Raw genomic sequence first — 72,089 nt, forward strand, 5'->3', positions numbered from 1 at the left:
TGATGCCTAGTGTTATACAGGTTTGCATATAGTGGCTCACAATTACACTATGGACCATTTTATGGAAGAAATCAGAATCCAGAAATTTGTATTACTGTAAGTCAGTGAAATACAAAGCTCTTGACCAGTGATGTCATAAACAGTCCAGACGAGGACATAATATTGATTTTCTTTTTTTAAACTTGTGTCCCTCATAATTTGAAACAGAGACAGAAAGATCTTAGTTAACTTTTGGCTTATATTAGGTTTCCACTGTTCTCTTAACTCAAACCATGGTTCCAAAAGATTTTGTTCCTGGGTACAAGGGATATCTTGTTACCTTTTTTTCTACATTGTACCTAAAAAATCATGAAATGTGCTCTTTGATTACAGGTTATAAATGCACAAATGCAGAAGTTTCATCAAAAAGTTTCACTCACTATGCACTCACTTTTTGCAATAAGAACATTGTGGTTTGAATTTCAAGGTTCTAGCACAATCTAAGAGCACTTTCAAGAACCAGAAGAAATGTTTTCATTTCAAAGCTTTTGTACCATTGGTTTCTGGTATATGCTCTTAGATTGAATTTTCTGGAAATGTTTTACCAGTGGATTTCACTTTCAAAAAGTGATCCTCTTTAAAGTTTCACTCAGTTCCAAGATGTTGGTTCTAATAGAAGCAGAAGAACTTTTATGAGCCCCATTTGTATACTTTGCCAGAAATCTTTTTTGAATGTGTTAGCTGAGAACACCATAGATGTGCTTACCAGTGTATTTTCAGGAAGCAACTTCAAACTGTATTTTCTCACATTGTTCTCATTCAGAACACTGTCAATTTAATTTGGATGAATAAGTACAAAGGAAATGTACTTTTGAACACAAGATTTCCTGCTTTCAATTCAAAGAGTTTGTAATATTGAAACAGGCAGTTAATTTAAAGGGAAAAGACACTTAAAATGAGTTTTCTGAAAAAGTGTCACAAATGGATTTCAATGAATCCCTGGGAAACTGATGTTTTCTGCAGTCCCACCATGTTCCCTGAAAATGGTGCACCCAGGTACAAGGAACCACTTGCTACCTCTGTTCTTACATTGGGTTTGAAACATGCTTTTTGCTGTTTGAAAACAGCACAGTATTTCCAAACAGGAGAAGTTTCAGAAAGAAGCTTCAACCTGTGTGCCCTCACTCTGATCTGGATGAGAACACTGTGGTTTGAATTTTGATGAGGTAGCACTAAGGGAGATCAATTTCAAGCATCAGAAGCAATGGTTTAATTTTATATCATTTGTTCCATTGCCACTGGTCTATGCTGTTACATTGTGTTTTTTGAAAATGTTTCACCAGTGGAATTCAATGAGTCTTTGAGAATTTGTTCTTTTGCAAAGGTGCACTCTGGTCTAAGAAATTGATCCTAATAGAAGCAATAGCTCTCTTGTGAGCCCAGTGTGTATTTTGGGCTTGAAGTGATTTTTTAATGTGCTGGCCAAAAACACTTAATAAGTTCTTTACAGGAGCATTTCAGCAAGCACTGCCAACCTGTATGCTCGCACTCTGTTTTCAATGAGAACAGTGTGGTTTGAATTTGGATGAATAGCATAAAGGAAAAGTGTGCAAAAACACAATGTGTAACAATGCCAAATTGTTTGTAACATGGAAGGAGGCACTTAATTTGAAGCAGCAATTGCACACGAAGTGACAGTTCAGAAAAGTTTCACATGTGGATTTTAATAAACTGGGCAATTGATGTTCTCTGTAGCCCCATCGTGGTCCCAGAAGACAATGCTCCTGGGCACAAGAGATATCTTGTTACCTTTGTTCCTACATTGCACCTGAAACATCCTGGAATGCATTATTTCACTACAGCTTAGAAGTGCCTAAGAGGCGAAGTTTCAGTAAGAAGTTTCATTCCTGTGCATTCACTTTGTTTGCATTGAGAACATTGTGGTATGAATGTGGATGTGGTAGATCCATGCAAGAGCACTTTAAAAAACCAGAAAAAATGGTTTTCTTTCAAAGCATTTGTAGCATTGGTAAAATGTACATGCTGTTAAACTGAATTTTCTGAAAGTGTTTCACCAATAGACTTCTTTGAGACTTGAGAAACTGATCCTCTTCAAAGTTTTACTCTGCTTCAAGAAGTTGGTTGTAAAAGAAGTAAAACAACTGTTTGAGCCCCACTTGAAAATTTTACCTACACTGTATTTTGAATGTGCTGGAACACCATAGGTGTGCTTAACAGTGTAGATTCAGCAAGCAACTTCAACCTGTATGTCTTTGCTCTGTTTGTAATGGGAACACTGCTTTGAATTTGGATGAATTTTTACACAGCAAATGTGCTTTCAAGCAACAGAAGCAATAGTTTCATTTCAAAGCATTTTTTATATTGGCAACTTGTTATTCTCTTAAATTGTGTTTTCTGAAATTGTTACACCAGTGGATTTCAAGTAGACATTAAGAAATTGTTTCTGAAGTGATTTTTTAATGTGCCAAAAACACTTTTTAAGTGCTTAACAGGAGCAGTTTCAGCAAGCATCTCCAGTCTGTATGCTCCCACTCTGTTGTCAGTGAGAACAGTCTGGTTTGAATTTGGATGAATTAGCACAAAGCAAAGGAGCTGAAAAACACAAAGTATAACAATTTCAAATTGTTTAATAATAACACACATTTATTTTAAGTTTAGGCTACATGGATATAACATAAAACAATATATAAGAATGTATGTAAATGCAAATATGGCATCAATAATTTGACATTTAAGTCAAAATACCATAAGTACTCACATTAGCGTACATGCTTTTGCATAAAATTAGGTTTACTTATAGGGTTAACATTACAGTGAGTGTTAACTTTTGATGATGGGTTAATTGGCACACACCTGTAATTCCAGCAGCTTGAGAGGCTGAGGCAGGATCCTCAAGAAATCAAAGCCAGCTTCAGCAACACTGATGCACTAAGCAACTCAGTGAGACTCTGTCTCTAAATAAAATTTAAAATAGCTCTGGGGATATGACTTGGTGGTTGAGTGCCCCTGAATTGATCCACAGTGTGAAAAAAATCAAACAAAAATAGTTAGTGCTAAATTTTTAGTTGTATAGGGAATGAATATGTACATAGAGTAAAATAAATATGAGAATGTACATGTGGAAATATGTACAAAACAACATATAAACTTATATGTTCTGAAACTTTAAGTGTATACTGAGAGTCATATATATATACTTTTTTCAATTATAGTATACCTGGTTATGGAGAAAAACTGAAAGAATTACCCCTTAAAAGTGGAACAAGGAAGGGATGCCCCCTTTCAAACTTCTATTTAACACTGACCTTGAAATTCTAGCCAGAACAATTAGACAGAAAAAAGAAATTAAAGGGATATGAAGAGTAAAAGAAGAACTCAAACTCTCAACATTTGCCAATGACATGATTCTATATTTAGAGTCCAAAAATTCCACCAGAAAACTACTAGATCTCATAAACCAATTCAGTAAAGTAGCAGGATATAATATCAACACTAATAAATCTAATGCATTTTCATTCATAAGTGATGAATCCTCTGACAGAAAAATTAGAAAAACTACCCTATTTACCATAGCCTCAAAAAAAATAAAATACTTGGGAATCAATCTCACAAAAGAGGTGAAAGACCTCTACAATGAGAACTACAGAACACTTAAGAAAGAAATTAAAGAAAACCTTAGAAGATGGAAAGATCTCCCATGTTCTTGGATAGGCAGAATTAATATTGTCAAAATGGCCATACTACCAAAAGTGCTATACAAATTCAATGCCATTTCAATTAAAATCCCAATAATGTACCTCAAAGAAATAGAGAAAGCATCATGAAATTCATTTGGAAGAAAAAGAGACCCAGAAGAGCTAAAGGAATCCTTAACAGGAAGTACAAAGTGCCGGGGTCCAGTCCTAGCAGGAGTCCATGGGTTCCACACCAGTAAATGGGGCGCGGGGAGACAGCGTTGGCGATGAATGGAGAATGAAAGACACAGACTCTAGTACTGGTGCAATCAATCCCACTTTATTCTGGGGAAGGCTGAGTTTATATACAATTTTCTTCAGGCTATAGACCACCAGAGACCACGATCAATGCAAGCAGCAAAGAGTCATTTATTAGCAAGCTCGAGCTTGGTCCTCTGCGTCCTTAACCAGTGACGCTAAGAGAGGCCCCGCAGCCTTCGTTAGCAGGGTTTATATAATAAAAGGCAAGCAGTTATACAGTGTTCTTCCTAAATAGCTAACATATACAATTGTAAAGCAAGTTATCTTAAGTTCTGAGTTGCTCTGACCTCCGGGAGGAGGGTTATCGTTAGCAAAGTTTGTTCTCAGGTCAGCTCCCCTGGCCTTCACAGATAAGACGAGAGAGGTCTGTGTTTATACATTCTTTACCATTTTTACAACCGGGGCTGTGGGCAGTTTGGGAAAGCTTGTGTTTAAACAGGTGCGGAAGAGCAGGGCTGTGGGCAATTTGGGGAAGCCGGTGTCTCTATCTTTCATTCCCCCCTCTCCAAGAGCATTTAGAGAGCCAATCTTGGGTCTCTATTACTTTAACCCTTGCTGCGGCTTCACGGGCTGATATTGGGCCCTTAGCACCATTAGCTGTACTGTATTTATTCTTTCCTTAATAAAAGCAATTAACTTATTGACCATACAAGGTCCTATAGTTAAAGCTAGTAGCAACAATAATAGGGGTCCTACCACAGCAGACACCAGAGTAGTTAACCAAGGGGAAAAATTGAACCAGGATTCAAACCAGTTCTGACTAGCTTCCCGTTCTTTCTTTCTGTTTGCTAGTCCTTCTCTGACTTTTGCCATGTTATCCTTAATTATTCCAGAGTGATCTATATAAAAGCAACATTCTTCCCCTAGAGCCACACATAGGCCTCCTTGTTGTAAGAATACTAAGTCCAAACCTCTTCTGTTTTGCAAGACCACTTCAGCTAGGGAAGTTAAAGATTGTTCTAAATGAGAGATTGAATCTTCCAAACGCTCCATATCTGCATCTATCGCTGCTCTTAGATTGGAGTAATGTCTGTTCTGAGTAACCAAGGATGCTACTCCAGTTCCTAGCCCTCCCAAGCTAGCCCCGAGCAGCAGACTAAGAGTTAACGTGGTAATAGGTTCCCGTTTGTGTCGAATAGCGTTTTGTTTCAGGCCCCATCCTTGTTCAATCATAGTCATAAAACTTTGGTGCTCATGGTAAATTAGCCGCGGAACCAATCTGACTAGAACACAATAATCCTTTGACTGTTTTAACACATTCCAGTGGACGCAGGGGGTGAGTCCAGAGGAGCAAGCCCACCATGTATCGTTGTGGGGGATTATAAAAGAGTTTTCTTCCTCCGGTTGGATTTTCCATGTCAAACGACAGAGGGACCGGCTGGCATGGGGCACTGCTCCTAAACAGAGCCCTTGCCCTGACACTTGTTCTCCCACTAACTGTATCTGTAAGGGCCCGCTTACTTAGATGTAATTCTTCATTAACACTAATAGTACCTGTTCGCACTGAAAAAGCCCCATTTGCTAAGGTACAAAGGTCTACTTGCAGTTCAGGCCACCACGTCCATAAAGGGTGGTATTCAGTCACAGTCAAGCTGGGAACCTTTGCCGCTGGGTTAGTTACTTCCCAGGTGATTTCATAAGGCTGATATGGGCTCAAGTTGGTGGCTCCAAAAACTGGAGCCACAGCTATGGTTGTGGCAAGAATGAAAGAACAAAGTAAAAGCAAGAACATAGTCACAGTCTGCGGTGGCAAAGCTTGATCTTCAGTGGGTTGTCCTTAGACCTGTCCACTCTCCAGGCAGAGTCGTCTAGGGCAGGAAGCACGATGTCAGAAAGGGGTTCAGTCAACTTGGCATGGGTGTGATGAATCCAGGAGGCGACGCCGTCGACTTTGAGGGCGGTGGGTGTAGTCAAAATGACCATGTAGGGGCCCTTCCACCGCGGCTCCAAGTTACTCTGTCGGTGTCGCTTCACTAGGACCCAATCACCCGGGTGGAAGTTGTGAGGAACAGGAGGCGGGCCTGACTCGTACAGACTTTTGAGCTTAGGCCAGACTTCTCTGTGGGCCCTCTGCAGGGCCTGGAGGGAAGATAAAAGTTCAAAATCATCCACAGTTTCTTCTGTTAAAAGCCGCTTAGTCAGATCAGGGAGTATTGGAGGCGGGGTCCCAAACATGATTTCATAAGGGGTGAGTCCCATCTTATAGGGAGAATTACGCACCCGATATAGGGCATAGGGAAGGAGAGCCACCCAGTTACCGCCAGTCTCCAGGGTTAATTTGGTTAAGGTCTCTTTTAAAGTTCTGTTCATTCTCTCTACCTGTCCTGAGCTTTGGGGTCGATAAGCACAATGCAGTTTCCAATTTGCCCCAAGTACTGAAGCCAGCCCCTGACTTACCTGTGAAGTAAACGCTGGCCCGTTGTCAGACCCTGTCATCACGGGAAATCCATACCTTGGCAGGAGGTCCTCTAAAATCTTTTTAGCCACTATCTGCGCCGTTTCCCGCTTGGTGGGGAATGCTTCAACCCATCCTGAAAAAGTATCTACAAAAACTAATAGATATTTATACCCATACCTTCCAGGTTTTACTTCAGTGAAATCAACTTCCCAATATGCCCCTGGCCTATCCCCCCTTAATCTATTTCCGGATTCCCCTTTGCTATATCCTGCATTTGTTAACTTACAAACCCTGCAACTTTTGACGATCTGTTCTATCTTATTTTGTACACCTTTAATTTTAATTCCTGCTTGCAGCATCAAGTCCTGTAATTTTCTTGTCCCCATGTGGGTGGTCTGGTGGAGCCTGCACAACACTTTCTGCCCCATCAGCTCTGGAAGTATTATCCGGTTTTCAGAGTCTTTCCACCATCCATCTGAGCATTGGGCTAGTGGTTGCTGGCGAATCCATGATAAGTCCTCTTCCGTGTAGGTTGGGTCTTTTGGGAGGGTTCGTGGGCCAGAGTCTGGGAGTTGAGCAACCGTGATCAAGTCTCTCTGGAGGGCTATTTCACGTGCCACCTTGTCTGCTAAGCAGTTGCCCCTGGATACTGGATCAGATGGTTTTTGATGCCCAGGGCAATGTACGATAGCCAATTTCTTGGGTAACCAGAGGGCGTCTATCAGGGACACAATTTCTTCCTTGTTTTTAATAGATTTCCCCTCTGCAGTTAGCATTCCCCTTTCTCTGTAAATAGCCCCATGAATATGGGCAGTTGCAAAGGCATAACGACTGTCCGTGTATACAGTCAATTTTTTGTCTTTTCCCATCATTAGGGCCTTAGTCATGGCTATCAGTTCTGCCTTCTGGGCAGAGGTGCCTATTGGTAGGGGCTCAGCCCAAATCACCTCTGTCTCAGTCACTACTGCTGCACCCGCATACCTTTGACCCTGATGTAGAAAGCTGCTCCCATCCGTGAACCATACTGCATCTGCATCAAGCAGCGGATAATCTTGCAGGTCTTCTCTGAGCCCATGAACCTGGGCTAGGATTTCCGAGCAGTCATGTATGGGTGTGTCCAGGTCAGGGTCAGGAAGCAGTGTAGCAGGGTTGAGTGCTGAGGGTGCCTGAAAAATAATCCTGAGAGGGTTAAGTAATAAGCCCTGATAATGTGTGAGCCGAGCATTACTGAGCCATCGATCTGGAGGTTGTTTCAGGATTCCCTCAATAGCATGTGGAGTGACCACATGTAATTCTTGTCCCATTGTCAATTTATCAGCATCTTTTACCATTAGGGCTGTGGCTGCAATCATACGTAGGCATGGGGGCCAGCCCGCAGCCACTGGATCCAGTTTTTTTGACAAGTATGCTATTGGTCTCCTCCAGGGGCCTAGGTATTGAGTCAAAACTCCTTTTGCGATCCCTTTACTTTCATCTATATAGAGGAAGAATGGTTTGACGACATCGGGAAGCCCCAGAGCTGGGGCTGACAAGAGGGCATCCTTGATTTGTCGGAATGCTGTATCTGCTTCTATTGTCCAATTAAAAGGCTGCTTGTCTTTTGTGGCCTCATACAGTGGTTTGGCTAATTCCGCAAACCCTGGGATCCAGAGTCGACAGAAGCCAGCCGATCCGAGGAATTCCCTTACTTGACGTGGGGACTGGGGCTTTGGGATTCTTAGAACAGTCTCTTTGCGGGCTTGTGTCAACCATCGTTTGCCTTCCCTTAGGAGATAGCCCAAGTATGTTACCTCAGGTCTGCAGATTTGAGCTTTCTTTGCTGACGCCCGATATCCCAAGGTGCCCAGTGTCTGGAGTAAATCTTCTGTCCCTTGGATGCATTCATCCCAGTTTTCAGCAGCTATAAGGAGATCATCTACATATTGTAACAAAGTTAGGTTGGGATGATTTTGCCTGAACTCACCCAAGTCCTCACGTAGAGCTTCGTCAAACAAGGTGGGAGAATTTTTGAATCCTTGCGGCAATCTCGTCCAGGTAAGTTGTCCATTTATACCCTCATCAATGTCTGTCCATTCAAAGGCAAATAGCTCTTGGCTCTTTGGAGCTAGAGGCAGGCTGAAAAAGGCATCTTTTAAATCCAGCACCGTATACCATTGTCTGTAAGGGGGAAGCGCACTCAGAAGTGTGTACGGATTAGGCACAGTAGGGTGTATGTCTGCCACCCTTTTGTTTACTTCTCTTAAGTCCTGAACTGGGCGGTACTCGTTTGAGTTAGGCTTCCGTATTGGAAGCAGGGGGGTGTTCCATGCCGATCGGCAAGGACGTAGTACTCCTTGGTTCAGCAGTCGCCGGATATGGGGGGTTATTCCTATTTGAGCTTCCCTGGGCATGGAGTATTGTTTAACCCTAACGGGGTTAGCTCCTGGTTTTATTTCTATATAGAGGGCGGGCCGATGTTTAGCCAACCCAATTCCCCCAGTCTCTGCCCAGGCATCTGGAAACCGCCTTACCCAGTCTTCAATGTTTTTATCAGGGGACCGCGGCTGCTGGTGTAACCGATATTCCTCCTCCAAAGTAAGAGTTAGCATAGGTAGCAATTTTCCTTGCCCATCGGTTACCTGGGCACCTTCAGGGTGAAAATTAATTTGAGCCCCGATTTTGGTTAATAAATCTCTTCCCAACAAGGGATAGGGGCTGTCAGGTAGGACTAAGAACGAGTGAGACACTTTTCCCGTTCCCAAGTCTACTGTTCTTTTGGTTGTCCAAGGGCACTTTTTAATCCCTGTAGCCCCTTGCACCCATGAGGTGCTTGTTGATATCTTTCCTTGAGGGTCAGTCAAGGCTGAATATTGAGCTCCTGTATCCACCAAAAACTGCACTGGAGTCCCCTCCACTTTCAGAGTTACCCTAGGTTCGGGGAGGGGTTCCGAACCCCGTCGCCCCTAATCATGCATTTCATCTCGGGTGACCAGGACTGATGGTCTCCTAGTTGTCCATTTACCATCTCGGGTTCTATGGTTCCTCTTTTTAGGGCAATCTCTAGCCCAATGGCCTTCCTCCTTACAGTAGGCGCACTGATTCTGACCCAGATCATGCACTCTGGAGTTCCCAAGTGGTGGTCGATTACTCGGGAGTCTATTTCCTTCTCTTTCTGCTCTCCCTCCCTGCACTGCTACTGCTAATGCTTTGGTCATCTCCCTAGTAGCCCTAAGCTGCTTTTCCTCTGGTGCATCTCTGTTATTGAATACCCGCTGGGCTATTCTCATTAAGTCTTGAATACTTTTCCCTTCCAAATCCTCTATTCTTTGTAGCTTACGCCTAATGTCCGGTGCTGCCTGGTTAACAAAGCTCATTACTACTGCTGCCTGATTCTCTGGGGACTCTGGATTCATAGGAGTATACTGTCTAAATGCTTCCATCAATCTTTCTAAATAAGCTGAAGGTGATTCCTGTTTTTCTTGCATGACTGAATACACCTTGGCCAAATTAGTGGGTTTGCGAGCTGCTGCTCGGAGACCCCCCATTAGAGTCTGGCGATAAACCCGGAGTCTCTCCTTACCTTCAGCCGTATTGTAGTTCCATTCATCTTGCGGAGGCCTGGACAAGGGGAAAGAAGCATTAATTAAATCAGGGTTTACAGTGGGTTGTCCATCGTCTCCTGGGACCAACTTTCTGGCTTCCATCTGGATTCTTTCACGTTCCTCGGTTGTGAACAAAATCCGGAGTAGCTGCTGACAGTCATCCCAAGTAGGCTGATGTGTAAACATGACACTATCTAAAAGGGAAATCAAGTCTTTAGGATTGTCGGAAAATTTAGCATTTTGATTTTTCCAATTATATAAATCGCTTGTAGAGAAGGGCCAATATTGAAGCCGGGGGTTGCCAGCATTGTCTGGCGGCCCAGTTTCTCGGAGCGGCAGAGCGACCGTGGAATCTGGAGCTTCTGGTCGGGAGGGGCCGGCTGCCCGCTGAGCTCGGCTCCGCGTTCGCCTTGCCAGCCCTCCCGAGCCAGTTCTTTCTTCCTCGTTTTCAGACGTAGCCGCTTCTCTCTCTTCTATAGCCTCCGGTCCTGGGTCCTGAGGAGGAATAGGGGCTTGCATATAAGGGGGAGGATTAACAAGAAGGGGGTCTGGATCATCCTCCGGGAGAATAGGGTGGGGAGCTGTGGGCTTTTCTGACGAATCTAACTTCTTTAGGGCAAGCATCTTAGTTGCGGGGGAGGGTGGCGGTGGTAGGAAGGGAGAAAGCCAGGTTGGAGGGTTATTATCTACCAAGTTTTCCCAGGTTAAAATGTAGGGAATTTGATCTGGGTGGCCAATTTTTCCTGATTGGAAGATTTTATCTTTGACCTTTTGGATAGTTGGGAGGTGGAAGGTTCCCTCTGGGGGCCATCCCACTTGGAAGGTGGGCCAATCTGACTTGCAAAAAGTTACAAGTTTTCTTTTACTGATTTCAACTGACAAATTACGTGCTCTGGCTTGAACCTCCTCAAAATGGCTGACCATGATAGTCAAAGGGGTACTTTGAGTTTGGCCCATCTCTATAACAATTAGATATCCAACTATTGAGAGGAGAAGAGATGTAAGGGTTAGGTAAAAAAGAAACCGAGCCAGACGACGCCGATGTGGATTGGAAATGTCGTCACAGCAGAGAGCTGCCGCTGGTCGTCTATCCGGTTGAAAACCTGTTTCCTGTATAATTCCAAAAGGATGAAATGAATTTGACCATTGATTAGTATTGCTCCTTTCTATCAGGAGACCTATAGACCCGTCTTCCTCCAGATTGGAGATGAGAAGTTTGAGAGTGAGGAACGGTGCGCAGCCGCCGCCGCTGCCGGGGGATGTGGGCAGGGGATGTGGCTGGCGCCCGCCCCGAGCCGCCACCGCTGCTGCCGCCGCCGCCACAGGAGTGCTGGAAGAGGAGCTGGGAGTGAGGAACGGTGGTGAATTGTAACAGACTAACACAATGAAGAACTTGATAGAAGGCAAGAGTAAAGACCACACAGTACAAAACACAAACAGACAGACACGTAGCGCGCTAAATCAAAAATTGGCTAGCCAACAAAAACAATTTCCGATCTCAAAGAGTTGCCCAGGCACAATACAACACCCAGATGGGACAAAGAGTTACTCAAATGCGACAAAGTCGCCCAAATGCAGCTGCCCAGATGCCAGAGTCACCAAAATGCGACAAAGTCGCCCGACGGGTCGAGGGGACGTCTCCCGAGACCCTGCTGGGGTCCTATAGCGCGTCCGCCAGGACTGTGCCAGCCCAGAACCAGAACCTGCAGGCAATCCAGACCAGAAAACACACGGCAATGCCTTACTCACCGGCTGAATGACTCTATGATCAGGTGTCTAGGTGGGTTTGGGGTATCCCGGGCGAGCCCCCATATGTTGTGCCCGAAGGCTCGAGACCCCGCAAAGACCACCAGAGACCACGATCAATGCAAGCAGCAAAGAGTCATTTATTAGCAAGCTCGAGCTTGGTCCTCAGCGTCCTTAACCAGTGACGCTAAGAGAGGCCCCGCAGCCTTCGTTAGCAGGGTTTATATAATAAAAGGCAAGCAGTTATACAGTGTTCTTCCTAAATAGCTAACATATACAATTGTAAAGCAAGTTATCTTAAGTTCTGAGTTGCTCTGACCTCCGGGAGGAGGGTTATCGTAATGGCAGTCTTGTGGTTAATATTAAAGAAGTTTTCAAAGCATAGGCAGAAAACAACAACCTTACAGATCATCCTTACCTAATCACAATTGTTTTAAGAATATCTAACTACATTGATGAGCTAATACAATGTTTATTTCCTTAAAATCTAAACTCTATGTGACCTAAGACTATTCTTATTATTCTCGCAGTTAAAGTGATAGACAAGTAATCTCATGTGACCATTTCTATTAGGTCCCTCTGGTTAATATCTAAATTGCTGAGTTAAGGGTTATAGGAGGGCAGCAGTGCCAATGGATATTGTGTGCCAACATTTATTATAGGGGTGACATATTCTTTGTAGGAAGGAAGGAATGTCTTGGAACCTTATTCTCTTACCTCACTACCACACATAAACAAAACCATTGTTAAAATTTAACCAGCCTGTTGGAGAGAAAGGCAGATTTATAACTATTTTCTCCAGAGGCTTTCAGAGACTCATTGCATGGTTGCAAAATTATTTTTAATTTTGTTAATGGTAAAGACCCATTGTTTTTCAGATTGTAGGTAATATTTTCTGGAATTTTTGTTGTATTCCCTTCATCCCCTTAAGCAATCCGTTCAGACTGAAATGAGTAATATATTATCAGAAAAACACAGCAGAGAAAACACCATGCTCCGGAGCAAAACATCCGGCAATTCCTTTTAGGATGAGCCTTTGCAATCATCCTCCAGAGGATCTTTGTCAAGCACTGGATGGAATTCCGGACGCCCCCGTAACAAAGCATATGGTATCAAAATACAAGACATTCAACTATAGTACAGAGCAATAGTAACAAAAATGGCACTGGCACAAAAATAGACAAGTAGACCAATGGTTCAGATTACAGGACACAGAGACAAACCCACATAAATTATGTCATGCTAGATAAAAGTGCCAATAACAAACAATGGAGAAAAAAAAAACACCTCTTTAACAAATGGTGCTGGGAAAACCGGAAATCCATATGCAAGAGAAGGAATCTAAATCCCTATCTCTCTCTCTCTCTCTTTCTCATCCTGCACAAAACTCAACTCAAAATGGATCAAGGACCTAGGAATTAGAACAGAGACCCTGTACCTACTAGAAGAAAAAGTAGGTCCAAATCTTCATCATGTCAGTTTAGGACATCTCTAGTAATAAGAGAAATGCACATCAAAACTATCCTATGATGCCACCTCACCCCAATTTGAATGTCTGAAAGAATACAAGCAACAACAGGTGTTGGTGAGGATGTGGTGAAAAAGGTACACTCATACATTGCTCCTGGGATGGCAAGTTGGTGCAGCCACTTTGGAAATCACTAAGGAGATTCCTTAGAAAACTTGGAATGAAACCACCATTTTTACCAGCTATCCTACTCCTTGGTCTATACCCAAAGGACTTAAAATCAGCATACAACAGTGATGTGACTACATCAATGTTTATAGAATCTCAATTCACAATAGCTAGATTGTGGAACCAACCTAGATGTCCTTCAATAAATAAATGGATAAAAAACTAGGGTATATATACACAATGGACTATCATTCAGGCATAAAGATGAAAAAAGTTATGGTGTTTGCAGGTAAAAGGATGGAGTTGAAGAATATCATGCTAAGTGAGAAAAGCAAATCACAAAAAAATAAAGGCTGAATGATTTCTCTGATAAGTGGATGGTGATACATAATGCGGTGTGGAGGGGAGGCAAGAATGAAGGTAGGATGGATAGTATAGAGGAAAATGAGAGGTGTGGAAGGGGTGGGGGAAAGGAAAAATAATAGAATGAAACAAGCATCATTATCCTATGTACATGTATGATTATGCAAATGTGACTACTTCATGTACAACCAGAGAAACAAAAGTTGTACCCCATGTGTGTAAAATGAATCAAAGTAAATGTGTGTGATAAGAGATTTAAATGTAAATAAAGAGTAATATTATTATAGAAAAAATTATGTGAAAATATGAATGAAAACATAAAAATATGTTCTGAAATAGGGAAGAGTATAGTGTGAGTCATGTGGACACTATTTTTAAAATTGGAATGTGTGGATATATTGAATAAATGAATATATACTATTATAGATGCAAATATACCATTGATAATTAAAAATATAAGGCAAAGTACACATAAATATGCATACTACTCTACATAATTTTGTGTAAATTATTGTTAACTATGTAGTAAGTTTAGAGTTACTTATAGTTATAGTTAGGGTTAGTTTATAAATATGAGTATTGGAAAACATGAATATTCATAAGAATGTGGGCATGAAAATATGTATGAAAATGTATTAACATATATATATAATCTGAAAAAGGGGAAGGGCATAATGTAATATAAGCACACATTTTTTAACTTGGGATGCATGATATAGCATATCAATGAATATGTCCTAATATATATGCAAATGCACCATTGATAATTCAATATATAAATCAAAATACAGACCAATATATATATCACTATATATGCTTGTATGTAAAATTAGGTTTAGGTATCAGGGTAAGTTTAGGTTAGGTAAAATGTACTGGGTTGTTTTAAGGTTAGGGTGAAGGACAAATTTAATATCAGGAAACAGAATTTTTCATAAGGATGTACCTGAGAACAAACATATGAAAACTTACAAAAATATATAGATTCTGGAAAAGGGAAGGGTATATTGTGAGTCATATGAACACACTTTTACTTTCTTTGTGGATGGATGGATATATCATATTAATAAATGTATACATATATATGCAAATGTACCATGAATAATTGAGTGTATGTTAAAATTCAGAAAAATAAAGATATGACTATATGCTCTTTGTAAAATTAGGTTTTACATAGGGATAATGTTCAGTGTAGCTTTAAATTTTCATTTGGGTTAAAAATTTGGTTTAGAGAATGAATATATATATCAGAAAATAGGAACAGTCATGAGAAAGTTTGAGTAAAAATAGAAACAATACACATATAAACATGTTATGAAAAAAGGAAAGAGAATAAGATGAGCCATGCATTTACACATTTTTTATTATGGTATGCATAGACATATCATATGAATATAGAATAAACTGTTTTCAAATATACTATTGATAATTGAATATATATCAAAATACACATGTAAAATTAGTTTTAGTTATAGTTATAATAAGATTAGTCTGTCCCCTGTATCCCCCAAGGTACCCTTGGGAGGAGTTAGCACATGCTATAAATCAGGTGGGTTTTTCACCGCAGGGAAAAGAAACCACCATTAAAGAAACCTCAGCAGTCCCACAATTCTTCCCTGTGCTAGAGGACCAAAATGGACAAAGATTACACCAACCTCTAGATTTCAAAACAGTAAAATATTTTAAGGAAGCAATGGCTATATACGGTCCACAGGCCCCATTTACAATTAGTATGTTGGAATCAATAGCGGGGCTGAGTCTAGTGTTGGAAGATTGGAAAAGGCTATGTAAAGATGTGCTATCAGGGGGAAAACTGTATATAGTGTGGAAAACTGCATGGCAGGAAGCCTCATTAGAATTGGCATGCTATAACACTGCTGCAGGCTTTCCCCAAAGAAATGTAGAAATGCTAACAGGAGAAGGAAACTATGAAGGTATTCAGCAGCAGAATATTTATGATCTTGGTGTGTATGCACAAATTACTGCTGCTGCTACTAAAGCCTGGAAATTAATTCAAGGATCAGGAGACTTACAGGGACAGTTTTCCAAGGTGATTCAGGGAAGTAAAGAACCATTTGCAGGTGTTGTTGATAGATTAATCCAAACTGCTGCTAGAGCATTTGGGGGTTCAGAAAAAGCAATGCCCTTAATAAAACAATTAGCTTATGAGCAAGCAAATAAATGGTGTAAAGAAGCTATAAGACCATGGAAAAATAAAGATTTAAGCACCTATATAAAGGTCTGCAGGGATATCAATGATGCAGTCATAACAGGACAAGTAATAAACACTGCTCTTCATGGGCCAAATCAGGGGCCACTGAACCATTAAAGATAACATGGAATTCCAATAATCCTATCTGGGTCCCCCAGTGGCTCCTTTATAAAGAAAAAATAGAGGCGGCCCAGGAAATAGTCAACAATTAAAGGAAAACCATATCATTCCTTCCACTTCGACTTGGAATACACCATTTTTTCATAAAAAAGAAGTCTGAAAAATGGTGACTCTGAAAAGATCTGAGAGCCATAAATTCCAGTATGCAGATTATGGGCCCAGTGCAACTGGGTCTCCCCTCATTAGCTGCTATTCCTAAACATTATCATATCATCTCTATAGACATAAAAGATTGTTTCTTTTCCATTCCTGTGCATTCCAAGGATAGTCCTCGATTTGCCTTTTCCATTCCTTCTCTGAATAATGAATGGCCTAATACTAGATACAAATGAGTGGTCCTTCCCCAGGGAATGGCAAGTAGTCCCATTATGTGTCAAATATATGTTGGTCAGGCTATATCACAGATTAGACAGAATTATAAACAACTTTATTGTCTCCATTATATGGATGATATTCTTTTGGCTCTTAGGGAACAGCAGACATTATTAAGGGTATTTGACAATATTATTGTAACCCTAGGAGAATGGGGATTACATGTGGTTCCAGAAAAGGTGCAAACTCGCAGCCCTATTACCTTTCTAGGACATCAAATATTAGATACCTGTGTTAGGCCACAAAACATTCAATTAGCCACAGAAAATCTTAAGACTCTAAATGATTTCCAAAAATTATTAGGTGATATAAATTGGATAAGGCCAAATTTGGGAATCAACACTGGTCAACTTAAGCCCTTATTTGATATTCTCCAAGGAGATTCAGACCCTATATCCCCCAGAAATTTAACTCCTAAATGTAAAAATGCCTTAAAGTTAGTAGAACAATCTTTAGAAAATGCTCATAGTGATAGAGTTGATCTATCCTTGCCTTTAGTCTCATAGTATTAGATTCTGAATATACTCCTACAGGTCTATTGTGGCAAACTGGACCCCTGATATGGATCCATTTGCCAGTGTCCCCCAAAAATGTTGTTTCCCCATATTCTGTGATGGTGGCAAATCTAGTTACATTAGGACTTAATTCGGCCCTTTGAGTTTTTGGAGTTCATCCTCAGACAGTTATTGTCCCGCACATGGCAAAACAGATTAAAATACTAGTTAACAATAATGAAGATTGGGCAATTGTCTATTGTTCCACCATGGGCACATTTGATAATCACTTGCCAAATTCACCTATTGTCATCTTCTTTAAAAGACATCCTGTTATTTTCCCTCAGGTTGTTAAGGTTCAACCTATCCCAGCAGCAAATACAATCTTTACAGATGGCTCCTCCTCTGCTACAGCTACAGTAGTTTCTGATAAAGTACAGACTATTATCACTTCTCATAAGTCTGCTCAAAAAACTGAACTAGAAGCAATAATAACTGCCTTACAAACATTTTCTGAGGAACCTTTAAATATTTATACTGACAGTCTTTATATTGCCCAGCTTGTGCCATGGCTTGAGACAGCTGGACACATTAGTCCTCAATCTACCTTACAACAATGCTTTTATCAAGTACAAACTCTTCTGTGGACTCTCAAAGAACCTTTATATATAGGCCATATCAGAGCATATTCAGGCTTACCTGGGCCATTAGCTCAAGGAAATTCTACTGCAGACTTGGCTACTCGAGATCCTCATGTATTCAATATTGTAGAAAAAACAATTAATTTCCATAAAGATTTTCATGTCAATGCTACTACTCTCAAAATAAAATATAATATTACAAAAGAACAAGCCAGAAATATGGTAAAACACTGTCCTGCCTGTGCACCTCATTTTTGTTCCTTATTTTGGAGTCAATTCTAGAGGACTCCTTCCAAATCATCTATGGCAGATGGATGTCACCCACATCCCTGAATTTGGTACTTTAAGATTTGTACACGTAACTGTAGATACCTACCGCCCATACAGGGGAAAAAACAAAAGATGTAATCAGTCATTGCCTTCAAGCCTTTGCTACTATGGGAAGGTCAAAATCATTTAAAACAGATAATGGGCCTGCATATACTTCTTCATTTCAACAGTTTTGCTCAAAGTTTAATATCTATCATTCTACAGGATTGTCCTACAATCCACAAGGACAAGCTATTGTTGAAAGGGCTAATCAAACATTAAAAGTCTGCTTAACTAAACAAAAAGGGGGAATAGGGGCATTAACCCCTCCCAAGAATAGACTTAACCTTGCTTTACTCACCCTCAATTTTTTAAATTTGGATGCTATGTGCTGTACTGTGACTGATAGACATTTTAGTGGAAAATCTGGTGGCCATCCACAAGCAATGTGGAAAGACATCTTGACTGGGTCCTGGAAAGGACCTGACCCAGTATTAATTTGGGGGCGAGGATCTGTTTGTGTTTTTCCTCAGGACCAACAACAACCTATCTGTGTCCTGGAACACTTGGTAAGAACTATCCATAAGAAAGAAAATGGCACCCAAATACAAAATGATGGTGATGGTGGTAAGCCTGCTGTTGTTAACTCTTCCTAAAACTTTTGGGGATATATTCTGGGGACTGCTATCCATATGGCCTATTCCCTTGCCTATTACTCATGATGCACAAGTTTTCCCTCAATTATTTCCTAGAACAGAACTTCTAGGTATCCCTTAACTACCAGCTGATTCCACTGTAAAGCCACTTATTACTAGTCTAAACTTCAAGTTCAGAGGCAGTCTTTGCTTCCTCTGGTTAGCCACCTCAGAAACCGCCCATGTTACCTTGCCCTGTGTGCAGCTTGCTTCCAATTGGAATCTTCCTTATGAGTATTGACATGGAAAGGACCCTTATGCCCTTGCTTTAAATATAACCAAGGCCATTGGTAGTGTAAATTATACACAACAGCCTAGATGGGGTCCCACTTATACACCAACTTCTTATGGCAATTTTGGACCTATTAAATGGGATAGGTGTCAAGGGGATGTTAAGGCTTATAAGGGGACTCCTTACTTTTCCTTTGGGCCATTTTCCATAGATTGGAGAACTGTTAAAGAAATATTGAGAAAGGCAAAGTCATAATATATGTATGCCGCTGTAGATACTGATTTTCATACCAATGACTATTCTCCTCTTTCCATGTGGTCTCTTTGTGGTGCATCTGCTTGTATGGACATTAGTCCGCTTAGTATGATACGGGGAGGCAGTCTCTCTCTCACTCAACAAATGTGCAGTCATAAACAAACCTATATAGAGGGAAGTAATACATCTGTTTATAGTTATACAGGGTGTGAGGCCAATTTCACTTCCTTTAATCAATCTTTCCACCCTACTCCTGTATGTGTCATGTCTTCATTTGTGTTCATTCTGTCTAACAGTTCTAAGTTTAATATTAACATTACTAATAACAATGATAATGATACTGAGGTCCTTAGCTGCACTAACCAAGAGTGTTATGTATCTAGTTGTTGGAATGCTTCATTATTTCCTCTGGCTGTGATTGCCAGGATTCCAAAATTTATTGCAGTCCCAGTGACCTTAAATCATAGTGAGTGGAATTTCCTACCCGTGAGAGCCAAAAGAGATTTTGGTATCTCAGCAATTGTAGCCATTGCTGTTGCTATGGCAGCTGCTGCAGCTGCTGCCACTGCTGCTGGACTTGCCCTAGGAACTGCTATTCCTACAGTTCACGCACTCAGCAACTTGTCACAAGCCACTGCTGAAGCATTGACAGCCCAGGAAAACATCAATGCACATCTTGCCATGGGAATCCTGATTCTAAACCAAAGAGTGGACTTACTACAAGAACAAGTGGACATGTTGACTCTTTCCATACAGATGGACTGTCTAGTACATGCCCAAGCATTATGTGTTACCCCTATACTGTATTCTAATATTACTGCTGCTGCAAATCTGTCCAAACAGCTTGGAAGCATGCTTAATGGGACATGGACTAAAGAGTTCACTAATTTGACTACCCTATTAAGAAATTCTATATTTGTGATAAATAGTACTCAGGTCAAGGTCCCGGGTATGCCAGAAGCCATTAGTTTCTTACAGTGAGCATTTCAATTTGGAAAACAATGGATGGGAACTTTTGCTGTGATGGGATTGTTGTTCTTGCTTTTATTATTGCTGCTCAGATATCTGTTGTCATCAAAGACAGCAAGCCTTAGTGTTGCAGCAAGCCCTTATGGTCATGGACCAAGGTTCTGATCCACAGATTTGGCTCTCCCAATTACAGGGCTGGTAGTCAAAGAGGGTTAAGCACAGGGTGGACTTAATACCAACCTAAGACAGGGATCAAAGCATGCCAACAGCTCTTTGACTCCCAATGACGGGTAAGGATAAAGTCTGACTTTGGCACCTAAGACAGGCACAGTCGCTGTCCTTTTCTTTATATAAAAAAGGGGGAGCTGTTGAGGGCCATCTTGGACAAGATGGTGCCTGGAAGTGAGCCAAGGGGCGCTGGCTGTCTGTCTTAAACAAGATGGCACCTGGAAATGAGCCAAAGGGCGCTGACTGCCAAAATGAGGAAGTACATAAAAGGCTGTTTGCTGTTACTAGTTCCTTGGAGGCTTATGATGTGTTAATGCCTAGCTCAAGGATTGGCTAACTAAAATTATGCCACACGTGGGCAGCTCATGATTTATATAGTGTTATGCTGACATTCTCCTACATGCTCTCCTGTGTAAGAGAAAGCTTTGCTATAATGGGCTGATAAGCTAGGAGCCTGGGGGAGGAGATGGAGGAGAGAAAAAGAAGGCAGGAGACAGAAAAACAGGGAGGGTGCAATAAATCTCATCAAACTGAAGATTAGTGGTGTCTCCTTTCTCCATGCCAGTTCCACTGGATGGAACAGCCAACCCAATCCTGAATAGGTTACCCTGGGCACATTGACAGCATTCTGAAGCATCTTTTAGGAAGAATTACTGCAAAATAAAATGACAAGCAGTCTCACAGTTAAACACACCAGTTGTGAATAAGATGCCACCAGAGAGAAGAGGTACAGTGGGTGCATGTGGAAGCTGAGGGAGGACAGTGACTTCTGAATGATATTTTCTATAGCAATATGTTTTTGGTATATTTTGCATAACCATGGCAACTCCTGGCAATTTACACTGGAGAAAAAGAGGCTCAGGACAAAACATTCATAGTTCAAGCATAGCCAGGAAGGTATGGGCAAGCTGACTCAACTGACTCTTTTTTCTACTACTGATGTCTGAAGAGACCAGTGGAAAAATATTTTAAAATATATTAAAACCAGCATCTCTCTGACCCCTGGGTTTAACTTAAAAATGCCCCCCCATGGAATGACATTCAATAATAGCTAGAAAGTTCTTATACTTTGCCTCTTCAAAAAGAATTTACATTAGGTTTTAATTGGTGGGTGAATATGTCTTTTCAAAATCTTCAATGTAAAATAAAAACTAATTAATTACTTATTTTTTAATGTATGAATTAATATAGTTTACCAAATGGCTTAGAAGTTGAGCCATTTTTAGATTTATTTTGGAGGGTTAAGTTTCAGTGATTTTTTTGTTGCCTAGTATTTAAATCTCAGAAGGGAAATAATTATTGCATTCAAATAATTTAATGAAATTCTGAAGACTGAAAAAGCCAGAGGACATAAACTGGGTTGGGATAATTACTTCATGTTTTAAAGATACTCATACCTATAAAAGCTTATGAAACTCCAAGTTGTTGGAGTTTTACTCCCCAAATTGGTTAAAAGATGTGACATTTTTGAAAGACTATCATGGCTTTGAATGTACTTAAGTCTATCTTAGTAAGATAAAATTTAAAAGCTTCTGTATATAAAAGGAAATAAAGGTCATATTTTAGAAATTATCCTTGATCTTAGTGATAAAGCCTAAAATACATACACTGGTCATTTTCCATAAGCAAAGTTCTTGCTGTTCTAATTGAAAAATAAAATATCAATAATTTTGCATTTATGATGCTAAGATCTTATTTCTTAATCTCTCTGGTACTGTCATGGATTCTAACAAATATTTGGACTGTGCATAATTCTTTAATTGAGAAACAGTACTAGGGCATAAAGTATGGAGAACACAGCTATATAGTACTGGTTGTGTCACTGATGAGCAGTTTAACAAGTAATTTTTAGGGAGTTCCTGCTCCCTGTGCATCAACCTTGCTTCTTCATCAATGATATGGAAAAAGAACAAATAACTTTCAAGGTCTCTTCCAGCTTTATAACTGTGTATTAAGTAATTATTTTGGCAGACATTAAATGTTTCATCCAAACAATCCTCACCTAGAGTGTGTTTTATTTTGTCATTACCATTTCTTGCCAATACACATGTATTATGGTTAAGAATGAGAATTCATCTATAAAGAAGGAAAGAAAAGCAGTTCATGAACCTAGGAGTCCAGGTTTTGTCTTAATTTTTGTTGAAGAAGGGAGGTTCTGGAAATCTCTGCATTTTCACAGGAAAAGCCTCAGACTGGGAATCAGGAGTCCACCTCTATTGGTTAACAGTCCCATGATATTGGAGCAAGTGGGCTCAGTTTTTCCAGTGGGAATATAAAGTAGGACTTGGTACTCATGAGAACTTAAATAGATACTGCTTATGAAGCATTTTGTAAACTGTGAAAGGCTATAAAAATGAGTTGTAATAATTATGGTTTCTATGAACTGAATACAGTACAAACATGTAAGTATTGGTTGAGTTAGTAGTCTCTACTGAAACGTAAAAGAAGTGTGAAATATAAAACAAGAACTCTAAATTTAATTAATGTATTTGGCACAGAGAATAGCTGAGATAATAAATTTCCTCCTTGCTGTCCCCTGCTGCAGGCATTTGGTGATGTTTTCCTTAAGGTAAAAATTCTTGACCACTGAAAATGTATTTCCAGTGGAAGATGATTAATGCAAGTCAAATCAGAATACTGCCACTTTGATAGTATGGTGGCAGATATCAATATGTGCTATCAATATAAATTATATAATTATTTAGCTACAGACTGAGGAGAAGTTAACTCATTACTGTAATTAATAGTAGAAAACATGCTCATTAATTATTCTATGTACAAATTAGAAGTTTATAGGTTCTTTAAGAGAGCTTTGGAAGCAATATATCCTTAATTTTCTGAGAAGCTTCAAGTAAAAAAAAATCTCGTTCTGGTATAAAATGAAGAAATCTTAAGTTATTAGTAGTTATTTTAATTTTAGCTATATTATAAAGTATGGAATTTATCTCCCCCTTTTAAACTTTTCATGCTTTTTTTTCATTACTTCTTATTCTTTTTATAGTTACTTAATTAGGTAGAAAATTTGTCTAGTGCACTCAAGTATATAAAAGCATTACTTCTAGTATATTTGTTGTCTGTCATACTAAGGTTTTGTGCTGGCACCAATTTTTTGACATCAGGTGACATAGCATTTTTGGAATTATTTTGTAATTTACAGTGTTCTGTGAAGAATGAGTACTGAAGTGACTATGTTTTATTGAATGTTTTCAGGAGCATGTGTGACAACACTGAGGTTCCAATGTGTCTGACAGTGTAATTGGTGTAACATCTGGTAAAATTGCTTTTCTCTCCTGTTCTAATTGGTGCACAGTAAATGTAAGGAAAATTTGTGTATTATAGGATTATGAAACACATTGGCACTATTTCCACTTGACATTTAATGATAGATTATGTTGACTTTTGACATGTACTTCAACATTTTCTCTACCCACAGATATAAGTAGTTCCCAAGTTGTATACAAGAAGAGTTCATTGATTCTTCATTCAGAGGGCAGACATGAGACAAATGGACAGAAGTTCTAGATGTTCAGAGATGGGTTTGCTGAGGGTGAGGATGACGATGCCTATCCTTACCCATCATGCTTACCCAGTCGTCGGAGATAGAGCTCCAAAGGTGTGAATCTAATTTTATTTAGGGTTGCACAGGACATATATAGACACATTATCCAATCAGGTTAACACGCTTGCTAAATATAACAGAGTCAGCCTATAGGTGAACTATATATCCAGTGTCCAGGTAGTTAAACAAACCAAGTATGCCTAAGAAATTCTGACCAGCAACAGGTCTGAGACAAAGGAATGGGGGAATGGCAAGTTCCAGCACACAGCATGAGGCAAGGCAGCGTGGGTGAGCTCACATCACAGTTTTCTCTGATGCATGTCAGAATGAGGCGTCCCCTCAGTTCAAATTCAGCCTCAACAGCTACAAAGACCTTCATTCCATGGTGGGTCTTTACCATTACCTCAGTTTCTCTGTTCAGACTGTTTGGCTTACTTAGACCATGCTGTCAGTGACTGCTGTCAGATAAGCTTGAGGAGTGATCCCTACAAGAAGTTATAGGAAGGAGAATTCTAGATTAATTAGTTTCAAGAAAGATGTTTTAATCAGAATGTTCCAACAGTTTGAGACAGTCTAAGTAGTTCTTTGACATTGGGGTGAGTTTAGTAGTGCTATGTGACTACCATTCCTACCTGCCTCAGTGCTTGGACTAATTGAACTGGAGGTCTGATTTTTTGATAAGCTGAATTTGTGGTCTGATTTTTGGATCAATGTTTCAATGCAGATGGGCACAGACACAGAACAAACCTGGAGTTAATGTTATTCAAAAGTGAAGAACCTCGGAACACATGGATGTGTACTTTTTGTAAGTTACTTACATGATACAAGAAAATACATAGAAAAAAATTAAATTCTGCTCCACACAGCTTAAGGCTGACTCACCAAGTCCATCAAAATCAATCCACCTTGCATAATGCTCCTTTAATACCCCAATTGAGAAATGGCAATAGTTCCCCTCATCGCCCCCTTGTGGCTACATTGGGCATGGAGTACAATGACCAGAGCTGCTAGAGCAGCTGCCAGCTGCCTGACAGAGAAGTGGAAAGTCCAACAAAGACTGAGGAAATACAGAAAGAAATAGGTATGCTCCTCTCTCCTGGATACAAGAAGTGTTGAGAAAGCAACAATCTGGCATTTTAGGATTCAGAATATGAGTCTCTGTAGTCATTGGCAGGCAAAAGAAAAATTGATTTACAAGGATCTCTATCCTGCTGTTCGCCCTTCTACCTTTATACTTTCAATTGTATGGCCAGTACCTGTGCACAAACTCAACATCAGAGCATTTGGATATCCCTAACTCTTGAGTGCAGAAGGAGATCTTGGAGAGGTTCCCTAGTCTGTTCAGTGGGTAATTAGTGATCCAAGAGTGGTAGTTTATATATGATTAGCAGTTGCTGTTCTAGAAGAAATGAGTATGAAGGAGCAGAATTTAATTTTTTCTATGTATTTTCTTGTAACATGTGAGTAACTTACAAAAAGTACACATCCATGTGTTCCTTGTGTTTAAGAATATAAAGGAAGAAAATGAGAAAAAAGAAAGATGATTCAGATACCTATTAAAGGTAATTTAATTGAGGAGGGTGAGAAATTTATTTAGAGAGACAATACTGAGAGACAGCCAAGTTCTGATAAGATCCCAGGTAATAAACCTGGAGCTCTACACAGACAGCTGGGGAAGAGGAAGGTGTTTTGGGCATTGGACTAAGTAACCTCCTCCTGCTAGTGTCTTCTTCTGGGATCCATCCCCACCCTCTTCTTCTCTAAATGGCTCTCAAAAACACCTTCCCTTCACTAAGGCTGGTCTGTACTTGTGGAAATACTATTTGACCACATGGGTTAATGACTTCATAATTACTTGACCCTATTTCCCACATTAAGAATGACCCAGTCACATATAGACTCAAGGGAGCACTTTGAAGCCTTATATGTGAGGAGCTTCTCTTGGAACTGGCATGGATATGGTATTTTATGTGAGAGGGGAAAAAAAGCAAGGTACAAAGGAGTGTGTTAAGGTAAAAGGGGGTTCTGTAATATTATTTAGATATATTGTTTCTTCAGGAGCGATATTTTGCAGAAAATGGAGTTTTTTTTTTTAATCTAAGGGTACATGGGAATGGATCTAAGGCATAAAAGTAACAAGAACTTTCAGGGCTAGAGTTGTGGTTCAGTGGTAGAGCACACACCTAGCATGTGCAAGGCAGTGAATGCATTCTGTTCTCAGCACCACATGAAAAATATGCAAAATGGAGATATTGTGTTCAACTATCGCTAACAGTATTTTTTAAAAATGACTTTTATAGGTATATCTTAATCTAGTTATTTTTAAAACCACATCAATATTTTATGTATCCAAAAACAGTGGAAATGCTAATTTTAAAAACAAAAGCAGAACAAATGAACAATATATAAAATAATAATATAACCACATAAAATTTAGTTCAAGTAAATTTAGAAGGCAGTGGTTGTCTTTATATAGTTGAGTATATCCTGAGGACATCTTGACCTGTATTTAGTAGGTTTACCGATGGCAGAGGAATTGGTATAATAATTCTGGATCTGTTTTGTAAGCCATACAGGATACAGCAAATCAGTAAATGCTTTGAATTTTCTCTGGAACAATGTTACCAAGTTTGGCAGAGGAGGATGAAACTATTAAATGGGAAAAGTTAGAGAAGAACCCTATGGTGTTGGGTTGGAGTTGTAGATAGCTATATCAATTCATTATACCCACTAGTAGAGCCTTAATGCAATGGTATTCAAGCAGCAGTGAGCATATATACTGTCCACAGCTTGGTTTCTGAGTACCATTTCCTACTAAAGGAAAGTCAAATTCCTTCTCTAAAAAAAAATCTGTGCTTTGGGTTGTGGAAATAAAATAAATAAAATAAGATGAACTTGGAACACCTTCTTGTGCCCAAAGATTAATAGGGACATTTCCTAATGTCACAAATGACAACTAGAAGTTCCTCTAGTCAAAACAAAGACCACTGGAACATCAAAAATATAATAACTATAAGGTGTTGAATAAAAAATTATTCCATATAATATTCATGCTATATACAAATAGTGGAATTCATGTAGCATCCTTACAGAGAAGAGGGAAAACTACTAAATAGAAGAATATCATTTAGATCATGAAGGAAATATTAAGACTGTCTTTGTTCAAGAATCTAAGCTTATAAGTAAAGTTCAAGCTTTAATTTATTTTAGAAGCCCAGTGATAAACAGGATGCACCTGATCTTTTTTATTAACTATGTTTATTTTTTTTTTCTGTACAGCATGGTTTACATGATCATTTGTAGTAATGGTAGTCCAATGGGTTATTTTTGCTACCCTAGTCCCTCTCTGTAGCCAAAATTTTACTCCTGAGGCATAGTTTTATTTACCTAAGTTCCTAGAAATTTTCTGGTTCAACATAATTACTCTGAATTTTTATTTGACAAATTTTATTTATATAGATTTATACAAGTGCTAATTATGGGGCTGGGTTGCAGACAAGTAGAGTGTCTTCTAGGTGTGAGGCACTGGGTTCAATCCTCAGCACCACATAAAAATAAAATAAAGGTATTGTGTCCATCTACAATTAAAAAGAAATTTTAAAACAGAAGTGCTAAATATGTACATAAATATCCTTGTTAATATATAGGCAATATAACTAGATTCTAAAGACTGAGAATTAACTTCTTTTTGGAAACTTCATAAAGTCTATAGGTTGTAATTTACTGTTTTGTGTGTAAGAAGTATTTTCTTTTCAGTTTTACTAAGATTAAGGATTCAGAATCAGTATTTACCAGGATTTATCTGTTTCATCTAAAACCATAAGGCTCCTTCCTCCCTCCCCATTCACAATCTTCAATGTTGCAAGCCAATAGGAAGAAACATCTTTTACTACCTATAATAGAGTCTGAGTTCTGTAAGGAATACACCAGGTAAGAGACCATTTCTGTTACAGGACCTGGCAGGCATCATTTTTATAGATGAAGCATAGCTCTTTTTCCTTCATAGTAAGATTTTATGCCAAATTAAATAAGACTTGTGCCTTGGTCATGGATATAATGTATTTAATTATGCTATTGTTTTAGTTTTCTGTTGCTGTGACTAAATACCTGAGAAAATCAATTAGAAGAGAAAAGACTTGTTTTAGTTATTTGTTTCAAAGGTTTCAATCTATGGCCTGCTGGCTCCATTGTTTCTGGGCTTGAGACAAGGAAAAATATGGTGCAAAAGTGTGTAACAAAGAAGGCAGCTCACCTCATGGTGGCTGGGAAGCAGAGTGAGAGAGTGAGGAAAGGGCCTAGGACAAGATATACCCTTCCGTGACATACACCCAGTCACCTACTTCCTCCTACTAGACCTTACCTCTTACAGTTTCTGCCACTTCTCAATCCATCAATGGATTAATTCACTGATGAAGTTAGAACCTCATGATCCAACCACTTCACAGAAGGTCCATCTCTGAATACTGCTGTATCAGGAACCCAACCATTAACATATGAGAATTTGAGGGACATTCTAGATCCAAATGGTAAGAGTTATGACAGGAAGACAAAGGATTCTTACTGTGTATTTGTAAGTAATGATAGGATCATGAAAATTAAAAAATATTAGTAAATGCACTTTGCATTATGTTTAACCATTGTTAAATTGTTCTGAGCAAATTTTTAGGCCAATCAACTATTTAAAAATAATTCTTTGTGATTAATTAATTTATACCTATTTTAACATCTTTGGTTTTTTCACAAACTAAAAGGATCAGTGACACAGATGCCATTAAGCAGTGTTGCTTTCTAATTTGTACAAATTCTTCTAATTTAAACATTTGGAATATATTTTTGAAAGAGAGGTTCTCATATACAATTAAAAGAACATTAGTCACAGTTTTATTAGTTATTTTGATCCATTTACCTTAGTAATTAATTCATATTTTGTGGATCTTGGTGTAAGTAGTCCACTTTATAAAGTCTTCAGGCTTTGAATTAAAAAAAATTTGGAGAAATTCTGATACCATCAGTTATACATAGTCTAACAAGTACCTGAAACAATGATTCCCTATTGTACTAAATTGTTTTTGTATGTGATTTGCCAGGATTTCGTTAAGGATTTTTGTGTCTATATTCATCAGAGATATCGGTCTAAAATAAAATACTTGGGAATCAATCTAACCAAAGAGGTGAAAAATCTCTTCAATGAAAACTACAGAACATTAAAGAAAGAAATTGAAGAAGACCTTATAAGATGGGAAGATATTCCATGTTCTTGGATAGGGAGAATTAATATTATCAAAATGGCCATACTTTCAAAGGTGCTATACAGATTTAATGCAATTCCAATTACATTTCTCATAGAAACAGAAAAAGCAATCATAAAATTCATCTGGAAAAACAAAAGACCCAGAATAGCCAAAGCAATCATGGGTAGGAAGATTGATGCAGGTGGTATCACAATACCAGACCTTAAATTCTACTGTAAATCAATAGTAACAAAAACAGTGTTGTATTGGGACTAAAACAACAGGTAGAACAATGATACAGGATAGAAGACATGGAGACATACTCACATAAGTACAGTTATCTCATACTAGACAAAGGTGCAAAAACAAACAGTGAAGAAAAGATAGCCTCTTCAACAAATTGTGCTGGCAAAACTGGAAATCCATATGCAGCAAAATGAAATTAAACCCCTATCTCTCACCCTGTGCAAAACTCAAATAAAAATGGATCAAGGATCTAGGAATTAGGCTTAAGAACCTTCACCAAATAGACAAGCAGACCCAAATCTCCATCACATTGACTTAGGACAAGACTTCCTTAACAAGACCCCCATAGCACAAGAAATAAATGAAAGAATCAATTAATAGAATAGACTCAAACTAAAAAACTTTTTCTGAGCAAAGTAAACAATCAATAATGTGATAAGAGAGACTACAGAGTGGGCGAAAATCTTTTCCACATGTACTTCAGACACAGCACTAATCTCCAAAGATTATAAAGAACTTAAAATCCTTACACCCAAAATACAAAGAACCAATCAATAAATGAGCTAAGGAACTGGGCAGACATTTCACAGAAGAAGATATACAGATGATCAACAAACATATGAAAAAGTGCTCATCATCTAGAGAAATGTAAATAAACTCCCCTAAGATTTTATCTAACTCCAGTTAGAATTGCTATTTTTCAAGAACACAAACAATAATAAATGTTGGCATGGATGGGGGTAAAAGGCACATTCAAACATTGCTGGTGGAGTTGCAAATTGATACAGCCACTCTGGAAAGCAGTATGGAGATTCCTCAGAAAACTTGGAATGGACCCACCATTTGATCCAGCTATCCCACTTCTTGGTGTATACCCAAAGGACTTAAAATCAGTATACTACAGTGATGCAGCCACATCAATGTTCATAGCAGCTCAATTCACAATAGCTGCATTGTGGAACCAACCAAGATGCCCTTCAATTGTTCAATGGATAAAGAAATTGTAGTATATATACACAATGGAATATTACTCAGTCATAGAAAATTATACAATTATAACATTTGTTGGTAAATGGATGAAGTTGGAAAAGATCATGTTAAGTAAAATAGGTCAATCCCAAAAAACCAAAGGTCAAATATTTTCTCTGATAAATTGATGATGATATATAACAAGGGGGGTGTTGGCGGGAGAAAGAGAAGAATGAAGAAACTTCGGATGGTATAGAGAAAAATGGGGTGGGAGGGGATGGGAGACCAAAAGATAGTAGAATGAAGCAGTATCACCCTATGCATATTTATGATTACATAAATGGTATGAATGTATGTTGTGTACACCCTAGAAATAAAAAGTTGTACCCCATTTGTGTACAATGAATCAAAATGCAGTTTGTAAAAATAAAAAAAAATAATTAAAAAAAGAACATACTTAAACAATACCTGTGGTTTATCTGAAATTCAAATTTAATGGGGTGCTCTCTGTATTTGATTTGGCAAACCTAGTGCTGGGTCAATGGCTATTTACCAACTAGAAGAGAAGCATTTTAATATTTTAGCAGCACGTACAACCATCTTCTGGGTCACCTGTCTCCATTCTGGTCTACTTTGTCTAGAAGGATTAATTATTTATAATTTGAAGCCCTTCAGCAGAATGGGACCTTGTGTGTCTCTTTCATCTTAGTACCTCTAGTAGCAAGTATTTTAAAGCTAGAATTCAGAATTTATTATGCAAAGGACCACAGGAAAAGGCAAATGGACTGAGATCATCAGTAAATTGATCGCAGGATCAGAACCAGCTCCCTGGTGATCATGGCTGACTGTTCCTCCACATTTGGACCTCTCTGTTAAGGCTCAAGCTTCAAGAAACTCCCATTTCTCTAGAGATAGAGGCTTCCCAAGGAGAGAACTCAGGAAAACTGGTTCCAACCCCCTGTTCTGTGAGATATTGCTTCAGGAACATGGACAGTGGTCTCTATTGTCCCTCCCTGCCAGAACGCAGAGGTTAATGGGTCTTTCAGGGAAGTTGAATGGGGTGATTGTAGAAGCAGAATACAGACACGGTACAACACCTCCATCTATTGGCCAAAAAACTGCAGCCTCCTGGGCGCCCAACAACCATTGGCTTCCCCAGGTCCAGAAAAGGATTAGCTTGTGAGGGTGTTTGCTTTTACACACTCACACACTCTGGCTTGCTCTACTCTCAGAAGCAAGTGCTCTCTTGTTCAGTCCTTTCCTAAAGCCAAACACACAATCTTCACCCACACATCGTACCTTCCCTCAGTGGCTGCACCCCACCTTCCTTCACACACACTCTCCCCCACATGAGATGGCTGTGTCTAGGCTGGGTACTGAGAGCAAAGACCTTGATCCCACCTACACCCTTCACCATTCCTCAAGAAGAAGGCCTTGTAGCAAATGGCAGCCATGCAGAGCCCCACCCACATGACTTCATTCAAACTAGTGAAACCATGCATGAGGATGTTTTGGGGTTTAGATGGATTTGCAACTAACCGAGGAAGGATGATGTACATTCATTGTGGGGAGTTTGTAGTATGTAACAATAAAGAGATGATATTCTTTTTTTCCTAAAGTTTTTTTAGTTGTCAAAGTACCTTTATTTGTTTACTTTTATGTGGTGTGGAGATTTGAACCCAGTACCCCACACATGATAGGCATGAGCTTCACTGTGCTACAACCCCAGCCCTGATCATGGTTTTTGAGACTTGCAGAAAGTGAAAAACACCTCATAACTAAGTAATCTGGTAGGATGTGCATCATCCAGGCCTCCTGCTGCAGGAAGATGACCACCAGTCTGGGGAACAACCAAAGGCCACCTATGTAAGCCATCTTGGATCAGCTTCCTTGCAAGAAGGGCTTTGTGACAAGAGTTTCCCTTTTCTCTTGTTGAGCTGGCTTTCCAAATAAAATCACCTTCCTTGAGTCAACACCTTGTCTCTTAATTTATTTGGTCAATTATGGGACAAACAGTAATTCTTGCAGCTACACGAGGTGCATTGATTACTTTTTAATTTAAACAAATTTGAATCCTTCAACTGGTAAGTATCAGAAAAACAAACTGTTGCATCTATACTATGGAATTTTATTCTGCAGTAAAAAATAGTCAACTACTGATACACACAATAGAAACTTTTTGTTTCAAATATACTATTATTTTGATCACAAAAATATTAAAAAGGGATGTAGCTTAGTGTGGTGCACATGGGCAAGCCCTGGGTTCAATCCCCAGTGTATTTAAAAAAAAAAAAAGGCTACTGACAATTCCATTCATATGATGCCCAAGAAAAGCAAAACTATAGCAATAAAACAAACAAATGGGTGGTTGCCAGGATGTAGGAGGGGTTGGTCACAAACAAACCCAGGGGCTGTTTGGGTGATAAAACTGTCTTATCTCTTGTCTGTGGTGGTGGTTACACAACTGATGCCTTTGTGCCCAAGAAAAGATAAATTTTACTACTTGTAATTCTACTTCATAAAACTCATCCTTGAAATAAAACAATAAAAAAGGACATCAGAAAAAAAGAATAAAAGAAACAAATATGTGTACATACATATGTCCATGAACCAATTGGCACAACACACACACATGCACACATACGTGCACACACACACACACACACACACACACACACACACAAAGAAATTCTTAATGATTAAGGCATCGTTTCCACTGAATTGGTCAAAATTGTCAGAATATATATTCACTGTAGTGCTCAGTGGGCTGCCTGGCAAACAGATGCAGCACGGCAGGCCTGCATGAAACTACCAGGTGTCACCTGGCTGTGGCAGGCAGGAGGAAGGCACTGAGTTTGCCTTGCTGTCTGGTTCTAACCTCAGGCCTTGGACTGCCTACAACCAGCACACCCTAGGACCTCAAGGGACTCCTTCCTGAGCGGTTGGGCACAAAACACACTTGTGGGGGAAGGCAAGGAGGAATGACAGCACCCCCAGCTGTCAGTGTACTATCCTAGCCAGCCATTGGTCCACTTGTCAGCTTGTTTGGCACCCATTGGCTTAATCTGTAGACTGCAAATTTTAACTGCTCAGCATTTGCCCCGATCATCCTTAGCCCAGGCAATTCAAGTACTTAAGCGAAGCGCCTTCACCACACTATCTCTTGCAGACTCTCTCTCTCTTCAGGGCAGACACTGTTAGTCTGCCTAATAAAATCTCTTGTGTGAGTTCCCATGTCTGGAGTGGTTTGTCTGCATGCCTTTTCATTTTTCATTCAGTGTCTATGTCCAACTGTCTTTCTTTCCATTTGTTCTTGAGTGATGTACTGAGCATGAGCATAAGGGTAAAGTATTGTTTAAACCGTCCTCTTTTTCTGTTGCTCACCAAGTTACCAGTTGGAGTTCAAAAATTCTCTGCTTCCCTTCTCACCAGTACAAGGTATGATGGGATGGGAAGTCCTCTCAGCTGTAGTTCTGTCAGCACAGATCAGATTACTGCACTCTGAGTCATGGCTGCTACAGAGTTCTAGGAGTGGAGTTTCTGCAGGTGGGGGTTAGGTCTAATCAGACCTCAGGGGTGGTGACTGCTCTGGAGAAACTGGATCAACACGTAGGGCCCAGCACTTACCCTATCTCTGCTGGGAGTCTGGATTCCAGGAGTCACCAATCGTGGGACAGGGTAACCAATACTTCACCCCTCTGCTGCCCATGGACACAGCCTTTCCAGGCTTCTTGGGTTTGGTCCTTGAGCTTATCACCTATCTGTTCAAATTCCTGACCTGTTCTGTAAGCCACCAGACTCAAAGGGAAAAGTGAGTCAGGCTCCCCTTCACCTTTCCAGTATAAATTACCCTGGGTAAAATATGCTCTGGACCCCAAATCAAAGGGCAGGGGTAGTTGTCTAATAGGAAAGCTAAAACAGACACATGGACAGAGAGGGAACCAACTGATAACAGTGAGAAGTGTGTAGACAGGGGAGAGATAAGGAAAGGAGAAAATTCCAGAGACCATTAAAAAGAACAGTCCAAAACCCACCCAATGGTTCCCCAGTTCTGGGGCCCCTTCTCTTCAGAAAATTATATCTCTGTGACCTTTGGCAATAAACCTGCTTCTTGCTTGCAATCTCTGTGTCCTATTCTTCAATTCTGTGTCATAGACAACAAATCCAGCACCCCGGATAGTAACATAGTTGTGTTTGCTCCAATCTCCCAGCTCCTGCAGCAGGTGCTCCTCCATAGCCACCTCAAGATGCCTCCCACCTCAGCTCTTTGGCACCAGCTGGTAAACATCATGTACAGTGCAGTCTCTGGATCATCTGAGGGCAGGCTGCTTTTCTAATCTCAGAATTTTTCTTACAAAATCTATTGAGTTTATCTGCATTCTCCCTCCCTCTGTTGAACCAGCACTGCAAAGTGATTGACTCTAATGTAGTTTTTTTAAACTACTTATTTATTTTTTTTACAGACTGCATTTTGATTCATTGTACACAAATGGGGTACATCATTTTTTTCTGTGATTGCGCACAATGTAGATTCATACTATTCATGTAATCATACATGTACATAGAGTAATGATGTCTGTCCCATTCCACCATTTTCATACACATCCTCCCTCTCATTTCCCTCTATATAATCTTGTATCCAAATTTATGAGTCTCTAAGATACTTTGACGGCCCAATACTGTTTTAGTAAAATCCCTCTTTCACCAACCTCTCAAAGCAGTATTCCTGCTGCTCGAATCCCAGTTCATGGAACAAAAAGGAATACAGCATTCCCCTAACCCACCATCTTGAATTCCCCTGCAATTTTCATTTTTAAAAGCCTTTTTCAATATGCAATGGAGAAAAGATAGCCTCTTCAACAAATGGTACTGGGAAAACTGGAAATACATATGCAACAGAATGAAATTAAACCCCTATGTCTCACCCTGCACAAAAATCAACTCACAATGGATCAAGGACCTTGAAATCAGACCAGAGGCCCTGTATCTTATAGAAGAAAAAGTAGGGGTCCAAATCTTCAACTTCTTGGCTTAGGATCAGACTTCCTTAACAGGACTCCCATAGCACAAGAAAAAAAAAAAAGCAAGAATCAACAACTGGGATAGATTCAAACTAAAAAAATTTCTCTCAGCAAAGGAAACTATCAGTAACATGAAGAGAGAACCTACAGAGTGGAAGAAAATCTTTGCCACTCATACTTCAGATAGAGCACTAATTTCCAGAATATATAAAGAACACAAAAAACTCTACACTAAGAATAAAAATAATCCAATCAACAAATGGGCTAAGGGAATGAACAGACACTTCACAGAAGAAGATGTATAAGCAATCAACAGATATATGAAAAACTGTTCCACATTTCTAGTAACAAGAGAAATGCAAATCAAAACCACCCTAAGATTCCATATCACCCCAATTAGAATGGTGATTATCAAGAACAAAAGCAACAATAGGTGTTGACAAGGATGTGGGGAAAAAAGGTACACTCCTACATTGTTGGTGGGGTTGCAAATTAGTGCAGCCACTCTGGAAAGCAGTATGGAGATTCCTCAGAAAGTTTGGAATGCAAGCACCATTTGACCCAGCTATCCCACTCCTTGGCCTATACCCAAAGGACTTAAAATCAGCATACTACAGAGATACAGTCACATCAATGTTCATAGCTGCTCAATTCACCATAGCCAGATTGTGGAACCAACCTAGATTTCCTTCAATTGATGAATGGATAAAAAACTCTGGCATATATATACAATGGATTATTACTCAGCCATAAAGAATGATAAAATTATGGTATTTGCAGGCAAATGGATGAAATTGGAGAATATCATGCTAAGTAAGATAAGTCAATCTCAAAAAACCAAAGGACAAATGATCTCACAGATAAGCAGATGATGACACTTAATGGGGGGTGGGAGGGGTTAGTGTTAGGGTTAGGGTTAGGGTTAGGGAGGGGGCAAGAATGGAGGAAGGAATGACTGTATAGAGGGAAAAGAGGGGTGGGAGGGGTGGGGGAAGGGAAAAATGGCAGACTGAATCAGAAAACATTACCCTATGTAAATTTATGATTACACAAATGGTATGCCTTTACTCCATGTACAGAGAAACAACATGTATCCCATTTGTTTACAACAAAAAAAAATTAAGAAAGACTTTTTCATTTGTTTCATTTTGAGTGGTTTGTATTGTTTTGCAATTGTTAGCACAAAAAGACTGGTGTTAACACAAACTTCACAGATCAGCTCTTTATTCAGGAATAAAGTCTCATGCAGAACTGGATGAGGGGTGGGAACGGGGTGACACCATTGGACTCACTCTCCTTGTGGAAAATGGGCCACTGAATAAAGGAGAAGACTGGGTTTATAAAGGTTATGCTGAGAGGTGACTTAAGTAATAAGCATGTCATTTACCCACCATTTAAAAAATTTTTGAAACAGTTCTCACTAAGCTGCTCAGGACCTCACTAAGTTAGAGATGACTGGGCTTGAACTTGTGTTCTTCCTTCCTCAGCCTCAAGGGTTTCTGGGATTGCAGGTATGTATCACCATGCTTGACTTCTTGGCAAATTTCTGAATCTTCAGTATTCTGTTACTGCTATACAAATAGACTAAGACAATGCCTGAAAACTATTTGTTCTTATAATGTGTGCAGAATGTTGTTTTTGGTGGCAGGGTAAATCTAGTTCATGTTATTCCATCTTGCCTAGAAGTCTTCCTAGTAATTTTTGATTGGCTGTCAATCATGGTAACTGTTTACCAAGTTGAGAGGTGGATATTTTTGATTTTGACAGGTATTCTTGAGTTTTGTTCTGGTATTCAGTTTGCTTCTTCAAAAACTTTTTGGGAAGCTCTTTATTATAATACTCTACCTTGCTTTAATACTTGGAAAATGTTTTGGAACCATGTGCTTCTGTTGAGTCCCCTTGCTTTAGTTAGTCTTTATGACCTTAGCATCATACATCTTTAAGAGATTTTACTCTGCTTCTTATAAGATTTTGTGGTGTCTCTCTATACTTCACATATAGTAAGAGTCCTTTGGGGGAAAACTGACTGCATGTCTGAAGTCCCTCATGTTTCCAACTCACCCTCTATTAGCTCATACTGCTAGGAGCTTTATTACCTTAACAGACATCCTCTGACTAGGCAAAGGTCATACACAGTCCAGACCCATAATCAGCAAATGGCCCCAGAGGATAAAATGACTATTGATCTCAGTTCACCATGGACAGTTCTACCTTTTCTCCTGAACTTTTAGTTCATCTAGTTGTAGTTGCTACCAGAGTTCTCTGCTGTATCAGAAAACAAGATGCTACCTTCAGAATCTTCTGAGCTCAGACTAGCTCTTGATCTGGAGGATCTCTGGATTGTCAATTCCTTTTATTTCACCTATAGATATTCTGACTGTAAATCACTCTCCCAGACAATCTATAGAATGCCACTCTACTAACTGGGAAAGAGAAACACCACCTTCAGGTTATCACAAATATTTCCAAACATTTGTGTATTTAAAATGTCCTTAGCCTGTCCAAACTCCCTTTCTCTTATTTTATAAGGCCCTGTTAAGACAAAACCCATGCCACTATTCAGTTCTAACCCACAACTTGTAGTTATGACCCAAAACTTCAATTTTATAATTGACAACAGAAATCCCTTGAAGTAAGAAGAGCTGTAGGGTCACAGTTCTGAGTTACCAATGGGAATGGAAATCAGAATTGCCCCCCTTAAGATCCAGGTACACAGGCCTGCACTAATCTTGACTCATTCAGATACCCAATATCTTTACTTCATCTTCTCAAAAACTGTCACTATTAATGACTTTGGAAGCAGTAGTGAAGGGAAATTATATCCCAAGTAGTAGAGAAGTATGTGAAAAACTACTGGGGTCTTAAAATACATAGCATAATACCTTAGGCCTTCTGATTTCTGACAAAAGAAAAACTCAAGACAGGAGCTTCTTTCAGAATATGAATGAGTGTGTGCAAAGTGCTAACTGGACAGAAAACATAAAGCAATTCATCTTCCATCAATTTAAGTGCCCTGGAGCCAGGGGATATTAAGCAAAAGCACGTGGCACTTCAGAACTGCATATGTGCTGCTGGATGGTTACCACAGAGGCCAGAGAAAAAGAGGAAGAGAGATTCAGGATGTCCCTGAACCACCTCGGTCATTAGTCCTTGTCACTGCAGGAGAGTGGGGTGGGTGTAGAAGGGATAAAATAAAAGGCCACAAGTCAAGTAGATTAGAAAAAGATGCTTTAGAAAGCACAAGCCAATTCAAGTTTGGCCTAAATGGAATCATGGTGTCATCTTTTTCCGTAGCCAAAGAACCCAAGTCAATCTAATTTAGAAACCAATATATTTTCCTACCTTCCCCCCATACTGTATTATCCATAATAAATGCATCTCAGGTTAACACTTTCACCAGAGTATGCTGACACATAACCTAAATATGATAGAAGGTGGGTAAAAATTCAACTTCAGTGGGTATGGTGGTGTATGCCTGTAATACTAGTTACTCAGGAGACTAAGGCAAGTTCAAGCTCAGCCTGGACAACTTAGCAAGATCCTGTCTCAAAATTAAATAAAAATGCTGAGGTGGAGCTCAGCACATGCCTAGCATTTACATGCCCTAGGAAAACACACCAGCACAAATAATCCCAGCAAAAATTTTGTAAAAATGAGAAGCAGGTCAAAGAAAGACCTATTTGGTATACCTGGCATGATGACACAAAGGATATAATAGGGAATTAGGATAAGGAGACTGAACCTCAGCCCTTTCTATTAATTGCTAGAAATTTGACCTTCTCTGAGCCTTAGTTTATCTCTAAAACTGGGGTTAGAAAAATAGGTCACAAGGTAATTACAAAAGTTAAATACAAAAATATATTTTCTAAATTTTCTATATAACTATATAATCTATTACAGTCACTCTACCAACGATATCCCTAAGCTATCTACACACATCTAAGAAATAAAAGCAGTGTGCCATGCATGGTGGTGCATGGCAATAATCTCAGTGACTTGGGAGGCTGAGAAAGGAGGATCACAAGTTCAAAGACAGCCTCAGAAACTTAGTGAGACCCTGTTTCAAAATGAAAATAACACAAAAGTGTTGGGGATGAGCCTGGATCTCGATGCTCTTATTTGAAATCTTTGGAGATGGAGCCACTGAATCTGTATGCTCATAAAGTTTCCCAGGTCATTGTGATCATGATTAGCTTAGTTTGACAATCACAGAGTTTTATAAGTTTATTCTAACAGTCTAACTCCAGACATGACAAGATAGAACAGAACAGAAATTTTCATCCCAGAATCTAAAATAGCAGAGAAAGCAAGGAGGACTCTAGAGCTAGAGGGGACAGGGCAAGTCTGGTCACATTTCTCCTTTACCTTTTGTATAGGACAGAAGAAAGCATTGGGGTATATACAATAATGGCACCCAAAAGTAGCTCAATTCCACACTTAAAATGGGAGAAAGAAGTCTTACTATCACATTCAAGTATTCTTTGAACTAGAAGCTAAACCTGACTTTCTGCAAATGATGTCTTACTGCTATGAACTCAAATAAGTAGGTGGCATAAATGTTCTAGCCACCCAAAAAGAAATTGGGAAATAAAATAGACCATTCAATCACTGGACAAGTCAGTTAGCTAGAACATAGACACAGAGAATGAAATTAAAAACAAATGATCCACTGGCTAAAAAATAAGTTCTTCTTAACCATTATTGTCACCTTCAGGTAAAATGAAGTAGCTGAGCAAGTAACCACTGCATAACAAGTTTCTCTTAGCCTTTGATATAGCTGAGATGTAAAGAACCAAGGACACCACTTGCCTTAATAGATAATGCATAGAGATGGTTCAGCATAACATGGGTGGGCTCAGGAAGTATGGTTGGATCACACTAAGATACAAAAAAATTAAAAATAATTACATTAGTTGTATGGACAAACCATCAGCTTACTCTTTCTCAGAGCTTTCTGGGATTGTTAAGAACACCTTATCTTTATCTCCTTTCAATAGTGTATCTACTCCAGTATGTAACAATAATACATTCTTATTACAGAAAATTTGGAAAATTCTCAGTTTATGGCAGAAACCCTAAGCTTCAAGATCTGATAATTTTAATAGAGCTAAAACAAAAATATTACCTACAACAACTATGGAAGATTTGCATTAAATGGTAAAAGTAATCTTAGTGAGAATCAATGAGAATAAATACAGAAGTCAATTTTATGCAAGCAAACATTGTAACTCTTTTGCATATCCCCAAATTATAAGTATTCCTTATCTCATGTTGGAATAGAAATCTCAGAAATTGGTTCTAGAATACACTGTGGTCCTGGTTATTTTCAGGAACAGAGACAACTATAAGCTTTGATTTTATTTCCTGAATAAGTTAACAAACCAGCCTTGATAAAAGGAGTCTATAGTGCTATTCCTATGTATATGATTTATAATCTCAATATACCTTTATAGTAATCCCAATCTCTAGAATTACTTAATTTTGGTCAAATTAATCCTACAGTTTCCCAGATCCTCCAGCAATATTCTCAGAATACTTACAGAAGTATTAGTGTCCTTGTTAAGAATAACTTGGAATAGGAGAGGAGGAAGGATGGGTGGGGATTTGATTCTCTCTTCAGATCAAAATACATATATCTCTTGACCATTATGCCCAGGGGGTGAGCTGGAAATATCTAAAAGATATTTCCACAAACATGAGAAAAAGTACAAAAATTAGGACAATGCATAGAAAAATACATGGTCACTAATATTAAATATAGAAGTCATGGATCATAACTTTTAACCAAATGGGTCTACAAGTGTCAAGTAGTGCAAGGAAAATTTTTCCTAACATGGCAAAAAGATTCCTTGAAGAGGAGAGGGGTCATAGACTTGAGTTAAGGAAAGAGCTACCCTATTTATCAGCTTTACAACTTTGAAAAATGCCTTTACCACAATTTCCTCATCCATAAAAATAAAAAGAATCCTTGCCCTATTTCCAATGTTATTGAGGAAACTAAAGAGATAATGAATGTGAAGAGGTCTTGCAAACTTTCAAACAATGTGAACAAATTAGATTTCATTTTTCCCCCCACCCAAGCAACACATAACAAGGTTACAAATTCTATGATTTCTGATACTACAATGACTGCAGCAATAAGAACAAGAGCTATGTAATAGTCATTAGGGAAATGCAAATCAAAACCACAATAAGATGCCATTTCATACTCACTAGAATGGCTATAATTAAAGTGACAAACTAATGAATACTGGCAAAGATGGAGAAGTTGGAACTGTCAAACTACAGTAGTCCCATTGCCAGTGGTAATCTACAATAGCATAGTCACTTCAAAGAGTTAAACAGAAAGTTACCACATGACCCAACAATTACATTTCCAGGTATATATCCAAGATATATGTGCCCACATGAAAACTCATGTTAATGTTTATAATACCAAAAAAACAGAAACAATGTCTATCAATAACATGAACAAAATGGTATGACTGTACAATGGAATAATATTGTGTCATAAATAGATTCATGTTTCAATATGAATGAACCCTGAAAACATTAAGCTAAGTGAAAGAGTCTCACAAAAAATACCATGAATAAACAAATCCATAAAGACAGAAAGTGGACTTGTGGTTGATAGTAGTATGAGAGAGGAAGAAATGGAAAGTGAGTGCAAATGGGTACAGGGTTTCTTCTGGGGATGAAAAAATTGCTCTGGAACTACTGGTAATGTAATGCAACTCTGAATATACTAAAACTTATAAAACCATACAATTTAAAAGGATGAATTTGATAGAATGTAAATTATACTTCAAAAATGGAAAAAAAGAATGCATCCTAGAAGGAAAATTTTAACAATAAAGAAAACTGATTTTGTTTAAAGATTTAAAAAAGTTTTATAGTCTCCAGTGGAATATTATAATAGTTCATTTAAAAAACTGATTTCAGTTAAACATATATGAAGAAAAAGCAAAATTAATAATAACAGTGATATTTTATAATATCTTAAAAACTTTCCAAAGCACCTCCAGTTATTATGTCATGTAATTCACAAAACACTGCTGGGAAGTACACAGAATAGTTTTTTTTTTTTTTTTAATTTCCTTATCATAATCATCATTCAAAAAAATACAAATTGGTTAAGTATCTGGCTACACTAAACTTAGTGCAAACTAAAACCTAATAAAAATGTATTCTAAGGCTTACCAGAATGGATTGGGAAATTAGGTGAAAGAGGGAAGTGAGAAATATCAAAAGTATGCTGGTCTTTTCTATGTATAGATATGATTGACTATTATTCATTGATTGCTTTGTCAGAATCAAATAATGCAAAAATATAGTGGGCTGGGGAGATAGCTCAGTCGGTAGAGTGCTTGCCTTGCAAGCACAAGGTCCTGGGTTTGATCCCCAGCACCACAAAAAACAAACAAACAAACAAACAAAAATATAGTTAACAGTGGTCTCATAATTTAATTTGGTGTCTTTAAACCCTTTTAAATCTCTGCCCACCAGTCAAAGACAATTTCTAGATTAACTTTCAGAGCTTATATAATGAAAACATTATTATCCAAAATTTTCTAAATAATTATTATACTATGCAGTTTTACAAACAACATGTCACCCTTATGCCCTGTGATTATTAATATGCTCCACTTCAGGACTTGTGATTGCTGAGAAACACTGAGTCCAACCCCTGATTTTACTGTTATGGAATACAGAACCAAAAGGTTTGAGGGCCTTGTCCACAGTGGTAAAACTACTTTGTAGCAGAGGCGGGTTTTGAACTCAAAGCGAGAAGAATACTCAGTGTAAATACAGCACACATTTCCTTAGACAGGCATGACTCTTACTGTAAAGTAGCAAAACAGTAATTATGAATATGATTTGGAGAATATTTGCATTACTGACATAGTAAATTAAGTAGAGATGAAGGTCTTGGAAAAAATAATATTATAGGAAATGAAAGGGGCTGAGGATATAGCTCAGCTGGTAAAGTGGCCTTGCAAGCACAAGACCCTGGGTTCAACCTTCAGCACTGCAAGAAAAAAAGAGAAAAAGAATGAAAAGTATATAGAGATCTTTTCCCATTACAGGGAATTTTTTAAATCAAAAATTTACAAAATTTTGTTTATATGCAAAAGAATTGCCTGATATTTTGTGTGTGGTTGTTTTTAAAGCTACTTTTCCCCAATGACTACTCTACTTGTAGGGTCTCATAAAACTACAGAACTGCCAACCGATTTATCAAACTGGCAGATTAAGCTGAGGCAGCTTAGTAAGGCAAACCAGTCACATCTAGTCTTTCCTGGGTGATACCACCAAAGGTCAATGGAAAACTTGAAATATTACTAGAAAGAGTGTTCAAACAATAGACTATAGTCCACAAGTGGACTGTAAAAATCCAATAGCAGCCACATGCTGTGGCATAAGCCTGTAATCCCAGTGACCCAAAAGGCTGAGGCAGGAAGATATCAAGTTGAAGGCCAGTCACAGCAATTTAGTGAGACCCTGTTTCAAAATAAAAGGGATTGTGGTTATGGCTCAGCTGGTAGAGGGTCTCTGAGTTTAATTTCAGAACCTAAATAAATAAATAAATAAATACTTTTAAAAAACAGAAAAGAATACATCACAGAGAATAAAGACAAACATTATACCATATATTACACTTCTGTATATCTGTTATGTGTGTATTGGGCTGGAATGCAAAATAAATGTCTTACTGTAGATACTTGGTTAAAAAGTTAGAGTACACTAGACTGAGAGTTTTTGGTATAAAGAATAGGATCTAAATGTTTACATAAGAAATATGGGCACATATATAAAGGATTCAGAAGATTCCTGAGAAGAAATGGAAATAAAAAACAAAATTAAAAGATTACTTTCAAGAAGGGAATTTAAAAACCACTTCTGGGTTACAAGAAAGACAAGGCAAAAGAGAGAAAATATTATAAAATTCCCTTGACAAGATGTCTCAGATCTTTCAATAGAATCTAGTTTTAAAGAATCAAACACCTCAAAATCAGATTTCTTGACATGGGTCAAATTGCTAATCATGCCAAGTGGACTGGTAACCATAGGCTGAAACAATAAGAGGAAAAATTCTTGAATTTCCTTTTCAAATCCCTCTCTTCCACCCATCCTCTCTGCATCTACTAACAGTTATAAATGATCACACTCAGCATCTCCATCTTTTATCAAGAGGAATCCTTTAGGGTAAGGGAACTGCTACCATCAATTCAGAGAGCAATCATAGTTAAAATAAGGCTGCTAAGTCATGGTGACCTTTGGAAATCAAAGCCTTACCTCTGATGGATCATGAACCCACTGTCCAACCACAAAAATCTTGTATTGTTTCTCTCCCCACAGGGAGATCCGAGATGGCAATGAAGTCATTATGGCTGTAGAAGAAAACATAAGGTCAGTCAAGTTCCTTTAAGAAGACAGAATATAGAAAACCAAGTGGTAATTATAGTATTATAACAATGAATTCCTATATCCCTAAGCTACTGTGTCCCTTGTGTAAAAAATAAAGTATTCATCCAATCTCTTTATCTATATCATCTTGGACATATTTTTCCAACCCTTCCAACAACTTTGGTTCTTAAGCCAATGCCTAGAAAAAAATAGTCAATGATCTACCAAAATGGTTCATCTTGGTATAAATATTTTGCTCCAGCAGAACAGATCCCTCAAAAATATAAGTACCTTAACAGATCTGGCATATAGGAGTTCTTAATGTACTTTCCATATTTTGGTGAACCATTACTGTAAAATGACCTATCTGGTTATCTGGGCCATTCTTGTAGTCAGTTAATTCATCATTGCTCTGCAAGTACTACAAAACACTACCACCTTGAATTTTACGGTGCATTTTGCTTTAGTGCAGAAGTCACAGCAACAGATTCTGTCAGTTACAGGCTTCCTCCAAGCATAGAAAAGACCTGTGAAACACAATCCTAAAGTGTACACTCACAAAGATATTATAAATTCCCTTGAGGTAATGATATTCTAAGTGGTAAAGCATCTGATACACAATGAGGTTAAAAACCAATGCCATAGATACTAAGTGGTCACAGAATAGGACATATTCCAAAGAAAGGTTCTAGTGGGTGGAGATGGGAAGTCCAGCCTGTTTACTCTTATTAGAAAGGATAACAGGTCAGGCTGTATTCCTGGACCCCTCAATCTCAACCAAAACACTTACCTTCACCTCTTAATCAGTAGAATCTTGGTGCTTCAGTTGTTGAAAGACCCAGAAATGAAGACCTCCTTGCCTCCTTCAGACCAGCAGATAACAGTAGGGTGGGCCTGCTGGGTGGGCTTTATGGAGTCATCCAAATCCTGCTGCCATGATACAAACTCTTTTTCATCAGGGAGCTGTAATAAGGAGTAGGTTATCCCTAGAATAAATTGTGACCCAAGAATTCTTAAAAATATCATTCTCCTTCTTAGAGTAGAGAGGGGTGCTAAACTTCAGCTAAGGAAATAAGCCTTAAAATTAGAATAAATCAGATTTTTACAAGCCATAGAAAAAGAAATCATCTTGAACCCAAAATGGTCAAATGGCTTATGATCAAGTGTTGCATAAATCATAGTCTAACTTTTGATTTTGCATACATTACTTACCCTTTTAGAGCCTCAAGATTGACCTTTAAAAAGAAAAGAAAAGAAAAGAAAAATAAAACTTCTCCCTACTGTCAGTTTAATTCATAGGCAGGCAATTATAACATGCTTCTGAGTACTTCTTATGAGAGAGAAAATAATAAAAACATAAGATGGCTATATTTTTAAAAATTAAGTCAGATATATATTTTTCACAAGCAACTATAAACAGCCCTCAATTATCAACTGTAAAGAAAGTTACATATACCAAACTTCATAAAAAAATTATAAAACTCTATTTTAGCTAATAAGTTGCACAAAGAAGGGACATTAAAAATTTAATATTAAAGGTCTGGGGAAGTAGCTCAGTGTCAGAGCACTTGCCTAGCCTATGCGAGGCCCTGGGTTCAAACCCCAGAACCACAGATTAATCAGTTAATTAATTAAAATAAAAAACAAGATCATTGATTTTATAAAATAGAGAAATAGTGGGTGGGAATGTAGCTTAGTGGTAGAGGACTTGGCCTGGCTAGTGAGAGGCAGTCCTAGAACAAAAAAGTGGTTATGAAATTAGACTTGCTCACTTATGACAGGTTTATTCTATTTGAGGTATAGGAATGCAAATTTTGGCCCCTCAAACAGCAAAAGACAATAAAAGCATTTTCCTTTTACAAAAACAATTATATAATCAAATAAAGTTTGCAGGATTTTTAAAAATATTAACTTCTTAGATTTTTTTTATTACCATCCCTTTAGACCAGTAGTTGGTAAACTGCAGCCAGTAAGCCAGGTGCTTTTATAAGGTTTTTACTGAAAAATAGCTACACTCATTTGTATGCCTATTATCTACAGTGTTTTCACATCACCATGGAAGCAGTTGTGAAAGATTGTATTATCCACATAGTCTAAATTATTTACTATGTGGTCCCTTACAGAAAATAATTGCTAAGCCCTGCCTTAAACTGGTAACAGGTAAAAAGAATTTTACACTGTTAAGTAAAGATATTACCAAACAAAATAAAGTGCATTAAAAAAAAAGACTAGCTTATTTACTTAGAATTTTTGTGTGTGTGATGGTGGTGGGAAATAGAAAAGTTTACTTTCTGTACTATCTCTTTCTATTCCTCAAAACTACAGTCTAAGAAACCAGGCACATAATCTAAAATAAAATTCAAGGTCTGGGGATGTAGGTTGGTGGTAGAGCACTTGCCTAGAAGACAAGAAGACCTTGGGTTCCAGCCCCAGAATCACAGATTAATTACTTAATTAGCTAAAAGAAAGAAAAAAATCTGGAAAAAGAAATCTGAAGAGGCTTTTATAAATATTACAAGTAATTAGCATAAGAGAAAACCTAGTATCCATATTCCAAAAGCAATGCATTCTGTCTGACTGGCTGCATTAGACAGAAATTTTTGCATATGCCTAAGAATAACTAAGATTCTGATTCACACACAGGATCTGGGAATCTATTTTTAAAATCATCCCAGATAAGACTGTGATTATGTTAAAAGAGAGAAAAAAAACCCTCATCTTTTGAGGTACATCATAATTTGTTATAACATGGAATTTGCTTCAAAAAAACTGGTGGAGGAATAGTAGATTAGGGTATGGATGATATACATTCATTCCTGCTTTGATCAATCTCTAAACTTGGTGAGAGGTACACAGAGTTCATTATACTGTTCTCCCTACTTTGTAAATGATTCAAATTTTCCACAAAGTATTTAAACAAATCTCAGGTGATTCCAATACATAAATAAGATTGAGAACCATTGAATTAGTCTGCTGAAAAAGACTGGCATCCAATGGAGGCCCCACTGCCACTGTTTCTATCAATTATTTTACAACTTAGGATTTTTCATTTAGAATCTGAAAGTCACAAACTATTAATGCTCCAACATTTGGAGCAAAGACCTTCCACTTATGACATGACATTTCTGTGGTAGGATTCGAATGCAGCTGACTAGAAAAAAAGGTTGATTAAGTAAAACAGCAGAACCATTGATAAAAGAGAAAAAACAACAATTAAAATTACAGTTTGAAGAGGCTTTAGTAAAATTTGGAGGGAAGAAAAGGGTCAGTCAACCCTTAGATTTGGGTGGGACCAAAAGAATTATATGAACGATATTCTTGTTTTCCAAATGGCAAGATTGGAGTGAGGGAAACAATGATCCAGAATAGGCCCCAATTCACACAGAACAATTTGGCTTAAATTCAGGACACCAATGACTTCAGTCATGGTTTGACAAATACAATGTACTTAAATCCTGTGTCATTGATGTAGGAAAAGGGGTAAAAATACAATGAGTTCGATCACCTTGGGAAATCTTTAAAGAAGTAAATACAGATGGCTGGGTAGACAGACCACATGCTGAGGAAGAAGTTCTGAATTGGAAGAAGAAAGAAAGGAATGGAGAAAAATTTCCATGAAATGCCCCTTTCAACCACTCTTATTTCTCCCTCTATGGTGATGTTCTCAATTGGGATCCAAAAAGAAATAAAACATAGCATCCAAATTCCATGTACTACTGCTATGGAAATAAAACTAATTTCTCTCTAAATCCTCAAACGTATCTCCCAATTGCCTCAATCCTTCCATTTTTCTATTTTATCCCTGAACGACCTACCAGAAAGAATTAAATGTATTTGTGCTGACACTTCTAAGTTATTAGAAACATTAGGATGGTAATCACATTGCTGTCAGCTCCATCTGCTTTTTCTGTTAGGGGGGAACACAATTTACCTCTTCCTGTAACTCCTTCAATTGAAAGCAAGGTTTTCAGGGAAGCAATGAATTATTGCTTTTAAGTTAAGGAAAAATTTTGAAGAACTACTGTTTAGTGGAGCTATCTGGGAATCACTGGCTCTACCACTTGAGAAGCTGGCCTGGAAGCACAGTCACCTCAACTACAAAATATAGGACAAAAATTGAATAGTCAATTAAATGATGCCCTTTATTGATCTCCAAGTCTAAGCACAAGTATTCTAGTTAACAAGTGGTGGGTGCTCACAACCATGCCAAAGGGGAGAAGGATCTGTTGAGAGCAGGGTGGTATCTGTGCTGATAACTGTCTCAAGGAAAAACAGTACTGCTGGGCCCCTGTGCTCACCAAGGTTGTTAAGAGATATTTGTCTGAGGAATGTGCAGCTGCCTGGAGACCTTATCCATCAAGGATGGGAGCGGGACTTAGCCCCGACTCATCTCCTGCATAGTTCACCCCTTCCCTCCTCCCTTCTTCCACTAGGACCGTTCAGTTCTGGCAGGACCCAATGAGAATCAAATAGATTGGCCGGACCCAACCAGAGGAGGACTAATGTTTAGCTGTACAAATGTTAACCAATTAAAAGTACACTGTAAAACTGCTTGCCTTTCATTATAAAAACCCTGCTAATGAGGGCTCGGGGCCTCTCTTAGCGTCACTGGTTAAGGACGCAGAGGACCAGGCTCAAGCTTGCTAATAAATGACTCTTTGTTGCTTGCATTGATCATGGTCTTTGGTGGTCTTTGTGGGGTCTCGAGCCTTTGGGTACAACATATGGGGGCTTGTCCGGGATGCCCCAAGCCCACCCAGACACCTGATCATAGAGTCATAAGTGAAACCTTCGGCCAGTGAGTAAGGCATTGCCATGTGTTTTCTGGTCTGGATTGCCTGCAGATTCTGGTTCTGGGCTGGCATAGTCCTGGCAGATGCACTATAGGACCCCAGCAGGGTCTCAGGAGATGTCCCCTTGACCCGTTGGGTGACCTTGTCACATCTGGTGACTCTGTCACACCTGGGAAGCTTCTGTGCTGCATCTGGGCAGCTTCTGTGCTGAATTCGGGTGACTTGTCGCATCTGGTGACTCTCACATCTGGGAAGCTTCTGTGCTGCATCTGGGAAGCTTCTGTGCTGCATTTGGGCGACTCTGTGGCATCTGGTGACTCTCACATCTGGGCAGCTTCTGTGCTGCATCTGGGCGACTCTGTCGCATTTGGGTGACTCTCACATTGGGCAGCTTCTGTGCTGCAATTGGGTGACTTTGTTGCATCTGGATAACTCTTTGTCCCATTTGGGCATTGATTTAGCGCGCTACGTGTCTGTCTGTTTGTGTATTGTACTATATGGTCTTTACTCTTGCCTTCTATTAAATTCTTCATTGTGTTAATTCTATCTTAGGCTTAGGGATACTCATTGCAGGGTACTTTACAGTCCTTCTCCTTGTTCCTGAGAGATTTGTTTACTCCAACCCCCTAGGCAGAGAGATCAGCAGCTCCATTCCTCTAAAGTAGTAAGAAATAATGTTTTGTGATTTTCTGCATTCAAACCTAACCTGATTTCTCAACCAGGAAGAAAAAGGGTTAAAAAGCTCTAAGTGATCCCTCCCTCCCCCCTGCCTGGCCTTGCTAAAGCCTGCGTTGGAATGTAAACTGCAGCAGTCTCAGCAGGAAAGGGGGGTGACCTGAAGAAAAGAAAAAAAAAAAGGTGTACATTTTAAACTCCTGGGCTGCTACACAGAACTAACTCATTCTCTAGGATTCTTGTTTTGTTTTGTTTTTTCTATAATGCTGTATTTTTGAGCTCATAATTTTGATCCTGCATACCTAGGTTAATTATTTTTTTGATCAGTTCTATTTTTATTCAACTAGAGTTTTTGAACATCTGTTACATTGCAATGGAGATTCACCTATAAAGTTACAAGGCCTTTGATTTTGTATTATTTGTATGTCGTGCTAATGTCATGTTTTGTCTGTATCAAAACTGAGTGCTCCTAAAATTAAAATTTAAAAATGGATCCAAATACTTTTATTCACATGATTTAAAAGGGTTCAATTTAAATTGGGTAAACTAATAAAAGTAAAATGTCTTTAGAAATAACTCACAAGTCTCTAGGTGGTCAAACTAATGGAATGTTGATGTTAAACAATGTTTAATATCAATTGTTTCTAGGACTTTTCTTCAACAGGAAAGAGACAGCAAATACTGTTCAGGACACTTGTCTGATATCTTGGTTTTTACAGAATAAGTGAATTAGAGTTAACATGTATGGGATTACTCAAATGTGTTTGTTGGTGACATCTGATTAATTTGCAAAGTTAAAATGCTCATTGTTAAATAGCATCAAGTACTTTTAACTCCTTAAATTACATGGGGTAACATACTTAAACATTATTGGTGTTTTCATAGGTTGGTAAATTAAAAAGGGTTTAAAATTGCTTTGTGTCATTACTAAAAACAAGGTTATTAAGAGTTATGTTCTAACAGATAAAACCTCAACTCGGAGGAAGAGTGTTCCATCTGCTCCCTTACCACTTCCCCCTGCTCCCCCTCCAGTTCTGCAAAGCTCCAAGGAGCTCTTAGATTTGGATTTAGAGTTACCATCTCCCCTTTCACTGTGTTTCAGTTAGAGTACTATAAACCACAAAGTATTTTATCTTGTTAAATCGGAGTAATTTGTCTAAATTCAAAAACTTCATAAGAGTTGTTTCAGAATGTGGACAAAAAGGGGTCAACAGATAGGAAAGAGAAAATAAAAGGTCCTGGGTTTGGAAATATATTTAATAAAAAGGAAAAGAAAATGTTTCTGGGTAAGAAAGTGCCTGTGTGATAGAATACATGAGGGTCTAAGTAAGTGCTAAGAAAGTCTGTGTGTAAGTAAAGGGCAAGTTTCAACAAGTCTGTGTGTAACTAAGTTGGTTGTGTGTATGTGAGACAGCTAAAGCTATTTAAGGTTTTTCCTAAGGTGAAATACTAATGTTCTGATATAAGCCAAAGTTTAATCTATATGGTAAAATGACATGGTAAAATAATAAGGATTTCTTAGAAACACTAATTTACTCTTAATTTTGTGTCTATTAAGTTTTATTCTTTAAAACAATTAGTATTAAAAATTGGGGTTTATACAATTATGGTTAAACAACTGTTAAGAGTATTGTACTATGTTACAGAGTCTAAATTTTTCTTTAAAAACTGAATTTAGTAAGATTAAAGTGTCAAGGTAATTGTGAAATGGTCACTCCTTGTATATTAAATGTATTTATATTTTCCAGGTATACAAGTTTGTAAAGCAGGAAATTTGTCAAGCTGCTATTCTCCAGAATAAACTTGTCTGTACTGGTAATATTAAACTTAAAGAGTACATTTTATTGGTGATTTATTTCTATCATTTAATGTTCTATTATGGGATGTATTATCAATAAGGTATATGTAAAATTGGTTACTTATTTCACTGAGATAAAAATTTAAATGTAAATATATATCTAAGAGTTAGTGACAGCCTGATTTGTTTAAAGGTTCATATTGTAGAAGGTGAAAGCATTTTGCTACACAAAAGAAAAGTTAAAAGTTCTCTCAGCCTTTCTTTGATTGATTCCTGTTCTGGATATAATGTTAGACTGTGTTAACTAATGTTCATATGGACTCAGAAATCAATATATGTAAACTTCTTAAAATGACATTTAAGAAAGAGTACAATGCACAATAGCAAAAATGGGACAACAATGACTGAGATTGGGGTCCCTGACTTCATGACTGTAGCATGCCTGGTGCCTGGGAGTGTTCCTGTGTAGGAGCACAAGATGCCTAACTGCTGTGGCAGTAGCCTCCCTGGGGAGGCTCTGTACAGGAGTTCTATCAGTTCTTACATTGATCTCAGGCACACAGCTCTTGGGCAGAAAGACATTGTTTTGCTAGATAACCAGTGTTCATCAGTTCCCTTCTCTAGTTCCTGCCCACCTTACAGTAACTTTGGACAGTGGACTTCTTTGAGAGTTACACGGAGTTCCTAACATTGTACTTTGCAGTTGTGGGAAAAAGTTATGTAGATGGTCTAGTCTCTGTAACTCTCCTGAAAACAAAGAATAATGCTTACATAGTCTTTAACCTAATAATAAGACATGTATAAATGTTGCTAACATAACTCTTTAGATCTGCATTTCCATCAGAGAACAGAGCTCCATCTGATCTCAGCTTAATCTTCAAAATCTGTGTTTATGAACCTTTATTTTCTAATACTCCTTTGACCCTCACTGAACTTAAAAATTTGGTCATGCTGGTCATGGCAAAAGGGGCAAAAATTAGTTTTAGGATTAGAACATTTTACTTAAGACTTGTGAAGAGCCCTGCCTTACCTGAGATAAGTCTCTGCCTCACCTTGCTACATGTTAGAATGACTCCAAAGTAAGCCAGACTTTAACTCATTTAAAGTTGTGCTCAAAAATTTGATGTTTGTTGTAAAGATTACTGTGATCTCAAACAGGGTATATAATGTATAACTCAGCCAAAATTCAAGATAACTATTATACAAGCTAAATATGTTTTTACTCTTGCTAATTTCATTTTGTAAAATGGTTGCCTGTTACTGTTTTGCAGAAGGAGCTGCTTCCAGAACATACAACCTAGGTAACTTGTGATAATAGGTCATCACCTTCAAAACAGATAGTATGTGGTAGTACTTTAATAAAAGGGTTAATGATGGTAAAGTTATGGATATTAAAGTTAAAGCCCAGTACTCTTACTGTATGACTGGTGAGACTGGCTTGCTGGATGATTAAGATCAAACTTAGAAATTGGAATTAAATACAGAGGCCAAGAAAAAAACAGTATCTTGCCCTCAAAGTCAGCCTGAACCCAGGGAATAAGAGGACTTCTCTAAGGAGCGCCGCAAATCTGGGTCACACAACCTCCTGATCAAGGAGATTTTTGAGACTAGAGGATGAGAATTGCTCAGTGCATCTGATGCAGAGGAGGGTCATGGAAAAAGGGAGACACCCCTAATGCTTTCAAGGAAAGCTACCTCATCGAGAAGACCCTGCCTAACCAATGGCACTAATGGAGCTAAGAAGCTGCTCTTAAGTTCTCTATGAGTGGCCCCTGTGGAAACTCAGCTGGCTCTTTAACAAGACAGGAACCAGGTCAATTTGACCAGCTTGGTCTTGGACACCCAGCAAAACAGTTAAAACAAAAATATAGCCATTCTTGGGCATTTAAAAGAAATAATAGTTAAAAGTAACTTAAGATGTACACTTGTGTTAACCCACTAAAATTAAGAGTGGAAGCTACAAAAGAAAGATTCTTAGGCAAATGTGCCTGATAACTATCAAGGGAAACTGCCAGAGTCAGAAGATTTTAGTCAGTTTAAGGCCAACAGTCACAGGTAGGCTTTATCTATGTTTGCTCGTATGATTATCTATCCCTAAGTAACAGAAGTATAGAGATCTCTACTAAACACAGGTTATACCAATAAAGGGATATTTTACAAAAATAAGATGACATTAAGTAGCCTAACTATATTTTCTGGGGACCTCAATGACATTAAGAGTTAAATATTGTGTTTCCATTCCTGATAACCTGGACAATGTTAAAGTCCCCAAATAAAGGCCTTGTCCTCTCCAGTCTTTGCTAGGCCTAGTTATGGGAACAATTTCTCAGTTCTTCCACCTCCTGGTGAGAGATTGACTTCTGTCATTTTCATTATACTCAGTGGCATGTTTCAGATGCTGCAACATTTACTTTGTACTAATCTCATTTCAGTACTCATGTCTTTTTGTTCTTCTATCATAGAAGCACCCACCCCCAGATGAGTTTACAACCTCCTTTTCCCCAACCAGACTCTGCCTTGGACCCCTCGATTGACCTGATTTTTAAAAAAAGGAACTCCAAACTGCTTGCCCCTCGCTGCCCCCTTTCAGCTTCAAAGCAGTCAGAAAGATCGATGCCCCCTTTCTTTTCCTTACAGCAGTTAGGAGTTCCTAAAGCTAAAGGGGGGAATGAAGCCAGAATTAAGGACAGGTAGTTAGTGTAGAAATAGGGGATCCAGTAAATTCCAGGAAATGAAGCCATGAAGCCTTTGGAAGTTGGAGACTGCCCCTGGAAGAATGAAATGTCAAGGATCTCTGGAGCTCATTAATTACCAAATTTACCTGCCTTTAAAGACTGTAAGCAAGGAGGTCTATGTGCAGCTCTGAGAGAAGAATGTTGGTTTTATGCTAATCCTTCTGGAGTAGTGAGGTAATCCATGGCAAAAGTCAGAGAAGGACTAACAAACAGAAAGAAAGAATGGGAAGCTAGTCAGAGCTGGTTTGAATCCTGGTTCAATTTTTCCCCTTGGTTAACTACTCTGGTGTCCACTACAGTGGGACCCCTAATATTGCTGTTACTAGCTTTAACTATAGGACCTTGTATAATCAATAAGTTAATTGCTTTTGTTAAAGATAGAATAAATACAGTTCAGCTAATGGTGATAAAGGCCCAATATCAGCCCATTAAGCATCAAGAATTAGAACAATAGAGACCCAAGATTGGCTCTCTAAATGTTCTTGGAAAGGGGGGAATGTTGAGAGCAGGGTGGTATCTGTGCTGATAACTGTCTCAAGGAAAAACAGTACTGCTGGGCCCCTGTGCTCACCAAGGTTGTTAAGAGATATTTGTCTGAGGAATGTGCAGCTGCCTGGAGACCTTATCCATCAAGGATGGGAGCGGGGCTTAGCCCCAACTCATCTCCTGCATAGTTCACCCCTTCCCTCCTCCCTTCTTCCACTAGGACCATTCAGTTCTGGCAGGACCCAATGAGAATCAAATAGATTGGCCGGACCCAACCAGAGGAGGACTAATGTTTAGCTGTACAAATGTTAACCAATTAAAAGAACACTGTAAAACTGCTTGCCTTTCATTATAAAAACCCTGCTAATGAGGGCTCGGGGCCTCTCAGCGTCACTGGTTAAGGACGCAGAGGACCAGGCTCGAGCTTGCTAATAAATGACTCTTTGTTGCTTGCATTGATCATGGTCTTTGGTGGTCTTTGTGGGGTCTCGAGCCTTTGGGCACAACAGATCCAAAGTGCAGAGTTCCTAAAAGAACAAAAAGAATCCAAACAGAAAATTCCAGGAAAAAAAATTCACTTAGCCATTTCAAGGAAAATATAAGCAACTGAGTTAGGACCAGCAGCTCAAACAATCTACCCCCTCAAGTATTCCACCATAGCTTACAACCTATAAATTGTTAGAAGAATCAAGGATGGTGAGGGCGGGAGAGGTGTCTATGGTCCCTGCCCTAAATATGTGGCTCAAGGCTTGATCAAACCACCACGAAAACAAGAAATCCACATCTGCCTTATATTGAGGCGGCACCACAAGAAGAATTTACAATCAAGCCTCCCTCCCTGTAATATCCCTTTAATTTAAAAAAAATCCCTTAACCCAGTTTATTGTGATGAAAAGGAGTCAAGGAAAGGAGGAGGAGTCTGGAAGCCAAGCAGCAGATACACTGCCACAGTAGGGGGTGCGGAGCCAAGTACCTTGGAGTCCAGCAGGCTGAAGATGCCTGGGTCGCTGGTGCTCCCCACCATGATCTTGTACTCCTTGCCAGGGCATGGCCGCCATTGCCCTTCATGCATGCAGCCTAGGCGCCATGACTCTTCCCGGACACCCAGTCACTGGTGGTGTTTCCCATGACTGCAGCTCTATTCAGGGGCCACTTGGTGCAGAGAGTTACATCTGGCAGTGAACAAACACCCCAGCGGCCTGCACCAGCCCCGCCTCTGCACCTGGGGACCCGGGAAGGGAAATCCCACCACAGAAAACTGTGCCCTGTGGTCCCCAACCTCCCAGTCTACAGGGGCTCCCACCGCCCCCACTCTGGAAACCCGCCCTTGGGACTCCCCCGCAGTACTGCACCCACTCCTGCACCCTGATCAACTCCAGTGAAGTGCTCCCTTTTCCGGAGACCATGGGCGTGCTGGCCATTGGGCAGGAAAGGCCACCAATAAATTATTGAAATTGAAGCCGCACCCGGGGCCAGGGATCTGAGTGTCTTCCTAAAATGGCTACAAGGCCCATGGCTCTAGGCTGCTCCTGTGCGATCCTGCCACCCAGCACCACGACTCTCTAGCATGCCTGCCTCTCTAGCTGTCTCTGGCGCCTTCAGCACTGCGCAGGGTTGCTGGACAGGGACCGCCCCATGGGTATGCCATGCCTGAAGCGCCAGAGCTGTAGCCTGCGGTGCATGACGAGTGGACAGCTCGGAGGACGCCAGGGGCTCAGTGCCACAGGACCAGTGCAGTTTTCTCTATGGCTGCCTCACATGGCCTCAGGTGTGTCTAAACATTTTATGAGTTCATCTCTCTGAGTGGTGACCGGGAGAGGAATAATACCATGGACTTCACCTCCAGGCAGAAGGAAGTAGAGGTCAAGGTTAGAAGCTGATACTGTGCAGAGTCACAGGAAGGACAAGTCAGTCCCAATTGGGATCCTGGGGAATAATTCGAGATGGACTGTCTAATAGTACATAGACCCTGACAAATTAGTGAATTGTTAGGAGAATGCTCTTATAAACTAAGAAATTGCATTTTTGGAATGATTAACTCTAGTAGAAATAAACTCCAAAAGAAAGAGCAATTAAAAAAAAAACATTAGAAGGCACACAAAATGTATAAAAATGTCACAGACTGATGCCATCCAGCAGAGTCAATTTGGTGCAGGAGACAAACGAGTAGCGAGGCTCTTGAATTCAGAACGGTTTATTGTGGATTCAGGAAACCCGGGGACCCCTGGCACTCGAGGACAGCTGGCTTATATCCCGTACAGGAGGTGTAGGGTAGGGCTGATGCCAATTATATGAAGATTAGGTGAGGAGTTAGATGTCTAATCACGGTAAAGGTCAAAACAAGCAGGCACGATCAGGAGCACCTGGGGAACACATGTGCATGCATTGTGTACAAAGACTTAATTGAATACGGCCAATGACAAAACACCTGAGTGTACTTATGTTAATTAACCTCCTCACTACTGATGTGATCAAAACAACCTCTGGCTGGCTGTCAGGCGCCATCTTGGCATAGTCCACATGGCATAGCCCCCAACAACAGACAATTCTAGGTTTTGGAGGAGTCCAAGATTTTATGATAATGGGACTTATTATTTTCTATGAGAAACTTTTATTACTCAATATTGTTATATATACAGACCAGCAGCATTCATGTATCACCTGGGAGCTTGTTAGAATCTAAGCAGGATCCAAGGTCCCATCCTAATGTACAGAACCAGAATCTGCATTTTAACAAGTGTATTTTAAAGTGTGAGAATCACTGCTTTGACAGCTGAAAACAGCATAGATCCAGATTTGTTCCCTTTTCATATTCTGCACACACCATGTAGATAATTAGCTTTCATTAAACATTTGCTGAGTGAAGAGTACAGGAATACTTCTAACTACATTTCTAACAAGATATGCCACTTAGGCATAGTGATGGGGAAGGCAGCCAAAGCTGGGGAACTCCAAGTCACACGGCCATGGTTTCTGAGTGAGTGACACTGTTTGTTGTAAAGTTCATTCTTGCATTATGGAGATGAAAAATCTACTTAATATACACTGCACCCCCCATTCTTTACTCTGTTTCTTTATGAACTCATCTTCTTTGCTTGATCATAAACAGTTTAAGGGAAGAGGTGCAATTTTACCACAAGTGCTTGCTCACCCCTCCAAATTCTTGACTGCCTGAGTACCTCCTTTTGGTTATACTTACTTTTTCCCTCTCAACTCCAATTCCATTGTCTTTCCCCAGGTATTCACTGGGGATTGAACTCAGGACTTATGTGTATGTGAGGCAAGCACTCTACCAACTAAACTATATCCTGAGCCTTGCTTCTTTTCTCTTAGAGAAAGAAAAGCAGCAGCAAGATGATTAGCTGACTGAGGAGAGGAGACAAGTATTTGAAGTTTGAACAGGTAGGAGGTGTGAAATAATCAACTAGAAGAGTAGGATAGAGAATTGACTAGAAACCCTAAGTGTGAATGGCAGATTGTACTGTAGGTCTAGGTATGTTTGGTGGTTATGAATTTAAGACAAGCCAATCCACCATAGTAGTATTTTTGTCTTACCACATTTAGCTTTTTGTGTGCAGGCATATACCAAATGTAAAGTTTATACAAGCAGGTATGGAGAAGGGCAACAAAGGAGAGTGCATAGCAGGGTAGGATTATAATGCTGGGTGGTGGATTTTAAACCTGTTGTTCTGGGAAAAGAAGAGCAGATTGATGGAGGGGCCAGTGGAATCAAAGAACTGGCTGATGGCAGTAAGTACCAGAGAGAATGAGCTTAGTAGGTAAGACATGGTTTGTAGAGTAGGAATTTGACATTGATATTTCAGTGATGTTGCAGTTATTAGCATTGTCTTAGATATGACCATAGGTATAGGTATTTGAGGTGAGATGGATCATAAAATCTTTGGAACAAGGTTACATAACTGAAAAATTAGATGACAGAGTGTTAAAGACCCACTTCAACATTCATTTCCTCTTACTTTTCAATAACCTTGGTATGTTGCCTTTCTGTATAAATACACATTTCTTAGCTTCCCAGGTAGCTAGATATGTGATTACATTCTTCCAGTGAGATCTAAGTGGAAATTCTATACGGAACTTCTGTTAAATCTCCTTAAAAGAAAGGGTGTGCCCTTACATTTCTCCTCCCTCCTATGTGACTGTTCAAATAATGGCTGAAATCCAGCAGTCATCTTGGACCATGAGGTAGCTGAGAATAGTACAGCAGAAAAAAAAAAACTATGGAGCTGTTATGTATCAGTCTACCTCTGGACTTTTTTATGAGAAGAAAATAAGTTTCAGTCTTGTTTACATCATTTTTGGGGGCTTCTCAATTATATATAACCAAACTTAATCCTAACTAATATGTTGGATTGATGAAAGTTATTACCTAGATGCTAAAGTAAACTGCAGGAGCAGTTATGTTTACTGAGAAAGGCACAAAGCTTGATACTAAAATATTCACAGAATGACGGGGAGTGAATGGGTCTGAAAATAACTACAATGAGGAGAGGTGGTGGCCAGTACTTCAAAGGAGAAGGAGGAATTGAGAAAGTAAAGAGAAACAGCAATGAGGAACTCTAGGCAGCATGAGGAATGAAAATGACATATACCCCACTTTGATTTTTTATATCGATCCTGACATTTTAAAAGACCTATTTCATTGAGTAAATAAGTTACAGACACTTGTGTTTCAAACCACAACAGAATATTAGATACCGACTCAGATCAGTGATGTATTCCAGGATATCTTCTGAAAGAACGTTTGCCCACAGATATTTCAAAATGTTAAGCACCCCTGATCACCTTAATGTTTTCTTAAAGTGTTCACTATTTAAGTCTTTAAAAACTCAATTACATTTTTATGTTCCCATGTTACATGTATTCATTCAGTTAATTAATCTATGCACACTTCACTGTGTTCCAGGCACTACACTAGGCACTAGGAACACAAAAATTGATTGCAAAGTGTCTGCCTTCCAAGAGTTTACTAATTGAAAGAGAAAACATGTGAGAGAACTGTTATGAAGTAGTTTGATAAAGATATTCAACAGGTGTAGTAAAAGCACAAAGGAGCCCAGTGTTTCATAGTGGGGTTCAGTGAAGAGAAAAAAGATGAATTGAATCTTGAAGATGACGGAGGTATTATTTAGCTGGAGAATTTACTGAAAGTATGGAATATACAGAAGCATGGAAAAGCATGCACTTTTGGAATCTCCAAGTAGTTAGTCTAGATTACTGCATTACTATTAGCCACAGTAACAAGGCAGGCCAAGTGTTAAGTAATATTATCTTAGTTATGTATGTAGTGCCCTTAATATAAATGTCATTTGTGGGGACTGCTGGCTTCATGTTCTCAGATACAAGAAAACTTATTTAAGTGAATTGAAGAAATAGTCTTTTGACTTTGTATCACCATTTCTCAGTTAATACAATTACAGTCAATACTTACTCAGCAAAGGAGGCAAAATTTTCTGTGGTAAGGTACATTATGTTTTATTAGATCAACTTAATTTGAGAGTAATCATGTAAACACATAGTAATATATATGAATGGTATAGTTAATGTACTTCCTCTAAGAAAATTTTACTAGACTGTAGCTCTGGGTCAAATCCTGAATCAATTAAATACACTTCTTTTTTTAAAGTAATTTTTAGTTTTGAAATAGTTTATGATTTAAGAAATGTTGCAAAAATATTTCAGAGTTCTTGGATATACCACACCTAGTTTTCCTTAATGTTGACATAATATTATGGTACATATGTCAAAACTCATAAACTAACAATGACATATTATTATTAATCAAAATGCCAACTTTATTTGTATTCACCTACTTTTTAAATTGATCCTCACTTTATTCCAGAATACCCATTACATTTATAGGACAGATCTCCTTAGGCTCCTGTATACTGTGACAGTTGCTAAAATTTTTCTTTTTTTTGATGACCTTGAAAGTTTTGAAGTGGTCAGGTAGTTTGTAGAATATTCCTCAACTTGAGATTATTGATACTTTTATCATGGTTAAACTGGGTTAAATTTTAGGGGAGGAATACCACAGAAGTAAGTGACCTCCTTGTCATATCATTTCAAGTGTATATACTGTCAGTATGACTTATCACTGTTGATGTTAATCTTGATCACCTAGCCTCAGTGGTATTTGTCCAATTTTTCCACTGCAGTCACTTTTTCCCCTTTCCATACTGCAAATTTTGGAGGGAAGTCAATCTATGCAGTCCATTTAAAAAGTAGAAAATTGTGTTCCATCTCCTTGAGAAGAAACTATCTATATAAATTCACAATTACTTTGTATTGGAGAGTTGTCTGGTACATATCATTAATTATTTAATTTATTTATTTAATCATTTATTTATATCACTATAGAATCATTTATTTTTATGTCTTATATTCTAATACTATGTTATTTATTTTATTGTTCAAATTTTCCACTATATGATGGCTCTGGTGTCCCTTTGACATATGCTTATTCAGTTTCTGTTTTGAGCACTTTCTTACTCTCTGGCATTACAAGAATGCATTTTACTTTGGTAACCAGATTTAATACAATTGGAAAAATTTTACATATATATGTATACATGTATATGATCTTAATATAAAGAGCAAAATATGTAAGTAGAATATGAGTATATATGCATCAATAACTAAGGCTTTGCATCTTGAGATGTTTTGAGTGCAATATCCTATTCACATCTTGCTTTCAGCTTGGTTGAGAAAATAAATGATGATTTCTTTTTTGGTAGTCTTACATAATAGAAATCAAACCAATTTAAAAATAAACACTTTAAAGAGGAAATTGGGGTGTTATTAGTAATAATTAGAAATTATTAGAGGATTATTAATTCAATACATTTACATTCTAAAAGAGGCAAGTTTATATTATAAAAGGAGAAAATTTAAGAGACCTTCAATTTACTTTTGAACAAGAGTAATCTGCAAATCAAAAAATACTAGTTCTACTTTAATAGATGACAAATCTCCTGTGTCATAAATGTTAGAGAAGGAAAAAGACCTAAGAAATAATATCAACTTTCAGTACTTTAGTTCTTGAAAAGGTGAAATGACAGCCAGCTGTCCAAATGATTACGTGATTAAGAAGTTTTAGCTCTCACATTTCTAATTCTCTATGTGCATTTGTATATGTTGGTGTCCTTTTAGTTGGTTATTAATCCTGTAATTTATTCTGTAAATTTATCCTGTAGTTAAGAAATTGGTAGCAATCCAAACTTATAAACATATTGCAAAACAGCTTTTAATTAAAATACACTTGACTGGTACTTTCAGCACCTTTCCATATGAAGTTCATTGTGCTTGACAGCTGAAATTTTCTCATGAACTAGAACAAAGCAAAACTTCTACAGATGAGTAAAAGAATCAGCAACAGCACTGGATGTAAACCCAAGTTCCTGCTTTCTATTTCTTTGCTCTGTTTTTGAGAACTACACTGTATGACATAAGAAAAAGAGGTTTTAGAAAAAAATTTCTATGTTTTATACATAACCTCTTTGAATTCTTATTACTTAGAATCTCCTTGAAGGAATGGGAGAAAATTAGAGTAGGAGGAGACAAAACACATTTGTAGTTCACATTACAATAGTTGGCAGCTACTTATTTCCTAAAGTAAACATCTGATTAGGTTCAACCTGGGAACTAAGAGATCAAAAAAGATAGGACAACTACTTAAAAAAATCCCAATTTTCTCAACCAAGTTGAACCCATGGGTTTATGCTAAATTATTAAAACAACCTATGAGCCTAGAAAGTGGAAAGTAATTTCTTCATTCATAAAATAAAGACATGTTGCTTAGGGAGAGGAGCAAAAATGACCAGTTATCAGGTACATTAGTAAATAGTAAGTAAAACAAAATATCTTATCAAAGACAACTGTTTTAAGAACATTATTTCTTTTATCTCTCAGAAGACATATATTTAGCTATAATATTAAAAACAAACAGAAATTTAGTTTTTAATAGAAAATCAAATCCTATCTGAAGAATTACATGGAGTCAGCCATTTTTAGAGATGCTTATTTAGGGTCCCCACCATAATATTTGATAATCAACATGCCTAAAGACATAATATAAAAATGACTAAAGGAGTCTGTGAGCTCATAGTCTAGAAATTATTGGAAGAAAAAAGTGACAGATTACAAGAGTAAGGGGGGATGAATCAACACAAATGAAAACCCCGGATTTCATTGTAGAAAAAAGCAGAAAGAGGATCAATACTTTTGAAAGAGAAGTAAAGGTAATTTCTGGGAAATATAAAGCTGAGAGTTGTTCCTTCTTGTTAGGTTTGGAAGCCATCTCTAGATTGAGCTTCCCAATGAAACCCAGGGTATTGACAATTAGACATCTAAAAATAAGCCATAATCACCTCAAAGAAAATAACAACTAGCATAAACCTGCCCATTGTCTTTGTTGAAGGTATGGAATTACTCTTTTCAATTACTCCTGTCTCCATAGGCTTCCTGACATAATCATCTGTGGTTAAGATGGTTTTTCAAAACCCATTCCACTTTCCAGGGACCTGTAGATGAAACTGGAGTGGAGTACAGGGTCCCAAAAGTAACTGTAATGCTAACTTGGGCCAGTGAAGGCCAGAGACAGTAGATTAGGCTTGACTCCCACCAAATCAGCAATCCCTTCCATGCTATCAATGTAGTCTCCCTGAGTGGTATGACGTTGGCTCTCCACATACCTAAAAGTAGAAAAGATAGAAGCCATGGCCTATCAACAAGGCACTCAATTAGATGATCAATCAATCAGTGATTTCTGAGTGCTGCTATTGATTTTATAATGAACTATTAGCTGTAGTAAATAGTGAAAAAAAGATGATATTTGTCACCATCCTTAAAGATCCTACAAATTTACTAGTAAGAGATAAGATAGGTATACACCTACAGAATTAAAGGGTTTTGCTAAATATTGTGGGTTTGATTGCTAAATGGAAATGAAAAAAAGGGCACTTAAAAGAGGGATATACTAGGCCCTTGAAGGATGTGAAAGATATAGATAAGATGAGAACAAAGAAAAGGATTAAAATCAGGGAACATCAGCAAAGTGAATGAATAAAGCAGGAATGGGTCAAAGAATATTTATGGTCATTGCCTACATTAGTAGAAAACAAGAATGGACAGCATTCCAGATTCAGAAGATTGATGCAAAAGAGGGAACTCACCACAAAAGTCCTCAAACATGAGATTCTCAATTATTTTATGAGGGCAGTGGTGGTGGGGTAGTGGGTGTCCACAGATCAGGGTTTTCCAGGGAAAATGTTAAATTGGAATCCTGAAAGGATGAGGGAGGGTGACTTATCCTATAAAAGAAAGTGGCCCTCCAGATGGAACCAGATGAAATGATTATACCAAGTGCAGATTTGAGAGTTAAAAAGACTTTTTAGTGGGAAAATGTGGTGAACAGTAAAATATGTGGAAGAAGTGTGACTAGGAGACTTTCACTTGCTACTTTCTATAATAAAAAGAAAGAACAATGGAACACAAAGGAAATAAGAGGAAAGTCAAATTAAGCTGATTGAGGGATCCAAAAATGAGGACAGGAAAAAAGATTAGAAAATAAATTTTAGGTAGAATTCTTTAGATGGAATTCTGAAGGAACTGATAGATGGTCAAGTAGTACTTTATCAAAATAGGGCTGGAGTTTTGAGATGAATTAGGAAAGAATTTGAGAGCTTTGCTTTCTGGAGATGATATTAACTCAGGTGTTTGTATGCATGCATTTATTTATCTTATAGCAGTAGGTCAAGAACTGGAGTTTTCATGAAGTTTTCACAAAAGGATTCACTAGTTCCAGCCTTGCAGGATTGTTATGAGGATTAAATAAGCTCCATGAAAGGCTGAATGTAACTGTCAACCCTTAATAAAGTTCAAATTATATCCTTGGGGACTGCTTATAGTAAGAAGGTGGTGGGACAAGAATAAGTCAAAGGAAAGAAAGCAGAAAAGTCCAAATAAAAGAGTTTAGTGCCAGAAAAGAAGGGAAAGAAAGCACTCCAAGGAAAAATGTTTAAAAATGCCAAGTTCAGTATTGAGAGATTGGAATCTAGTCATGGATGATCTCCAAGGGAACAGTGGCAGGAGTAAGGAGGTGAATTTAAAATTCAGGGACTCCAGGGAACAAGGGGAGAGGCCTGAGAGCATAGGATGTAGAAACTTTAGATGTTTTGACAATGAATGAGGGGAAGAAAATAGGAGAGGACCTGGTAAGGATGAGATTAAATAATAAATTACTTTCTCTTTCTCCAAGATAGGGGAGTTATGCTAGTATAGTCAGTTGCAGAAAAATCACTATTTTGGGGACTTCAACAATCAATTTCCACTTTTTATGAATAAAAACAACCCTAGGATTGAGCTCAAGTTCAGACTTCTGAATCATCCTGTTCACCACAGCACTAAGCAGCCAGCTGCTGTTATCACCTTACCAAGTCACATGGACTTTTTATGCTCCAAGACACTGTAACCTTCATGTGCTCTTTACCTGATGATAGCCAGCAAAGCATTCACTTCAGATTTGTAAATCTACTTAACAGATTTGAAATTATTATTCATTCAACATACTCTTCCCTCCTTTGGCACCTTTCTTACTGCTTCAAGTAATTCCTCCCAAAATAACATACCTGACTTTCTTCTCCATGAGTTTTTTTCTACCTAACTTTTCTTTTAAGACCTAAACATATTCTTTATACACTTTTCTTGAGTTTTCTCTCCTTTCTCATCCATATTGAAACTGTTAGTAATATTTCTGCATTCAGTTGTCACAAATATTGTTCCCTTTTTAATCAGAATTCTCAAATTAACAAGAGGAAACTGAAATGTAGTAAAATATTGTTTGTATTAAGAAATAAGTAGAATAAGTTACCATACAACATCCTGGGAGAATTTCTTATCTTTTTGCAATTTCCTCTTGAGTTTTAGTTATAACTGCCATCATTTCACATTGTGAGAAAAATTTCTTTAGCCCTAAAGGAAACAATTTAAAAATTGAATGTAAATTACCTCAGTAAAACAATGATCCTATTAACAGTTACTGTGTTATGAGAAATTCAAAGAAATACAGGAAAATTTTCTGTACTCAAAGAGATTATAGTTTGCTTGATTACCTGATCCTTCCACCATCAAAATATAATAAGTAGAGCATACCTAGTAGGAAAAACAGAAATATGAAATGTTCCAAGCCCCAATATTCTTTGAACACTGACAAGATGCCACAAGTAGAAAATTCAGCACTTGACCTCATGTGTTAGTTCACAGTCAAAAAACAGGTACATAATAACTATTGTATAAAATTACTTTGTGGTAATAAGGTACATATGTGGTATAAGGTATATGTGAAAAATAAGTGAATTTCATTTTTAGATTTGGGTTCCATCTCCAAGATAGACCAATATGTATATGAAAATATTTCAAACTCTAAAAATACATGAAGTTCCAAACACCTCTAGTCCTAAGCATTTCAGATAAAGAATATTCACCTGTATCAATATGTATAGCTTACTTTATTCTGCTTTGTCTTAATATGTTTACTGTACTCTGCTTTTCAATAAATACCTGCCTCCTCCCTAACATAATTTTTGAATTGGTAAATGAAATATGGACACATGGAAATGACAAATGGTCTTAAATGCACATGGAAAATGAGATACAAGGTCAAAAGGCAAGTTGGATATGGTGACACAACCTGCAGTCCTAATACTTGGGAGGCAGAAGTAGGAGGATAATTTGAGTCCAGGGGTTCAATCAACCTAAGCAATGCAATAAAACACCATCTCAAAAAAAGAGGGGACTGGAGAAATGCACTTACACAGGTATCTTAATAAAAATGATATTTTATACAATGGAGAGTAAATGAAGTAAACATAAATTCTCAATCACATTTTATGCTAAAGTCCTATGGAAGATAAGTCTCACCTTCTAACCTCTTTTATTAGATATAATTTGTGTGGGGGGTAAGGCCAAGGGTAACTCATAATACCAATCTTGACAAGTAAATTTAAGCATTAATATACAAACAGCTCCTGTACTAGGATCTAACACCAAGTATATGGCTAGACAAAGGCAGAATCACATTTAAGTTCATATAAACAACTCTAACTCAAACAATTAGCCTTTTGCAAGATATATAGCCTTATGACCAGATATATAGGCACTAATGCCATGTAGAAAATTTAAGCCACAATCCTAAAGTGTTACTCTATAAAATTCTGGAATTCAGAATTTCAGTACAGGAATGTGTCTTACTCAGTCCAATCCTTTCTACAATACAATATCAAGTGATCATCTCATTCCTCCTCAAAAGTCTCTGGTCTTGGAGATCTCACCACCATCTAAGGAGATGATATAATTGATTGCTGTAGTTGCTGAAACATTATTTTTTGTACTGATCCCCAAATCTACTTTTATTCTACTTGCATCATTGAAACTAGCTCTTCCTTCTGGAGCCACAGAATTGAATTTTAACACCTGACAGGTCTTAAAATATGTGAAAAGCACCTGTCATAACTACTTTAATCTTCTCATTTTCTGGTTAACCAGCACAGGTTTTTTATATAACAGGTTTTATGCTCTCTGCCATTCTAGTTGCCCTTTTATGGGCACACTCCATTAACTACCCTGATATGTGCCTCCTGAAACACAGAAGTCAGAAGTTCAATACTCAGAGCTTACTGTGTTTTTTGATGTTTTTTCATTTTAGCTACAGAAATTTTTACTTATAAATCAATAAGGAAGAATGGGAATGTTTCCTTTGAAATTAATCACAGTTCTTTTAGGATGCTAAAGAAATACTTTTTGAGAGCTTATTTCCAATAACTGCTTATAGGGTATTCATAGAGTTGATATCAAGAAAGTTCTTGGCTGCCATGCAAGAAATTTGTATTTAAATGTAGGCTGTAGAGAACCACTGAAGAATTTTGATTGGGAGAGAACTCAAATCAGATTTGCAATTTAGAATACATGTCAGAGGTAGTAAATAAATGCAAGTAAATCTTGCATTTATTAGCTTATAACTTTATGGAGGAGGAGGGGGTAGAGATCTATTTCTTGGTGGTGACAGTTCATAAACAACAATAACAAAAATCTCTTAAGATTTGATGAACCAAAATATTTATGACATTCTGTGATGCAGTTCTCTTTGAATTCATTAACTTTCAGTATTATCTTATTTAGACACATATTGTATCATATTTCTTATATCCCTCCAAATCTTGCTCTCATTTTTATATTCCTAGTTTACAATAATGGCCACAGCACCTGGGAAGATTCTTTTCTCTCTTATCCCCAACATGTATTCTGCCACCAAATTCTTTTTTAAAGTTCCTATGAAGTTTCATTCAAGTTTGCTACCTCCTATTCATTTAATTGCCATTACTTTGGTTTAAAGACTTCATGAGGTCTTACTTGGACTGACATTCCCATTTTACTCCCTCTAACATGTATTCTAAATTGCAAATCTGATTTGAATTCTCCTCTTCCAGTTAAAATCTTTCAGTGGTTCTCTATAGCATACACTTATAAAAAAAAACTTCTTGTATGGCAGCCAAGTACTTTCTTGATATCACCTCTATGAATACCCCTGACTTCATTTTCCTTAATTCCTATAACATTATTTCCCAACATTCTCAATTACTTGTAATACCTAGAATTCAATTTACTGTCATTTTGCCCTAATTTTATATAAATATTGGTGATTTTCCCATTCATATATCAAAATTTCCTTTTTTCTTTTAGTATATAGCCATGGTAGAATTGGGTACTTGTTGCACACTGTTCCCATAGTAGCTCCTCTACATTGTTACTAGACCATATGCTTAGGATGCAGTAAATATCTGTGAAGTGAACACATTAAATGTTTGTTTCTTGTCTATCTTCCTTCTATGGCTCTGATTTCGATGAAGATAGTGATTTTCTGTTTTTCTGTTTTTTCTGCACTAGGAGATCGTATATACTGAGAGATCAGTAAATGTTTGCTGCATAATGTTGTTGAAGAACAGTGAGGAATTGAAGTTTATTTTCCCAGGGTCCCATGACAACGTGAGAACAAAAAGAGCCTAAATTAAGCTCTATGGTAATGGATCTTTCAAGGTCTACTCTCAGGAGTAAGGCATGCTGTATTTGTGTAATCCTGACTTTCTGAAATCTTGACTTGCCCTGCACATTTTGGTAAAATGTTACAAGAGAAAAGAGATATGGGTGCCATACTGGTCTTCCAGATTAGTTCAGCCTTTTAACATGAAGAGAAATTGGTCAAGGCACTTGATAAGCTGAGATCTTATGAAGTTTCTACTACAGAATTCAGAACTTTATTTGCTAGAAGGCCATACTGTATTCATTAGAAGTGACATTTATTAGATATCTTCTATGTGCTAGGCATTGGTCTAGCCTTGGAATAGAAAGGTAACTAAACATGATTATTTAAAGAGCTTTCAATATACTAATAAATGGGGGAGGAAATATGCATAGGTTTGTTCTGCATAAACAGAAAGTAAAGGGAGGGCATACTAAGAAAAGAACATCAGAAACAAAAGCTCTCGGTACAAGGATATCTGCTATATTGTTGCTTAGTGAGTAAGTCATCCAGTGCTTCTAGAAGACTTGATGTGTGGTAAAGACTAGTAAAAAATGAACCTAAAAAAGCAGGTTATACCAATATGTGGTGGAACCTAAATGTCACCCTATGACATTATACCTTCTGGTAATGCAAAGAATTGGTATAACTTGATATGGTTTTCAAGGAAAGAAAGTTGCTGAATGAAAGAACCCTTGTGAGACTGTCAAAACAGGCAAAGAACAAAGAAACTTGATTTCATTTATGGCAAGAATGTGGGTTCAGTGTTATGGAAAAGGATGGAATATTTCCCTTGACAAGAGGGCAATAATTCAAGGGAATGAAGGAAGAAGAAAAATGGGATTTTATAGAAGGAAGACAGACCAAAGAAGAGGACAGACTGAGCTGGGCAGGCTTGAAAGACTAGGAGAAACTAGGTCAAAGATGAACTAGTGAAGATAAAATTCAGGGATGAGAAAGACAAGAATTTAGTAGGTAGACAGGTAAGTCATGGCTAGAATGAAAAACTCAGGGTTCCTATTTGAAGTTTGGTAAAGTCAGGGACTCTTCTGAAGATTTCTTCTTTGCAAAAACTGGAAGAAAGTGTGCTAGGCTTCTGCTACCATAAGAAGTTGGATTTTTTGTACATTTTTCTTCAGATCACCTACTCTCATACCCATAATGCAGATTCTTCCAAATACTCATGTTTCTAATTTTACTTAGCAAGTTACTTGGGCATGGAATAAGAGTCCCACTTTCTTCAAGCATACTAATATGCTCTGACCTATGTTAATGAATTTTTCTCTCCTTATTTAATTGATCTAATTAAAATATCCATTTAATATGACTAAAATTAAGCCAACCATTCGCTACTTGGATTTGGTGGTCCAGTGCTCTTAAAAAGTACATGAACTACTGCATAGGCTATAAGAAATTAAGAAATGTCAGACATTTGGAAAGATGTTTTTTACCTATTAACTATATAGCACTATATTTTTCCCTCTGACATCATGAGGTTCTCACTAGTAAACAGTAAGCTATAATTCCAATGAAAACATTGAATAGTTTTAATTAAATACTACTAATGATAACAAATTTCATTATAAAAATTATAGGATCAAAGAATTTCTTCTTTAGAAAGAAACTTCAAAGTCATCTGGCTTCTCTCTATTCTGAGGCTTAACTTTCCTCCATTCACCTCTGTTCAAATGGCCATCTAGGCATGTGACATTCTTTTGCTATTACGTTTGGATTTTGCACAATTTCAGAGGCTGCCCAAGAAAAGGTTTTGTTGATCTAGGCATTAGACTAAAAACCCTGCCCCTATTAGAAGAAAAAGTAGACCCAACTCTCTAATATGTTGGCACAGGAACCGACACCCTACTTAAGAGTCCTAAAGCAGAAGTAAAATTAAGAATCAATAAATGGGATGGTATCAAATAAAAATCTTCACAGTAAAGGAAGCAATCAAAAGAGCTCTCAGAATGGTAGAAAATCTTTACCATCTACACCTCAGAGCATTAATCTCAAGGATATACAAAGAGCTCAAAAAAATTAATACCAAAAATCCTCCAAATCTCAATCAATAAATGGGCAAAGGAACCAGTCACCTCAGAGAAGAAATGGAAATGGTCACAAAATATGAAAAAATTGACAACATCTCTAGTCATGAGAGAAATGCAAATTAAAACTATACTTAGAGTTCATATCAGTCAGAAATATATCAAGAATACAAGTAACAGTAAATGTTGGCAAGGATGTAGGGGAGAATGCTCACTCATACATTGCTGGTGGACTGCAAACTTTTCCAACCACTGTAGAAATCAGTATGGAGATTCCTCAGAAAACTTGGAATGGAACTGCCAATTGATCCAGTTATCCCACTCCTTGGTTTATACCCAAAGGTCTTAAAATCAGCAGACTACAGTGACACAAAAACATCAATGTTTATAGCACTCAATTCATGATACCAATGCTATGGAACCAACCTAGGTGCCCTTCAACAGATGAATATATATAGAAAATGTGGTATATATATACAATGGAATATTATTCAGCCATAAAAAAGAATGAAATTATGCCATTTGCCAGTAAATGGATGGAACTGGAGAATATCATGCTAAGTGAAATAAATCAGGAAAAGAGTTGTGGCTCAATGTTTGAGTGCTTGGTTATCATGTGTGAGGTCCTGGGTTTGATTCTGAATACCACATAAAAAATGAATAATATAAAGGTATTATGTCCATCTACATCAAAAAATATTTTAAAAAAGAAATTAACCAGTCCCAAGAAA

General features: G+C 38.1%; 1 protein-coding gene and 2 pseudogenes across 1 annotated transcript; 1 reads left to right on the plus strand and 2 right to left on the minus strand.

Annotated features, from left to right (window-relative positions):
* The window catches only part of LOC124973247 (kelch-like protein 5), a 758-nt pseudogene extending 494 nt beyond the window's left edge, over nucleotides 1-264 (plus strand).
* A 5,465-nt stretch (nucleotides 265-5,729) lies between these two features.
* LOC124973248 (uncharacterized) lies at nucleotides 5,730-34,543 on the minus strand. Its single transcript, XM_047537297.1, has 4 exons — nucleotides 34,399-34,543; nucleotides 9,870-11,350; nucleotides 6,975-9,335; nucleotides 5,730-6,911 (listed from the first exon to the last, which is right to left on the minus strand). The coding sequence occupies exons 1-4, from the start codon at nucleotides 34,541-34,543 to the stop codon at nucleotides 5,730-5,732; spliced, it is 5,169 nt and encodes a 1,722-aa protein (XP_047393253.1).
* A 5,547-nt stretch (nucleotides 34,544-40,090) lies between these two features.
* Nucleotides 40,091-56,352, minus strand: LOC124973249 (5'-AMP-activated protein kinase subunit beta-2-like; annotated as a pseudogene).
* Nucleotides 56,353-72,089: the final 15,737 nt, after the last annotated feature.

This window comes from Sciurus carolinensis, assembly GCF_902686445.1.
Source record: "Sciurus carolinensis chromosome 14 unlocalized genomic scaffold, mSciCar1.2 scaffold_114_arrow_ctg1, whole genome shotgun sequence".
NCBI lineage: Eukaryota > Metazoa > Chordata > Mammalia > Rodentia > Sciuridae > Sciurus > Sciurus carolinensis.

What these genes read in the sequence shown, in the direction of transcription:
- LOC124973248 (XM_047537297.1), bottom strand. Translation starts at nt 34,543, where the DNA reads ATGGAGGAGCACCTGCTGCAGGAGCTGGGAGATTGGAGCAAACACAAC. An exon ending in AAGCAGGTTTATTGCCAAAG is followed by an intron (nt 11,351 to 34,398) that starts GTCACAGAGATA and finishes TCATTGTGTTAG; the next exon opens with TCTGTTACAATTCACCACCG. An exon ending in AACCCACTAATTTGGCCAAG is followed by an intron (nt 9,336 to 9,869) that starts GTGTATTCAGTC and finishes ATGCATGATTAG; the next exon opens with GGGCGACGGGGTTCGGAACC.